A 72,089-nucleotide genomic window follows, 5' to 3' on the forward strand; every position below is an offset into this window, starting at 1 on the left:
TGCATCTCAGGCAGTGTCTTTACCCTGCTATGTCACAAAACCCACCCCGTAAGTGGTTTCTTAACAACTTCTCCAAGCGTTTGCTCCTTCAGTCAAGAACTTTCACCTTTCCCCTTAAAGAAAATCCTTTACTGCTGCTCTTTGGCTTATTTGAGTTGCCAGTATCACTACTCTTGCGCTTTGGGGGAGTGTGATTAAGTTACTTAGGGTTACATAGACACATTCACTACAGTTGTGGTGGAATGAGAAGGTGAAAGGGTCATGCCAAGATGGCTGCTGGCAACAGAAACTGCCTGGCAACAGGCCATGATTGGATGGCTTCAGAAACTACAGGACAACAGAGCCTGACTGACAACAGGCTGTGATTGGATGGTTTCAGAAACTGCCTGGCAACAGAGCCTGACTGGCAACAGGCTGTGATTGGATGGCTTTGGAAACTGCCTGGCAACAGGCTGTGATTGGTTAGGACATAGACTGCCCCTTAACTGGATTGGCTGCCTTGGCTATATAAACAGCTGTAGCAACTGAAATACATGAGTCTGCGGGCTGCTCGCCTCTGGCCCACTTTCACCCAACCCCTGAGTTGACTCCATGCCTCTTGCCCCTACCACGCTCCTCCTCTCAGAAAGGAATCCTCTCAGGAGAAATCAACCTCAACATGCAGTAACCTGATAGTGTGATAACCAAGATGACTAAGGAGTCATCTTGTATGCAGCATAAACACTATGGGTAAAAGGGCGATTCACATCTCAGGTGGGACAGAGAAGGATGGTCCAGGATTTCGCAACACTTCTCAGAATGTAGCACAGTTCAATGTGTATTTCTAGAGTTTTCCACTTAATATTTTTGGACCATGGTCGATGGTAAGTAATTTAAGCCATGAAACACAAAACCACTGATGAAGGGGATTACTACATTATCTAAAATTTTGCATGTTTCCTTACGATTATAGAAAATAATAGGCAATAATGTTTTGTTCAATGTGAATTAATGCTATAACTAGTACTCAAACAGTATTTTACAGTTTATGTTTCTGTGTGGGTGCAAACTGTTGAAATCTTTACTTAACATATACTAAATTGATCTCCTGTATATAATGAGAATTGAAAATGAATCTTGATGTGAATGGAATGGGAGAGGGAGTGGGAGATGGGAGGGTTGTGGGTGGGAGGGAAGTTATTGGGGGGGAGGAAGCCATTGTAATCCATAAGCTGTAAGCTGTACTTTGGAAATTTATATTTATTAAATAAAAGTGAAAACAAGAAAATAATAGGCAATAAACGTTTTACTAAATCCTATAAAATATTTTCAAATCAACTTAGCTTATGCTATGGTGCAGTACAAATATTAGTATTTTCTATGTATGCCATGGCATATTGAGAGTTAGAATCACTTGTATATAGATTTGAGTACCTAACATAAAAAGAATACACACTTTGTTCGAGTGTACATGATGCATTTGCAGAAATAGAAGATATTTAAAGGCTGCAAAGTGAATTTCAACAAAGAACTGATGCCATATATATCAAGATCCTTGGCCACAATGCAATTCCATTAAAAGTGAATGATACTGAAAAAGCAAAGAAGCTCCATAAACGTGAAGGTTTGCATTTTCTCAAGGCAAGATCTTAATCAACTTCTCATTTCAATCTGCCACCCTGAAGAAAAAGCAAGAACATATTTGTGGCAAGAAAGTTTCTGAAAATGCTTTTAAGTAGACTATAGATCAAAGAAGAAATAAACAATAAGAATTTTAAAACATTTAGTACTGAGTTGCAGTTAAAGCTCTATAAAAATGTGTGACATGCTACATGTAGAGAAATTTATTGCCTTAAATACATGTGTTTGACATAAGAGTTTGAAAATTAGTGAATTAAACATAAACCAAAGAAATTAAGAGAAGAAAGCAACCCAAAAGAGGCACATGGAATATAAGGGGAAAATGATTTAAAAATATACTGAAAATAATGAAATAATAAAGAATTACAAGCCCAAAGGTATTTTTTTTAAGATTTATTCATTGATTTGAAAGGCAGAGTTACAGAGAGAGAGAGAGAGAGATCCTCCATCTGTTGGTTCACTCCCCAAATGGCTACAGTGACTGGAGTTGGGCCAATCTGAAGCCAGGAGTAAGGAGTTTCTTCTGGGGTCTCCCAGTGGGCGGCAGTGACTCAAGGACTTCGGCCATCTTCTGTTGCTTTCCTAGGCACATTGACAGGGAGCAGGATTGGAAGTGGAACAGCCAGGACTGAACTGGCACCTGTTTGCAATGCTGGCACCACAGGCAGTTGCTTCAGCCACTGTGCCACAGCACCAGACCCAAGGTACTGTTTTGAAAACACAAACTAATAGCAAAAAATTCAGTGAAAGGCCAAGTAAGAATAAAGCATATTTAATAATCATAAAAGAATGCCTTGAACAACTGTATTACAAACTAGTTAGAAAATAAGTGAAATGGGCAATTTTCTTAAGACATGTTATAACAAAACCCAAAACTGACTTAAAAAGAAATTAAATATTTGAACACACCATTGAACAACTGGAGAAACTGAAATAATAATGAACTTCAAACCCAAACAATCTTTGGGGAGGGATCCTACCACACATTCAATGAATATAAGTCCACACTCTTCCAGAGACTAGACTAAAAGGAAAGAAATGTATACCCACTTTTATTTCGTGAGACAGGTACATATGTACATCTTGATCACCCAAAAGACACAAAACTGAAAAGTTCAACAGATTTCTGAACAGAGACAAAGAAGATCTAAGTAAAATATCAACAAATGGATTCCAGCACTGAATTTAAATACATATTAATGTGTAATTAATTATTTTAAAATTATGCAGCATATAACAATTCTGTATTAAAGAAAAACATTCATATACTTAAAATATTTTATAGAATTTAATAATCCTTTCATGATTAAAGTGATAGGTAACAATAAAGTAGAATGAAGATTATTTAAATGGATAAAACATATCTAGCAAAAACATACATCAAATATTGTACTTAATGATGAAATCCAGAAATACTTGTTTAAATTCTGAGTAAAAGAATAAATATCCATTTTTATCACATCTGATTAATTTTGTTCTGAAGCATATAAACAGCACAGTAAGACATGAAATAGAAGGAGTAAGGAAAGGATTAGTAAGAAAAAAAACACTACAATTATTTACAGATGAAAAAAGAGAGTTCAGCAAGGCAAGGATTACAATATCAACTGGTAGATATGAATAGAGTTCTTATATTCAGCCACAAACAAGTAGAAATATGTAATTTCAAAATATATTCCATTTATAATCACAACAAAATGCAAACAAGAAACTAGGAATAAATCTGACAATAAATGTGCAAGACTTTATAAGGAAAATTATAAAAATACATTGAGAAGCTGAAAGAAAAGCTAAATACATGAGAATTTATATTTATTAATAGATTGGAAATTCAAAACCATAAACATAACAGTTATCTTCAAACTAATTTATAAATGTAACAATTATCATCAACAGAATTTGAATAGAATTTAATAAACAAGTCTAATGCATATTATTCTTTTTTGTGCTGCTATAACAGAATATTACAGACTGAATAATTTATCAACAATAGAAGCTTATTTAGCTCATGGTTCTATCAGCCAGGAAGTCTAAGACAGATGCGCCACACCTGGCGCGGTCCTTTTGCTGCATCACCTGAGGTAGAAGGTGCACGCGCAAGAGCTCCTGCTTGAGATAACAGCAGTAATCCACCTAATCTTCTCTGCAAGGTCCCAATTGCCAGTATTTGCTCTGAGGATCAAGTTTCCAACACAGGATCTTCTGGGGACACTTATTAAAGCCATAATACATATGCACTCATAAAGTGTCCAGAATAGACAAGAAGCATTTCTGAAAGACACAAAGTATCAAGAATAGAAAAATGGAGTGTACATAAACAAATAAAAAGACATCTTCTGTTCTTAGGTAGGACTCAACATTGTAAACATATTAGTTGTCCCTAAGTCAATTTATATATTCTTAGGACAAAATCAATGAAAATACCAACAAAGCTTCTCCCTGAAGTTAGACAAGTTGATACTACAGCTCAAGGAAAAACAAATATGCAACAATATCAAGGAGAAAAAGACCAGTTGAGGGAAAGGGATGGGATAGCCCTACCAGACATTACAACATGTGACGGGGCCTCTATAATTACAGTAAAACACTATACAAGAATAGACAATAGATTAATGGAATAGAACAGAAAGCCCAGAAACAGACACAAGTTCACATGGAAATTAAATGTGATAAAGGCAGTATCTCAAATCAGATACAAAGATAGACAATAATAAATGATGCTCAATCAACTGAGCATCTAATGTAAAAAAGAACAAATTAGGTGTTTAACCTGTATTATACATAAAAGAAACTCCAAATAGATTAGGATTATTAGTGGCATAAAAGTAAAATCACAAGGATTATAAGAAAGCATGGGTGGCCTATGTGTTTGAGCCCCTGAACTCGTGTGGGAGACCTAGAAGAAGCTCCTGGCTCCTGGCTTTGAATCGGTTCAGCTCCAGCCATTGCAATCATTTGGGGAGTGAACCAGTGGATCAAAGACCTTTCTCTCTGTCTCTCTTTCTCACTGTCCACTCTGCCTGTCAAAAAAAAAAAAAAAAAAAAGAACAGCGCAGGGTCTGGTGTCGTTCCTCCTCCGCAAATGGGGGAGCGACAAGTACGAAGATTCTTCAGAAAACTATAAGTAGATCTACCATACAATCCAGCTATCCCACTCCTGGGAATATATCCAAAGGAAATGAAACCATCACATGAAGGAATTATCTGCACTCCCATGTTTGTAGAAGCCCAATTCACAAGAGCAAAGATATTTAATCAACCTAAATGTCTATCAACTGATAACTGGATAAAGAAATGTGATATATATCTATAAACATACATATATATATATATAATGGAATATTACTCAGCCATGAAAAAGAATGAAATTCTGACATTTGCAAGAAAATGGATGGAACTGGAGATCATTATGCTAAGTCAAATAAGCTAGTCTCAGAAAGACAAACATCACATGTTTTCCCTTACTTGTGGAAGTAAGTATACAGTAAAAATTGTGTGGATGTCATTTATTATGTAGTTATAAATACTGCTTCACTGAATCATATCATATAAAAGACAATATACCCTACTTTCCCCATGCTACAATCATTGTCATGAATCTCTCACTTGTAATATTAATGTAACATCTGTTTTCAAGAAAAATAAAATAAAATGAAAAAAGAAAGCATGGGAGAATTTCTCTTTAACTTTGGGATAAAGAAAACTTTCTAACTATGACTCAAAACATGGAAGCAATGAAAGAAAAAGCTGATAACTTTTCCTACATAAAAAGGTTGCTGGCTGGTGCCGCGGCTTACTAGGCTAATCCTCTGCCTTGCGGCACCAGCACACGGGGTTCTAGTCCCGGTCGGGGCGCCAGATTCTGTCCCGGCTGCCCCTCTTCCAGGCCAGCTCTCTGCTGTGGCCCGGGAGTGCAGTGGAGGATGGCCCAAGTACTTGGACCCTGCACCCCATGGGAGACCAGAAGAAGCACCTGGCTCCTGCCATTGGATCAGCGCGGTGCGCCAGCCGTGGCGGCCATTGGAGGGTGAACCAATGGCAAAAGGAAGACCTTTCTCTCTGTCTCTCTCTCTCACTGTCCACTCTGCCTGTCAAAAAAAAAAAAAAAAAAAAAAGTTGCTATCACATGACAAAAATCAATCAAGTCGAAATACAACTGACAGGGGCCGGCGCTGTGGCGTAGCGGGTAAAGCCTCTGCCTGCAGTGCCAGCATTTCAGACCCAGCTGCTCCACTTCCCATCCAGCTCTGCTGTGTCCTGGGAAAGCAGTAGAAGGTGGCCCAAGTCTTTGGCCCTCTGCACCCTCTGGGAGACCCAGAAGAAGCTCCTGGCTCCTGGCTTTGGATCTGCGCAGCTCAGGCCATTGTGACCATTTGGGGAGTGAACCAGCGGATGGAAGACCTCTCTCTCTTTGCCTCTGCCTCTGCCTCTCTGTAACTGTCTTCCAAATAAATAAATAAGTATTTTAAAAAATACAGCTGACAAACAGAAAATATTTGCATTATATATCACAAAAGAGCAAAAGAAATGCAGATAAGAAATAACCAAATAATTTTAAATATTAAAATTCTCAAACATTTATAGAGAAGTAAAACCAAAGCAATACTGTGATATCATGCTGTTCCTCTTAGATCTGAAAACATTTAGAAACATAAGAACACGTTCTGCTCTTGAGACTGTGGGGAATCAGGCACTTTCTCTCTGTACTCATTTATTTGAAAGTCAGAGTCAGAGAGAGAGAGAGATCTTCCAGGTATTGGTTCACTCCTCAGGTGACAGCAATATTCAGAGCTGTGCCAGGCTGAAGCCAGAAGCCAATAAATTCCTCTAACTCTCCCATGTGGGTGCAGGGACCCAAGCACTTGGGCATCTTCTGCTGCTTTTCCCAGGCCATTACCAGGAAGCTGGATTGGAAGTGGAGCAGCTGGGACCAAAACCGGGGCCCATAGGGGATGCCTGCTGTCATAGGTGGCAGCTTTTCCTGCTACGCCACAACACCAGCCCTAGTAGGCACTCTCATATAGTGCTGGCGGGAATACAAACTGGTATTAGTCTTCTCGAAAGAAATTTAGCAATATCTAACAAAACAGTGTATGCACTTATGTTTTGACCCAGCACTCTCACTTTATGAATCAACCTTATAAGTATACCTACAGCATACACACACACACACACACACACACACATGCTCAAGATGAGTCATCACAGCAGGAAGTACTCACATAGGGAGGCTGAACCTGAATTTGATAGGTTGGTTGTATGAATGGGAGTGAATGAGAAGAGGGTGGGAGGAAGGGGAGAACAGGAGCAGAGATGAGTGGGAAAGCTCCACTTCTCTGAGAATAGTTATGATTCTTAGAATCATGGTGAAGTTTCACAAGTAAAACATAGCGAGTTTTTTGTTTGTTTGTTTTGGTTTGGTTTTTTTGTTTGTTTTTTTTTTGTTTGTTTGTTTGTTTGTTTTTTTACAGGCAGAGTGGATAGTGAGAGAGAGAGACAGAGAGAAAGGTCTTCCTTTACCGTTGATTCATCCTCCAATGGCCGCCACAGCTGGCGCGCTGTGGCCGGCGCACTGCACTGATCCAAAGGCAGGGGCCAGGTGCTTCTCCTGGTCTCCCATGGGGTGCAGGGCCCAAGCACTCGGGCCATCCTCCACTGCACTCCCTGGCCACAGCAGAGAGCTGGCCTGGAAGAGGGGCAACCGGGACAGAATCCGGCACCCCGACCAGGACAAGAACCCAGGGTGCCGGCGCCACTAGGTGGAAGATTAGCCACATAGCGAGTTTAAAAAATCAACCAGAGATTCTCACAATGAGAGCATCAAAGGGAATGCAAACAGTTAGAAATGGACCTGAGTCACAAATTACCAGCATAGTCAAAATAAAGGGGATGGCAAAGAAAGATCCTAAGTATTTTTGACTAAAAATAGAAAAAAAAGTATGCAAGTTCTGTACTATAGGTTAGTATGAGCTGATAGTTCTGAAGCTGTGTGTTCACTAAGATCAAAGAATTAAGCAACTATATTGTGAATAATAGTAGCGAGGTTCCTCACTGTCAGCAAAACAGGTTGCCAGTGAGAGGAGAAAGACTACATGGGAACCTGTAGTGCTGGGTTGAAATCAAAGGTCTGAAGGGATGGATGTTGCTATGGACACCTGTGGACTAATGCAAGAGTAAAAGTAATTGTATATATTTCCCAGTTCTGTTGACTTAAAAGTGATGACTATCTATGGCAACGAGCACTCTTGATACCAAGATCTTGGTGCTGAGTACCATTTACCAATATAAGGAGTCAGGGTGACAGAAATAACTCTAGAGATCTGGCGATTCCAGGACGAGGGTGAGGAAAACTGAAGATGTTCATGGAGCAACTGGTGCTGCTAGCTGAGGACGCGTTCAAAAGAAATTGAGGGGGACAGGTGTCTGGCACAGTGATCAGGATGCCAATTGGGGCACCCTTAGCCTGTATCAGAGTGCCTGAATTGGAGCCCCGGCTCCACACTTACTCCAGCTTCCTGCTAATGCACACCCTGGGACACAGTAAATGATGGCTCAAGGACTAGTGTCCCTGCCACCCATGTGGGAGACCAGTCTCCTGACTTTGGCCTGGTTAGGCCCTGGCTATTACAGGCATTTGAACCAGTGCATAGAAGATCTCTGTCTGTCTTTCAAATAAATAAAAATTAATAGTATTTTTTAACTAAATTGAAGGGCTGACACTGTGGTGCAGCGGGTTAAGCCACCTCTTGTGATGCCAGCATCCTGTATTGGAGTGCTAGTTCAAGTCAAGGCACTCTGCTGCTAACGTACTGGGAAGGCCAAGGAGGAAAGCCCACGTGCTTAGGACCCTGAGATGTGGGAGATCCAGATGGAGTTTCTGGCTCCTGGTTTCTGTATGGCCCAGCCTTGTCTGTTGCAGTCATTTGGGGAGTGATCAGAAGATGGAAGATATCTCTTTCTCTCTCTCCCTCTTTTCCTCCTTCTCTCCTTCTCCCTCTCCCTTTATCTCTGATGCTCTGCTTTTTAAATAAATTAATTAATTTTTTTTGACGGGCAGAGTGGACAGTGAGAGAGAGAGACAGAGAGAAAGTTCTTCCTTCCGTTGGTTCACCCCACAGTGGCCACTGCGGCCGGCACACCGCGCTGATCTGAAGCCAGGAGCCAGGTGCTTCTCCAGGTCTCCCATGGGATGCAGGGCCCAAGCACTCGGGCCATCCTCCAGTGCACTCCCTGGCCACAGCAGAGAGCTGGACTGGAAGAGGGGCAACCGGGACAGAATCCGGCGCCCCGACCGGGACTAGAACCCGGGATGCCAGAGCCACAGGCGGAGGATTAGCCTATTGAGCCTCAGCACCTGCCAAATTAATTAATTTTTCCAAATAAAATAAATTGAGGGTCTGTTGAAGGGAAGAGAAATAACCTGAAGAAGCTCCCAAAGACCAGAGTTTGTTCAATTTGAGCAATAAATTCATGGTAGTATCAAATTATGACTCACAAATTCACACTAATATAAACAATTGAGTAAGTAAATAGGAGAGTCAGAATAGCTCTTTCTTAAAACAGTTTGTTTTCCAATTAATAAGTGAAGAAGAAATTATAGGAATTAGATAATAGGTCAACAGTACATTAATAAATCCTGCAGGCAAAGAACATCAGTGGCTGCAAATTCACAGAAAAAATCATGAAAAGAAACAATATTTTCCAAGTTTACTGATTGCAAAGGGAAAAATAGTGGCTTCACAGTAGAGAAATCTGGTAGATATCACCTTACCCATGTGTTAAAAGCTAAAATGAGCAGTAATAATCCTTGTTGACATCATGCGCCCTGTAATGCAATGTGCTAAGAGATAGCATCACTTTAGTAGAATTCTTGCCAAAGAGACACAGTCTCAACATAATAATAATAATATTATTAATAATAATAATAAAATATAATCTAAATTAACAGACATTCTATAAATAATTGGTAAATTATCTTCATAAGTGTCAAGGCCTTGGAAAGCAAGTAAAAAGGATCGAACCTATGTCACATAAAGGACAAGACAAAAGAGATAAGACAACCACATGCAGCGTAGGCTCCTGGAGAATCTTCTAGACCAGAAAACAAGACATTAGTGGAAGTCTGATAAAAATTGCGGAAGATCTGTAGGTAAGATGGCAGTGCTGTATTGGTGCTAATTTCCTGCTTGCTTTTCTTTTACTTGGTTATATAAAACATTAACATTGGGAGGAGCAGAATGAAGGGTATGCAGGAACTCTCTGCCTTGTTTTTTCAAGTTGTCTGTAAGTCTCAAATTATTTGTTCCTTGCAGTTGTCCATTTCCAAGTCTGGGCCATGAGACATTATGTTCTGGGAACAAGAAAATGGGAATTACCTTGAACAAAAAAATTAATTGACTCTGAATCAGAGTTGACTTGACCTCTTCAGCGAGGTAATTGTCTTGGAAGGCAGACTCTGTAGAGAGAAATTTCTTTTCATTGTCCTTTTTTTTCAAGGTAATTCCCATTTTCTCCTGCCTAGCACATAAACTGTCATGGCCCAGAATTGGAAACAGACAACTGCAAGGAAACATGATTTGTAGGGGATAAAATGAAAGGCATTGGTGTAACACAGGCAAAAAAAGTTCTCCTGTTTACAAAAGAAATGATTGCCTTACTATTTTTTTTATCCTTTTCCAAATGCCATTAGATTCAACGTCAAAAAGTTAGCACAGAGTGTGATATCAGAAATAAAAGCATGTAGTGACAGAGTGGAAACTGCAGTCTGATGAAAGGCACAAAAAATGTAGCCAATGGATGTGTGATGGGCCAAATGACATTTTTGGTCCAAGCACCAGCCTAAGTCACTCACTCACTTCCATTAGCCCACCAGTATTTCCTAATGTTAAATATATACCTAACTAATGTTTAAATTGTAGAAATGTGTCCATCTTTCTTTTTTAAATCATATTTATCGATATGATGAAGAGTACAAGAGTGATTCTACTGTTCTTACATAGCTTTGTACCCTGCAGGCCAAAAGAAGAAACCCCACTCCCATGTTCTTAAATATGACATCCTAAAACTCACTTGTCTCATGTCAGAGTGTTTGTTTTTACTGTGTCCTGGTTCCCTATTGCTATGTAAGTTCTTTGGAGGCAAACACCATGTCTGATCTGTCATGGTATCCCCAAGGCATTGATGCCTTGTACTGAGAAGATGTGAAATGGATAGAATGATAATGGCTTACTGGCTAATGAGATATTGGAAATTTTGTGTGATGATATATGGCTGAGTAACTATGCATCAACATTCATTTCACAGTCAATGTTTTAATGCACATGATAGATACTAAATGGCATGCTAAGTGGTAGGTTCTGTGTGAGCTATGAGAGTACTAAGGTGAATGGTTATGCTTATATATTGCATGTTGTGTCCCAGACACTGTCTAGGGGCTTTATACCTACTAACTTAGTCATCAGAATAACCATGTAAGGTGATTTTAAAGATAAGGAACTTGAGAGGTTAATAATCCTGCCCAAAGTTACTCATCAACACAAGACAGAGCCAGGATTTAAACTGGATAGAAATAGGAGACTATTGGAGAGGCATGTGCCCAGAGAGGGGTGATAATAGTGACAGAGTAATAAGTGGATATTTGGTTTGTGCTCTGTCCACCCCGACCCTTAGAATCACCAGTAAGCGTGGCTTTGTATTTAACAAGATGACTGGTGGCTGGGGACTTTGGAAATCAATGGGGGCTGATGGCCAGGGAGAACCAACCATGTGATCAGAGCATCAGGACTTATGGGTTGATCGTCCAGCCCCCCAGGAGGGGAAAGGTGCTGAAGGTTGAGTTAATCAGCAGCAGCCAATGATCTGATCAATCATGCTTATGTAATGAAGCCTTCCCCAAACTCAAAAGGACAGGGTTCAGACAGCTTCCAGGTTGCTAAGCATGTGCAAATGCCTGGACAGTGACACACCCTGAGAGGGTAGGGAAGTTCCATACCCCTTCCCACATTCCTTGACCTATGCATCTCGTCTATAGGTAGCCCCTGAGTTGTATCCTTTTATAACAAATGGGTGATAACAAGTATGGACTTTCCTGAGTTCTAGCAAATGACTGAACTGAGAAGAAAGCCATGGAGACCTCTGACTTTTTTAGCCCAAGCTGACAGAAGCAGTGAGTAACCTGGCACCTGTAGCTTGTGATTGGCATCTGAAGTGGAGGCAGCCTTGTGGGACTGTACTACGTCCAGTTAGTGTCAATTGCACTGAAGTGTGGGACACCCAGCTGGTGTCAGAAGTGTTGTGTGTTGAGTGTCAGTATAGAGAGGAAAACAGTTAAATGTTCCCCATTCAAGAGGGTAGACCAGGAAGAAAGCCTACAACAAGAGCCTAAGAGGTTCTCTAACCCAGTTTGGGTAAATATAAAAGGTAATCTACAAGGATTGTAGAGTTAAGGTCTGAAGATGCAGGATATGCTTTACAGCATAATCAAGTTTACATGTCAAGAATCTGGTATCTCACTAACATAGTGAAGCCTTCCAGTTTATGGACAAAACTAAGAAAAGTGACATTTGGAGACACAAACGAGCCCATATAAAAAATAGATAGTTAGGAGTGGATGTTTGGCTTAACAGTTAAGTTGCCTATGTCCCATATCAGAGTGTCTGGTTCAATCCCCTGCTCCACTCCTGATTCTAACTTCCTGCTAATGTGCACCCTGGGAGGCATTAGTGATGCCTCAAGCCATTGTGGGCATTTGGGGCATGAACTTGAGCATGGGAGATCTTTGTTTCTCTGCTTCTCAAACAACCAAAAAAAATCTAAAAAATAAAGTTGACCTTCTAGTGATGGTGAACCCCTTTTCTCCAAGAGGCATATAAATCTGAGAAGCTAAGCCATGAAGAATATAGATGCTTCAGCTCTCCAGCCCAGTGTGATGGGGTTTAGATGTATGGTGTTCCATTTTACAAAATAAGCAAGGTCAGCAAAGACAAGTTAATCAAGAGTGCCATTTAATTAATTAATTCATTGATTAATTAACAGTTCCATTTCTGGTTCATTGTCAATACAGGAGCTCCCCACCCCCACAGCATTTTATTCTGAACCAAATGATCCATGTTTCCACTTAATATCAGCCATGATTTTTTAAAGATTTATAAGTGTAACAGATAAACAGAAAGAGAATGCCTTCTACCAAAACCAAGCCACAGAGTGAAAAACAAAACCCAGGAAATGTGGGGAAAGCAAAGGGAGTCTAAACTCTGTTTACATTTAAAGTTCTGCAAACCTTCCCAGATGAGAAACCATTCTTTTCATACTTCACGTATTCGCGGTCCTTAGAGACCTGGGGTTTCCTATTTTGGAGATTTTTTAACGAAATTAGGTATTCTGGCATAATTTTGGGACGTGATAGCTTCTGTTAATAGAAGACTTTTTTGAAACACTATGACTTTTTTTATTACTGATTCTTTAAAAATATGTATAATAATGTTATGTGTAACCACAGAACTGACATCAGGAATTGTGAATCACGTCAAAAAGAAGGTTCTCTGGCCAGCATTGTGGTGCAGTAGGTTAAGTTGCTGCCTGCAATGCCAACATCCCATATGGGCGCCGGTTCATACCTAGCTGCCGCACTTCTGATCCAGCTCCCTGTTAATGCCCAGGAGAAAGCAGCAAAAGATGAGACTTGAACCATTGATTGGGCCCCTGCCACCCAAATGGGAGACCCAGAAGAAACTCCTGTTTCTGGCTTTGGCCTGGCATGGCCCTGACTGTTGCAGCTATCTGTGGAGTGAACCATCAGATGAAAGATCTCTCTCTCTCTCTCTCTCTCTGTCTCTCTGACTCTGCCTTTCAAATAAAAATCTTTAAAAAAAAAAGTTCTGTGTTTCCTAGAGCCTGTAGCATCAAATTTGAATCAACTGAATCCAATTATTGAGAATTATTTTGGAAAGAGGGGGTATGTTGGAAAGAAGGGAACAAGGGCTAAAAAGTAATAGTATATTAGGGCTTTTTGCAAAATAAAAAATAAAAGCAAAAAAGGCCTCCCATTATGGTCATCATAAGCACAGTGCCATACTGCTCTTATTTGCTACTCTCCCCACAGCTTCTAACTAAGCAGCGTCAGAGGAGGGTCCCTCAGGCCAAGGCAGCCAATCCGAGGGTGGTCAGCCATCAGTGACCGGGGCAGGGGTCACTTGGAGTAGTGATTAAGACGCCACTTGGGATGCCTGCATCCCATATCAGAGTTCCTGAGTTAAGATTCCAGGCTCCATTTTGTTTCCTGCTAATACACACTCTGGAAAGCAGCAGTGATGGCTCAAGTACTTAGGTCCCTGCCACCCACGTGGGAAACATGAGTGAACTTCCTAGCTTCTAGCTTTTTTTTCTGCAAGCATTTGGGGAGAGAACAACTGAGCAGAAGATCTCTGACTCTTGGCCTCACAAATAAAAATCTACACTTAAAAAAAAATAAAAAGAACGAAATCAGTGACCTAGGATCTGACTAGAATAAAGGAACTAAGCCAATAAGGTTACTCCTCAGGAATCTGAGCCATGAGTTTCTAAAGAGGTTCTCAGTGACCAGTAGGGGCAAAGGCCAAACAGACATGTCAAGAGATGGCCACAGTGGAGAAAGGTGTGAAGTTCCTACTATGTGCAAACCACAGTAATGAAGGAGCCAAGGGATACAGAAAAAATGGTAAAGCTAACATACAACAGAAGTGTTCTGCCAAGAGAGAAGAGGAGGAGGAGGAAGGGGAGGAGGGGGAAGAGGAGGAGCGAAACAAGAGTAGCCTTGGCAAGTGACAGCTTCCTTTTAAGAGCCAACTAGATTTCAACTTCTGTCCTTGAATTTGATATCTAAGGTCTCTCTGTTCCATATAAATGAAGGGACCCTAAGCACAACAGTGCAACCTAAGACCGGCATACTTACGGTAAATTTTCTGTGCTGTCCTTATTTCCAAGAGCTGGTCCTCAGAATTCAGACCGCTGATTAACCAATGTAGCAATTTGCTGTAAAGGAAATTGGTTCCAGTGCTATTTCTGTAATCTGGAGCAATTCACTTCTCTCTGAAGTCTCACTTTCTCCATATATGAAAGGAATACATTGTTGGCTTGTTGTATAAATAACAACGATGTGTGTGGAGCTCCTGACCCCTGGGCATTGACTTTCTAGTTGCTATTCATCAAAAGAGAACCTAAGACTTCACCAAACCTGTCCTCTGTGTATGATTTGATTTACTCTACACCCCTGGTGAAGTGGACAGGCAAGTGCTGTCATCCCCATTTTCCTTTTAAGATTTTATTATTTATTTGAAAGTCAGAGTTACAGAGAGACGGAGATCCAGAGAGAGAAAGGTCTTCCATCTGCTGGTTCACTCCCCAGATGGCTGCAAGGGCCAGGCTGGGCCAGGAGCCAGGAATTCCATTCAGGTCTCTCACATGTGTGCGGGGGCCCAAGCACTTAAGCCATTTCCCACTGCCTTCCCAAGCACATTAGCAGGGAGCTGGATCAGAAGTGGAGCAGCTGGACTTGAATTGGGACCCATATTGGATGCTGGCATCACAGGTGGTGCTTTTACCTGCTACGCCACAGTGCTGGCCCTATCCCCATTTCATAGATAGCTTGGTGAATATCCTGAACACCCAGGGGCCAGAGAGTTGGCAAGTGGAAGACTTGGTCTTGTATTTTTCACCGGACAGCCTCTCACTTCATCCAAGTCTGGAGAGTGCACTCATGGATTAGAAAAAAAATTATAACCAAGAAAGTTGAAAAGCAGTGGAGAGAAAGGTCCTAATTAACCCTTCATTCAAGAGAAAAATTCATCCTATTAAAATCCCCTTTCCCTAGGTATTCCTGGTAATTGAGATTTTACAGCTCTATAAAATATCATGAAGTCAACAAAACACACACACGTATAGCTCCACAAGAGAATGGCAATAATGGTATCCCTGGGGCAGGTAGAGGAATAGAAATTCATTACATTAGATCATCCTGAAAGAACGACATGAGAGACCATGAGCAAGGCTAGTAGACGTCGGAAAAGCGGAAAGCAGGTGGGGGAGAGAAAAGAAGTTATTTCTGGCACACCTAATTACTACAGAAACTCACCTCCCAACTCCCAGGATAATTCACACTTTTGTGGATCAGTGTGTCACATTACCTTCTCAGATCGTGGAAAAATTACCCTGAAAGTTTTGCATTCACATAGTGGGAAAATTTCGTATTAGATGATGTGAGCTTTCTAAATAAAAAGTTAGTTGCTACATCTAAGTTTGCAAAGTTTTCTAATAATAAAGGTTTTGATGATTAGACATGTTTACCTTCTAAGAATTTTAATAACTAAACAGCTAAAGCTATGCCATAGGACAGCAAATCCCAGAAGGACAACAACACACCATGAGGATTCTGCCTGGCACCTGGAACACTAAGAACACACAACGTGGACTGAGCAGCTCTGCCTGTTCGTTCTCGCTGCCAGCCTGGAGAGTGAGATCTGGGCTAGGAGGCAAAGCACAAAGACTCCTGTCAACCTCTGGAGAGTCCCAGGTCCCTTAATTTCATGACCTCATCTTACCCAGAGCAAGGTCTCTAAGTTTGTCTCTGTCACTCTTTCAAGTCAAATATACCATCAGATGATGATTGAATGACTTCATGAGCACAGTCAGCGCTCATTAAGTATTGCGTGTCTTGTATGACTCCACAGCCTAGAATGAGCATAGGCTGAGGATCGAGAACTTGGGCTTTGGCATTTGCTAGCTCTATGGTGTTGTTAGAGTAACTTGACCTCTCTGTGCTTTAAATTGCCCATCCATAAAATCGGCTGATGCCTACCCCATGGTATAATTGCAAGGATTAATTGAGTCAATGTAAATACAGTGCTTAAAAGAATGTCTCAGACCTTGTAACTCATCAATAATTATTAGCTGTTTTTTTCATTTTATAAAATATTTATTTATTTAGAAAGAGTTACAGAGAGAGGGAGAGACAGAAAGATAGATAACTTCCATCCACTGATTCACTCCCTGGATGGCCATGGTAGCAAGTTCTAGGCCAGGCCAAAGCCAGGAGCCAGGATCTTCATCCGGGTCTCCCATTGGGGTGGCAGGGGCCCATACCCTTGAGCCATTTTTTTGTTGCTTTTCCCAGGCCATTAGCAGGGAGCTGAATGAGAAGTGGAGCAGCCAGGACTCGAGCCGGTGCCCATATGGGATTCCTGGGTCGCAGGCAGGGACTGTACCTACCACACCACAGCACTGCCCCTTATTAGCTGCCTTTACTGTATCTTTCAATGATGCAACATTCCTTAAGATATTCATAGGCCAAGTCCACAGGAGCACTAGCCACCAGGGAGAAAAAAATGCAACTCTAATGTGCATAAAGAGCAAGGGCAGCAATGAGTAAAACCATGCATTGCTTGCTGCAGGTTGCATCTGGTCAATAGAGCTGAGCTTCATGCTGTTCCATGGTTGGCCCACACCATCAGCTCTGCTGGCAAGTGGGAGGTGCTTGTCATGTAACCTGAGTGGCAGAGTAGGGGTGGCCTGGCACATATCCATCCCTACCACTGGGCAAAAAGCATGTGTCTGCATTTTCTGCTGTCGCTGCCTCAGAGCTGGACATGATAACTGCTAGGCAGGTGCAAGGCCTGGAGAAAGGGCACAGTGGAAAAGCTGGCATGGAGATAATCCCTGTGAAGTGGTCTGGGGCTGAATTTTGAAGGCAGGTGGGAAGAGAGCTTGAGGAGAAATGAGCAGAATTTTCCAGGTGGGAGGAGTAGGATGTATGTGCCCCTGAGTAGGAAGTCTGGAAAAAGGCCGATAGTCTTGGCAGCAAGAGAGAGCGTGAAATAAGGTGTAGCAGCAGGTGGAACCAGTAATGACCAGGGAGGGGGTTGACCATTTCCAGAGAAACCGTCTCTGCAGCAGGGTGAGCTTTGTCGTCAGGTGAGCTACCTGTTGGGATTATATTTAGAGGTTTGTTCTTTTCTTAGAAAACCTCAAATGATTACACTTTGCACAGAATGTTTAAGTAGGTCACAAAAACCAAGGAATGCTTTTTTCTCTCTCAAATATACCCTGAAACTATAGGTTCCAAAGAATTGGATGCTAATCCGCTCGATTTTCCTGAGGGACAGAAAGGCAAATCCTTCCTGCCTCACTTCCATCTCCCTCCACTCCATTTAGAGACTCCCAGTTCACTGTTCAGTGAAAGGAAGGAGCATTTTCTCAGCCAGAAAACCAATTCTCCAGGTGAGAGCGAGCGAGATGAGGATTTCTAAAGGCTGAGAATTCTCACAGGCTCAGGGCATTTTATATCACTCCGGGGAGATAACCATGGGGATTGCAGGGCTCTTAGTACAGAGAAAAACAAAAACTCCACACTAAACCTAACCCCTACTAAATTTCTTATATGTCAACCAATGGTGGTGCTCAGTATCTGTTGCCATGGCCCAGTGGTCAGACATGAACCTCAGTCAATCACAGAATTCTTTCATCCATGCTGCTCACAGACAGGAGAGAAAAAATAATGGGAAATCATCTAGGCAGGACTTTTTTTTTAGTTTATTCTGAGGTTCGGGAAGAATACAGGGATGAGATTCTGATCAGAAATCGCAATATAGGACAATACTAGTACCTAGTGTCTTGAAACTATCTTTAATGTTTTTTAATTACCAGATTCAAATTCTTTGATAATGGTCTTTCATGCTCTCCCCTCTTTTCCTCTTTTCTCTTCCTCTTTCTTGAGCTCCCCAACTTTGGAAACACAAGTTCTGGCCAAACCAGCTCACCACGCACACCTTCTTGGTCTCATTTCTATCCCTGTCTTCCTGCTATCTCCACCAGCTGAAATGCTCTCTCCCAACTAGAGATTTTTTTTTCTCTTTGCAGTTGTGAGGGAGGCTGAAGCATGCCTAGAAGAAATAGATTTCTGAGGCACAAAGGTGGTGGGGGCAGACGGGTAGGTGGGCCCCAAACACAACAGGACCCTTCAGCATCCATTAGAAATGTGTTTTTGTCTCCAGGTCTCTGCTCTGGTCAAGGGCTCCTCTTTCCAAGAAATGTCGGAGGAATCAGCCTGGATTCAATTTGGAGATACCCATCTGCGTGTAGGGTAAAGAACAAGGAGGATCTAGGCCAACTGTGTCACCTCTTTGAGGAGACAGTCAATGGTCTGGGAAGGTGAGTCACCAAGGCCTGCGTAGGTGAGGCAAAGGAGGAATTGAGTGCCTGAGATGTCAAATCCAAACTTGAGAAAAAAGGGGGAAACAGAGAAGAAGCAGAAGGTGCAAGTGGCTGAGAAACAGGCGATTAGAGAGAGGCCAAGACATGAGGGGGTCTAATAGAGATTGAGCAGTATCTCTTTTATTGTGAACTTCTAGGTCTGATCTTTTGGTTCACCCATTTCTGCCGCATAGGAGTCATGGAATAACTCCTGACATTCTGCTTTTTGTTACAGGTGAGCTGACTCAGAGCAAGTTATGCTGCTATAACAGAATGCCACACACCAGATAATTTATAAACAGCAGACGTCTATTTGGTGCACACTTCTGGAGACCTGGGAGTCCAAGATCGAGGGGTTACATCTGAACAGGACCTTCTTGTCACATTACAACATGGTGGAAGGCACACATGGAGGGAGAAAGATGGTGAGTGAGAAGCAGGATGCATCCCTTTATCAGAAAAACTCCCATAATACCAAACTCATTCCTGCCATATGGTGTTAATCTATTTGTGAGTGTGAAACATCATGACCTGATCATGTATTACAGGTACCACCTCTCAATTGATGCCTTGGACATCAAGTTCCCAACAGAAGAACTTCAGGGGGTACATTCAAACACAGAATAAACCTTTATCAGGACACAGTTTGAACAGAAAACACAAAGCAGCAGATGTGCTGCCTCTCTTGGTCTCTCCTGTGGTTGCCATACACCTGTAAGTAGTCAACATATTAAGAAACAGGGGGCCAGTGCCGTGGCTCAATAGGCTAATCCTCCACTTAGCGGCACCAGCACACCGGGTTCTAGTTCCGGTCGGGGCGCCGGATTCTGTCCCGGTTGCCCCTCTTCCAGGCCAGCTCTCTGCTGTGGCCAGGGAGTGCAGTGGAGGATGGCCCAAGTACTTGGGCCCTGCACCCCATGGGAGACCAGGAGAAGCACTTGGCTCCTGCCATAGGATCAGCGCAGTGCGCCAGCTGCAGCATGCCAGTCATGGCGGCCATTGGAGGGTGAACCAACGGCAAAGGAAGACCTTTCTCTCTGTCTCTCTCTCTCACTGTCCACTCTGCCTGTAAAAAAAAAAAAAAAAAAAAAAAAAAAAAAAAAAAAAAAAAGAAGAAGAACAAGAACAAGAACAAGAACAAGAAGAAGAAACAGGGAGCTATAAAGATACTGCTCTGTCTGCAACTCCCTTTAAGCTCAAGAAAAGCCGATGAGTCCATCACCTTCCTGAACCAGCCTGGAATCCTGGTTCCACCATCATTGTCAACAGTTCATGGAAACTAAGCTTCAGTTGATAGATTTAATCAACTTATAATTTTATAGCATGAAAGGTATGCTGTTTGCCCATATCATTTGCTGTCTAAAACAAAAATAAAGACAATATACTCAAATTGAAAGAGATACCCGTAAATAGAAATTTCAAAAACCCACATGATGGCCTTAGAGGCCATCTTTTATAGAGTCAGAAAGCTATGGAAATCAGTGAGCCCCAGACCAGCTCTACCCTGGGAGCTCTGTCTAAAAATTAGATCTTTCATAAATCATACTGCCTTCTCACACGGGATCACATGGATGATCCACTCCTCATACAGCCTCTAAAAGCCTAGGGCAGGCCAGAAAGACAAATTCATTCAGGCTCCGGTTGAGGCAGCCATCTGCACAGGCAGCTAGAAGAGGGCTCTTGAAAAGGATGTTGAAGTCTCTAAAGAAACTTCTATCATCAAGACACTCTGCTTTAGAGTACAGTGAGAATGCTGCTGCAAAGAACCCAACATAGCAGCAGCAGCAAGGAGTGGTGACACCCATCCCATGAGGGCTAACAGCAGCTGCTGCAGAGGGATTTTCCCACACGCAGTCCTCCTGACCAAAGTGGGTCTTAATGCTACCGAGGAAATGAGGGGTAAGGCCCAACAGTGAATACAGTGATTATTCTCAGTTCCCCTCTGGATAGGACTTCGCGCCCAGCTCCATATTAGAAAGGGTTCCCTGATCCACCAGGGTTCCCATGCAACTCAAATAATGATTCTGTTGCGATACTTGGATGTCCCCTGAGGCCCAAGACCGAGGTTCAAGTTCTTTTGTGGCGTAGTGCCAGGTTTCCATCCTCTTTATGCCAGACTCTGTGTTGTTTTTCTAATTCGCACAATAAAATGCTGTTTGTTCAAAAGGGAAGATCATTAGAGGGTTTGCAGGAGCCCCTCAAAAGCTCCATTCATTTTAATGGGGTACTTGACATCTTGCAAAGTTCACACACATGGGGAAGAGATTGCACAGTGTGAACTGGGAAAAAAAAAAAACACTGCTTATTCCTCCAGGAGGATGCTGATAACGTGAGGTGACTGGAACATGACAGGTTTTATGGGACAGCTCTGTAAATGGTCATGCCTTTCAGCACAAAACAAATTAAAACATAATCATAACCCCAGCACCACTGTTACCACTCAGTGGCATTCTTTGTGATTAAGTATGAGGGTCTTCAGAAAGTTCACTGACACTGGAATTAAAAGGTAAATTGACTTTGGTTCCAAAATGTTGAAATTCATGCTGATGAGAGGTCTTCAAAAAGTTCATGGAAGGGGTCTTCATCATGGCACAGGATTAAGCCCCCACTTGGGCCACTGACATCTCATATCTGAATGAATCCTGGCTGCTCGGCTTCCCTTCCAACTCCCTGCTAATGTGTCTGGTAAGGCAGTAGAAGATGGCCCAAGTACTTGAGCTCCTGCTACCCATGTGGGAGACCCAGATGAAGCTCCTGGCACCTGGTACCAGCTTAGCCCAGACTTAACTGTTGCCATTTGAGGAGTGAACCAGCAGATAGAAGATCTCTCTCTCTCTCTCTCTCTCTCTCTCTCTCTCATACTCTATCTCTCTTCTCTCTTTTTTCTCCATCTCTCCAATTCCCTCTGTCACTCTGCCTTTCAAATAAATGAATAAATAAATATTTTTTAAAAGTTCATGGAGCTGGCACCGCAGCTCAATAGGCTAATCCTCCGCCTTGCAGCACCAGCACACCGGGTTCTAGTCCCGGTCGGGGCGCCGGATTCTGTCCTGGTTGCTCCTCTTCCAGTCCAGCTCTCTGCTGTGGCCCGGGAGTGCAGTGGAGGATGGCTCAAGTGCTTGGGCCCTGCACCCCATGGGAGAAGCACCTGGCTCCTGCCTTCGGATCAGCGCGGTGCGCCGGCCGCAGTGCGCCGGCCATGGCGGCCATTGGAGGGTGAACCAACGGCAAAAGGAAGACCTTTCTCTCTGTCTCTCTCTCTCACTGTCCACTCTGCCTGTCAAAAAGAAAAAAAAGAAAAAAAAAGAAAAGTTCATGGAAAATGTGTATTTTGAAAAAAGGCATGATTTCAAAATTGCACTAAAATAAACCTTTCTTTTAATTACATGTTTTCCAAAACTTTTTGAAGTATTGTCATATGTATTACGTTTACCAGAGCAAAAACTGTCAACTGTAGAATGGCAATTCATTTAAAGTTTTGAAAATAAAATGATAGATAAAAATGTTTTTAAATAACATTTTATTTTCAGTAGCAAGTCAAATCATTATTGGATGTCCAAAAATCTTCCCAATGCTGTGGTTTCACGGTGTTGACTATAATTCAGAATAAATAGGTCATTTCCAAAATATTTTAAAATCCATTCTTTAAGGTTTCAGTTTACTGTCAAGAAATCTAATAAATGAAAAGTCAGACTAGCAGAAAAGATGAATTGGTGAGAGGATATTACCTACATGTCTTAAGGAGTTCCCCCACAGGATTCCTTCATAGCAAACCTCTGTGATGAGATAGAGAACTCGTGACGATTAGGTAGGTTCCTGCTATGTGTTTTGGGTAACTTTCTTCAGTCAGCTTTTGAGGGATCAAAGACAAGGATTTATTACTTTTGCAATGAGTGAACTGTTCCCATCTCCAAACTCCACACTGAAGAATCTGTAGCAAGCTGGCCACTAATCTGTCTCCCATGTGAGGAAGAGTACCCATCGTTAGTTCTTCATTACTTAGGTCTTCTGTCCTAAGTGCTGGGTAAAAACCCATTCTTTTCTCAGCCCGGATGTCACCAGCATTATCAGAGCAAGACCTCCTCCTGGCCCTGGCTGCTTATCCTCTTCCCCGAGGAGTCAACACCTCATGGGAGAAACACGGGCATTGGATTCTGAACCCCAAATCTGGCTTTGCTGCTTAGTAACCAAGTAATTACAATATTCTGGAGCTTCAGTTTTGTCATCAATAATGGAGGTGACAATATACAATTCAATGGGAAGTCGGAGGATAAGTTAATCTTGGTAAAGGATCCAGCCTTGGGCCTGTCATATAACAGGTGCTTAACAAATGGGAGTTTTAATGATGACAGCTATTATCCTGGATATTTCCTGTCTAGCTTTCCCTTGTCTGTTTTTTCTTTTCCTTGTGTGTTTTTAATGTTCTTCCAGTAGGCTTTTTGTTGATCCAGAGTTCTTTTCCCTTAACCTGAATTCCTCTCTCTCTCTCTCTCTCTCACACACACACACACACACACACCCCCTCCAAACTCCTCATCTCTCACTCTCCCTCCTCACCGCCCAGCTCACTGGGCCAGAATTCCCATCTTCCTCAAAAAGAATCATCACTTCTTCTTCCTAATCCCCATCTGGAGCCAGACATGATTTCCACGGAACAATGGTACATCTGCATGTCATTAGGGTTCAGCTCCCCTGGCCCCAGCCAGGCTGAGCAGGATGCCAAACCCGCAATGATTTTCAGGGAAGGGATTCTGTCAGAAAGTTCCTGTGTCCATTTAAAATGGAGTTGATTTATAAAAGCTTCGGTGTATAGCTAACTCTCAGAAACAAGCTTGAGTTCTAGAAAAGTGAGATTCACTGGCTTAAAAAGAAGCGTCACATAATATTTGTCCCTATATTGTAACTTCCTCGGACTGGAGAGGGAGGACAAATAGAAGTAACTAAATGTGTTATTTATTCTGTGCAAGGTACTGTGCTAAGTGTTTCACAGCCATTATATTATTTACTTTTCAAAGCCACCCTCATAAAATGAGTATTATCATCCTCACTTCATGGTGAGAGAACGGAGATTCCAAGACATCCAGTGGCTTTGCAGGAATGAAGCAGGTCAGTGTTAGAAGCAAGGAATAAATCCAGATCTGTCTCACGGTTTATGACCTGTAAAACACATATGTAGAATATGTTGGCTTGTATATTTTTCTGAGTACTGGGGGTCATCGGAGGCAAGAGGCCCTCCTACAGGTGAGAGTAAGAGAACTCTGGCACCTTCAGTGCATAGGTGGTTGCCACACTCTCAGGTTGCAAGAAGTTTTTAGGACGAGTTTAATCCCTTTTTTATTTCAGGGTTTCCAGAAATCCCCTAAATGCCTAGTGGGAAGTGTCTTGATTAGCTCTTACCATCACACAGAGAGCACTAAACCTGCTGACTATAAACTAATCCTCTTTTCCTGGAACTGTGCATGGACAAAGATTTGGAAAAGTGATGATTTCTTCCATTCAGAGATGGGCAAGTCTCAGGCCAACTGGGCAGGGGCCTGTGACTCGGGCCTCTAGTAGGCGCTATGACATTGGAGGGTGAGGGTGGAGACTCAAATTTCACTAGAAACATCACCTGGAATGCAGAAAAATATACTCATCAGATCTCCTCCCACGGTGTATACTTGGTGCAAAAGAATGGTTTGATAGCTGACAAGGGAGTGAGGTTTGGATGACCACAGGGCTCTTGCCTCGCAGGGTAAGGTCTGCAAATTTAGATCTTGAGCTGGATTGCTTAGGACAGGCTGAGCCGTACTGCCCAGCATGCATTCATTCAACACATATCGTTTTGAGTGATCACCATGTGCTGTGTCTTGTTTGAGGTACTGGGAATAAGCCAGTGAATAAGAAAAAAAAAAATCTCAGTTGTTCTTTTACGTCAGGTTTTTGCCCCCAGTTTTATTGAGGTCTCAGCTTTTCCACCAAATAAATATTGAAAAATACTTCAAGATCTTGCAGGCTCCCACTGTGACCAACTAAGCTAATGCACAGTCCCCTTTGTCTTATAAACTAAACATGACCTACAAAATATGACCAACAGTGTTTTTTACACAGTTGAGCTTGAAAGAAAGGCTATCCTAGGTATCAGAAATGAAAAGGAAACATAAAAGTGAAGTGATAAAATTGATCCAGGAAGGGAACTGGACTAACAGTAGACCCAAGTCTGCTATGTATTAGAGTTCTAGTACTGAAGAGTTCATAACATGTGGCCACAGGCTCGTAGGAGGCAGGGAAGACTCCTAAATAGGGTTTATAGGCACGAAGCTAAACACCTACAGTGAAAGGGACTAAAATGTCTACTTAGCAGCCCAAGGGTGTGACAAAGAAACAAGGAAATACGTTTCTTCCCAGAGATTTTGGGTGAAAAATAAAAAAAACTCGGGTCTATGCTCAGTTCAGGCTAGGAGTTCGAATTTATGCATAAACAGTGCTAGAAATTAACATTAAAAATTGGTCCAAATTATACCCGAGGCACACAGACAGTAGGAAAAAAACATTCCATTAAAGATAAATCAGCAAAGCACGTGCAGAAATAGGCCACAGAGAGAGAGAGAGAGAGAGTCACAGACACAAAAAAATGGGAGGATTAGCTCCTTTAAATAGTTAAGATAGTAAAATAATCTGAAATAGGCTATAAAATAAGAATTTTAAAAAGGTTCAAGATAGGGATTAATGGAAACTATGAAAAAAATAATTTGACGTGATGAGGAGAAGTTAAGACTATCAGTGTCCAATTACTAACCTGCAGTGAACAGCAAAGTGTGAGGGCACTTCAATACATCTGTGAAAAAACAAAATTAAAAGATGTTTATTTTGTCCCAAAAATTTGAAATCCATGCGTACTTTTTGCATGATATGAATTTTACAGGAACTCTTTGAAGATCCTTCATTTGCATGGATTTAAAAAATATTTTTTGCAGGGCCAGCACCATGGCTTACTTGGTTAATCCCCCGCCTGCAGCACCAGCATCCCATGTGGGCACCGGGTTCTAGTCCTGGTTGCTCCTCTTCCAGTCCAGCTCTCTGCTGTGGCCCGGGAGTGCAGTGGAGGATGGCCCAGGTGCTTGGGCCCTGCACCCACATGGGAGACCAGGAGAAGCACCTGGCTCCTGGTTTCGGAAAAGCGCAGCGCCAGCTGTAGCGGCCATTTGGAGAGGGAGGAAAGGGTTGGACCAACAGAAGGAAGACCTTTCTCTCTGTCTATAACTCTACCTGTCAAAAAAAAAATTTTTTTTGCACTAAAATATACAAGTTTTAATTGCATTTCCATTTTTTTTTTTTTTTTTTGCCAGAGTTAGACAGTGAGAGAGAGACAGAGAGAAAGGTCTTCCTTCCATTGGCCCCAAATGGCCGCTACAGCTGGCACTGCGCCAATCTGAAGCCAGGAGCTGGGTACTTCCTCCCGTCTCCCATGCAGGTGCAGGGACCCAAGCACTTGGGCCATCCTCCACTGCCTTCCCAGGCCACAGCAGAGAGCTGGACTGGAAGAGGAGCAGCCGGGACTAGAACCCAGGGTGCCTGCACCACAGGCAGAGGATTAACCAAATGAGCCATGGTGCCAGCTGCATTTCCATTAACTTTTAAAAGTACCCTCAGATTAACCTACCTTGAGTGCTCACTCTGCTTCTGTGGGTCCTTACCACATTTAGAGAACACATTTACCAATGCAAAGAGCAGAACCAGGAGAACGATTTATCAATGTTGTAAGAATTTCTCTATTGAATGTATTTACATTTTCTTTGAGTAACTGGGGACACAGAAAAAAAAAACAAAGGCACCGGTTGAGTTTACCTATTGTATTAGCCAAAATGAAGGCTAAGTTTTTGTAACAAAAGACTGAAGTTTAAAGAAGTCAGACCTTTAGTCTCCCAAACAGTCCAGTCAGCCTATTCTGCCATCCACTAGAGCATTTTATTTCATCTGCATGTTCAAAGCTGGGTCACAGAAGAGCCCTGCTTCACTTCGGGAGTGAGGAGCCAGACAGACAGGGAGCAGATTTCTGTTGCTTTAAGGCTGAGGTCTGGAAAGGCCAGCAAATGGCTTCCACTATCATTGCCCTGTCTGACCCCAGCATACAAGGCCCCTTCTAACTTCAAGGATACCTAGAAAACATAGTTTCTAGATAAGTGGTCATGTGTCCAGGTTCAATTCTACTACCCCGGAAGAAGCAGATAATACTTGGGGATCATCTAGCAGTGTGTCATAGCTATAATTCTAGCAAGTGTGGGGGAGGGGGTAGCTAAGCTTCTTTACTTAAAATACGCTTCAGGCTATCAATCAATCGCAACTATTTCTCAGAGTCCTGCTATTAGTTCAGCACTGTCAGTGGAAGAAACGAACATTTTTTAAAATGAGGTGGCAATCTAAATAGATAAGACTACTCACATACAATAACTGAAATGCAGTTTTTAAAGTTGCAATTAAGAGCTTAAAGATTCCTTCCTAATTTGGGCCTGTATTTTTTTCTATACTGTTCCAACATGATACGCCCCCATTTGCTACATATCTAAAACAACTTCTGCTTTTTTAAAATTTGTTGCATGTGACATCCCCTTCAATGTCCCACACCAGAAATCTGAAAGCCATCACTGATAATTTTCGCTCGCTCTCTCTTTCTCCCTCTCTCACTCTCTCTCTATCTCCCATGACCAAACTCTCATCCACTTCCACTACGTCAACCAAAAAATTCCTGTTCAGTTCCCTTTTTGTCTCTTTTCTAGCTCAAACTATCTCATCACTTCTTGCAAAGATTATTATGCAGATCTCAGTGGTTTCCATTCTTCCTTACCTCCAAACTATCCTCTGTATGGCTTCCTGTGTGATCTTTCTGAAACACAGATAGATCCCTCTACCTTCTATCTCCCTGTCTCTCTGTCTATGTATCTACTGTGCACCAGGCACTGTCTTAGATGTTTGGGATTCAGCAGTAAACAAAACAAAAATGCCCTGAAGAAGCTTACATTTTAGGAGAAGGAGACAAAGAACAAATGGCATGCAAACCAAGTGAGAACAGTATGAAGTATGCTCGAAGGTGATAAACATTAAGAAAAAAAAAAAGGCAACAGAGAACTGTGCAACTGTTGAAGTTGGGAATGGAATGTTAACAAGAATTGAAGCTCATCAAGCAGAATGGCCATTAAATGAGAAAATATAACATTATGCCCAGACAAGGGCGAGAGCTTACCATGAAGATCTGAGCAAAGAGAATTTTAAGAAAATGGGTGGCTGAATTGCAAAGATGTAAGGTGGGACACCACCCCCCCCCCACTGCCGCCGCCCCCACAGTATGTCTAAGGAGCAGAGAAAAGCCCAGCTAAGAGTACAGACAGAGATGGAATCAGAGAGTGTTGTAGAAACTTTTATGTTCTCCTTGAATCAAATGAGAAGGCATTGGAGGGTTTCTAAAACAAGAGTGAGAGAATCTGACTTAAGTCTTTTTAAAGGACTACTCTGTTGAGTTGGGGATAGATTTTTGAGGGAGAGGGAGAGAATGCAGGGAGAGAGAAGGTGAAAGCAAGCTGACCAGTTAGGAAACTCTTGCAATTTTATAGGCAAGAGATAAGAGTGGTTTCTACAGAGGTCATAATTATCAGTGGCTCTAGCTATAATTTTGAAAATGGAGCCAACAGAATTTGTTGTGAGATATGAAAGCAAAAGAAAAGTCAAGGATAATGCTAAAAAATAACCAGATGAAGATGCCATTAACTGAGATAGGAGCTGGCAGAGGAGATGCAAAGAGACTCAGTGGGGAGATCGGGAGTTTGGTTTTAGAATAATATGCTTGAGATGTCCATATGACATCTAAGTAAGAATGCCAAATAAGCGGTTGTATATACAAGCCTGGAGTTCAGGCAAGAGGCCTGGCCTAGAGATGCAGTCACAAACCAAACTGTTGTATACATGGGGGCACTGTTCTAAGCTTTTTACGTATGTAAGTCATTTAATCTTCACAACAGCCCCAAAAGGTAGTAGGAAATATCTCCTCTTATTTCACAGATTAAGAAACTGAGCCGGGGCCGGCGCCATGGCTCACTTGGTTAATCCCCCGCCTGCGGCGCCAGCATCCCATATGGGCACCAGGTTTTAGTCCTGGTTGCTCCTCTTCCAGTCCAGCTCTCTGCTGTGGCCCGGGAGTGCAGTGGAGGATGGCCCAAGTGCTTGGGCCCTGCACCCACATGGGAGACCAGGAGGAAGCACCTGGCTCCTGGCTTCGGATTGGCACAGTGCGCCAATTTGGGGAGTGAACCAACGGAAGGAAGACCTTTCTCTCTGTCTCTCTCTCTCCCTGTCTATAACTCTACCTGTCAAATAAAAATAATAATAACAATAATAATACTGAAGAAACTGAGCCACTCAGAGTAACATATTTGAGGCCAAGGGAAGTAGTTGTCAGAAGAGCATGACTTGAACCCAAGCATGTAAGAAGCAGAATTCATGCTTTGAGCCACAATTCTAGTGCAGAAATTAAATTTAGGAATCATCAGTGTATGAAAAATATTTAGTTATGAGTCCAAGTAGATATCACCCAGGTTTATGAAAGTCTGAGGGTGGTTTGGAGACAAGAGCTCTGCACTGGAGATGCAGTATCAAACCCAACCATTCTATAAATGCAAGCACTGCTCTAAGCATTGTGCATATGTAAGTCACTTAATCCTCACAATTATCTTAATAGATACTTTGAAAAGTTCACAGGAAAATAGAATTAAAAGGTCATTTGGGGTAAGTGTTTGGCCCAGATGTTAAAATGCCAATGTGAGATACCCACATCCCATATCGGAGTGCTTGAGTTCAAGTTTTAGCTCTCTTATCAGCTCCCTGCTAATGTGCTGTCTCCAAAGCAGTGGTGATGGCTCAAGTAATTGGGCTCCTGCCAGTCTCAGCTGTTGTGGGCATTTGGGAGTGACTCAGCAGATGGGAGCACTCTCTCTGTTGCTCTCTCTGCCTCTCAAATAAAATAAATAAATAACATTTTTAAAACACAATTTTATTTTTCCATGAACTTTCGGAGGTAGCCTTGTAAGGTGGGGTAAAAGTAGGCAGGAGCATGAATGAAATGAGGTGCTGAATAGATAAATCTTTAAGCTGGGTGAAATCTACAGGGAATTCCATTATACTTCACTGTGCATTTTGTGTGTGACTAAAATACTGCATAACAACAAGTGAAAAAACCAAAGGCAGAGGAGGAAGTATTAAAAGAGAGAAAGAAACAATGACAATGACGCAGGAAGAAAACCGGGAGCATGGTCTCCTAGAAATCAGGCGCTCTGATTATATATTGCTACACAGCAAACTCCCCAAAATGCAAAGCTTCAAAACAATCATCAATAGTATGGAGTTTCCTCAAAACACTACTAACAGAGCTACCATCTGATCCAGCAATCCCACTTCTGGGTACATATCCAGAGGAAAAGGAATCTATATGTTGAAGATACATTTGCATTCCCATGTTTATTGCAGCACTATTCACAACAGCCAAGATAGAGAATCAGTCTAAGTGTCCAGCAATGGATGAACAGGCAAAGAAGATATGGTATGCATGAGGGTCCCTCACAAGGCTCATAGAAAAATGGAATTAACGCCGGCGCCACAGCTCAATAGGCTAATCCTCCACCTAGCGGCGCCGGCACACCGGGTTCTAGTCCCGGTCGGGGCGCCGGATTCTGTCCTGGTTGCTCCTCTTCCAGGCCAGCTCTGTGCTGTGGCCTGGGAAGGCAGTGGAGGATGGCCCAAGTGCTTGGGCCCTGCACCCCATGGGAGACGAGGAGAAGCACCTGGCTCCTGCCTTCGAATCAGCGCGGTGCGCCGGCCACAGCGCGCCAGCTGTGGTGGCCATTGGAGGGTGAAACAACGGCAAAAGAAGACCTTTCTCTCTGTCTCTCTCTCTCTCACTGTCCACTCTGCCTGTCAAAAAAAAAAAAAAAAAAAAAAAAAAAAAAAAAAAAAAGAAAAAAGGAAGGAAGGGAGAAAGATGGAATTAAAAGAAAATCTTACTCTGCTGCAAATGAATTTGAAATCCACACATAGCTTTTTCTCATAATACTCAGTTTCCATGAATGTTTTGAATACCCCCTCCCATGCATGAATTTCAAAATGTTTTTAACCAAAAGAACTTGTCTTTAATACCACTTTCTAAGAAAATTTCAAAGCTGCCTGATATACACAGTGGAATACTATTCAGCCTTTAAAAACAGGGAAACAGATTCTGTTACTTACGACATAGATGAATGCGGAGGACATTATGGTAGGTGAAATAAGCCAGACACCAAAGGGCAGATACCAAGTGATCTCACTTTTATGTGAGATCTGAACTAGTTGAATGAGCAGAAGTGGAGTAGAATGGTGGCTACCAAAGCCTGAGAGGGTGAGAGGGAGGATGTTGGTTAAATGGTACAAAGTGTCAACCAGACAGGAGAAGGAAGTTCCGGAGGTGCGTTGTACAGCGTGGTGACTACAGTCAACAGCAACATATTGTGTTCTCAGAAACTGCTAAGAGAGCAGGTTCTAAATGTTCATATCACTAAAAGAAAATTGTATTGGTGAAAGATATGCTACTTAGCTTGAATTATTCACTCCATAATGGATATATTTATCAAAGCATCACATTGTGCCTCACAAATAAACACAATTATTCTTTGTCGCTTAAATATTTTTAAAGCAACAAATTAATTATTTTCTTCAGAAATCTGCAATTTGAGCAGGGTTCAGTGGGAACCTGCTGTCCCTGAGCCTGTGGCACTAGCTGTCGACTGGGGTGACCCCACTGGGCTAGAGGATCTGGCCCTAAGGCAGCTCGCTCACAGGGCTGGCAGGTTGCTCAGTCAGCTGGGAGCTCAGCCAGGGCTGCCCTATCTTTATCTACAGCCAGTCCCCAGATTTACTGAAGATGAGCTGGGCAAATGAGAATTACTTGAAGCTTCTTCAAGCATGTGTCTTACTCTCAGCTGAAAAATGACCCTACAGAGAACATGGAGAAAGATGCCTCTGACGGCGTCCATTTCCTTTACAACAATTCCAGGAAGTGAGGAGAACACATTTGTTATTTTGGCCTTTGTAAATGCCAGGAGGGTCCCTGAACTTCACAATGCAAGACCTCTGAGTTCTATGGACAGCCCTTAGCCACAGCTCCCCCTTGGAATGTCTCCTTTGTAGGTGCTTTAAATCGCTGCAAGAAGATGGGGGAGAGGGTGGGAGGAAACCCCTGAATTCTTGAGTTTTTGACCAAGCATTGACAAACAGCAGACACCAGTGTGTCCCTGATCTTCATGATGCAAAAATGGTTTTGCTGATGGGTTTATTAGAAAGTTGTCAATGCACTTCAACAAGTTTCCCCTTTGGTGCTCAGTTAGTTTTCGCCGATCAGGGAGAACATATGATATTTGTCCCTTTGGGACTGGCTTAATTCACTCAGCATGATGTTTTCCAAATTCCTCCATCTTGTTGCAAATGACTGGTTTTTTTTGACTGCTGTATAGTATTCTATAGAGTACATGTCCCATAATTTCTTTATCCAGTCTACTGTTGATGGGCATTTGGGTTGGTTCCAGGTCTTAGCTATTGTGAATTGAGCTGCAATAAACATTAATGTGCAGACAGCTTTTGTGTTTGCCAATTTCATTTCCTTTGGGTAAATTCCAAGGAGTGGGATGGCTGGGTTGAATGGTAGGGTTATATTCAAGTTTCTGAGGAATCTCCAGACTGACTTCCATAGTGGCTTAACCAGTTTGCATTCCCACCAACAGTGGGTTAGTGTCCCTTTTTCCCCACATCCTCTCCAGCATCTGTTGTTGGTAGATTTCTGAATGTGAGCCATTCTAACTGGGGTGAGGTGGAACCTCATTGTGGTTTTGATTTGCATTTCCCTGATGGCTAGTGATCTTGAACATTTTTTCATGTGTCTGTTGGCCATTTGGATTTCCTCTTTTGAAAAATGTCTATTGAGGTCCTTGGCCCATCTCTTAAGTGGGTTGTTGGTTTTGATCTTGTGGAGTTTCTTGATTTCTTTGTAGATTCTGGTTATCAACCCTTTATCAGTTGCATAGTTTGCAAATATATTTTCCCATTCTGTTGGTTGTCTCTTCACTTTCCTGACTGTTTCTTTTGCAGTACAGAAACTTCTCAATTTGATGCAATCCCAAATGCTAATTTTGGCTTTGACTGCCTGTGCTTCTGGGGTGTTTTCCAAGAAGTCATTGCCGGTACCTATATCTTGCAGGGTTTTTCCAAAGCTCTCTAATAATTTGATGGTGTCAGGTCGTAGATTTAAGTCTTTAATCCATGTTGAGTGAATTTTTGTGTAAGGTGAAAGGTAGGGGTCTTGCTTCATGATTCTGCACGTGGAAATCCAATTTTCCCAGCACCATTTATTGAATAGACTGTCCTTACTTCAGGGATTGGTTTGGATCCTTGATCAAATATGAGTTGGCTGTAGATGTTGGATTGATTGTTGAAGTGAAATGGACACTATGAGAAACAGTGACTTGATCAGCTCTTGTCCTGACGGTTGATGTACAATGTAATACTTTATCCATTTTAGTATTTTTTTTGTTCTAGTACCATTGGTTGAACTCTGTAATTAACACACAATTATTCTTAGGTGTCTAATTTTTAACTGAAAAGTGATCCCTGTTAGGAATTTGGAAAACATTATGTTGAGTGAAATAAGCCAATCCCAAAGGGACAAATACCACTTGTTCTCCTTGATAGGTGACAACTAACTGAGCCCTCACCCTGACTGTTGATGAGCAGCTTAATATGTTATTCCTCTTAGTATTTTTTTGTTTGTTCTACTTAATACTTTTGGTTGAATACTGTAATCAATACACAATTCTTAAGTGCTGAAACTTAACTGAAAAGTGATCGCTGTTAAATATAAGAGTGGGAATAAGAGAGGGAAGAGATGTGCAATTCGGGACATGCTCAAGCTGACTTACCTCAAACGGTAGAGTTAGAAACATACCAGGGGATTCGAATTCAATCCCATCGAGGTGGCATGTACCAATGCCATCTCACTAGTCCCAGTGATCAATTTCTGTTCACAATTGATTGTAATGATAGGACTAAGAACCAAAGGGATCACATAAACAAAAATAGTGTCTGCAAATACTAGCTGATAGAATAAAAAAGCGAGAGAATGATCCAACATGGGAAGTGAGATACACAGCAGACCCATAGAATGGCAGATGTCCTAAACAGCACTGTGGCCTCAGAATCAGCCCTTAAGGCATGCGGATCCGGCTGAAATGCCCATGAGAGTATTTCAGGCATGGAAAGCCAAGACACTCTGGGGGAAAAAAAAACCTAAATGAAAGATCTCCACGAGTGAGATCCCAGTGGAAAGAATGGGTCATCAAAGAAGGAGGTACCTTTCTCTGAAGGGAGGAAAGAACTTCCACTTTGCCCATGGCCTTGTCTAAATATGATCAGAGTCAGTGAACTCAGGGGGCTTCCGTAGCCTTGGCAGCTCATGACAAGAGTCTAGGGTGATTACTGACGCCATAAACAAGAGTGTCAATTTGTTAAGTCAACAACAGGAGTCACTGTGCACTTACTCCTCATGTAGGATCTTTGTCCTTAGTGTGCTATACATTGAGATTTAATGCTATAACTAGTACTCAAACAGTATTTTTCACTTTATGTTTCTGTGTGGGAGCAAACTGTTGAAATCTTTACTTAATGTATGCTAAACTGATCTTCTGTATATAAAGAGAAACGAAAATGAATCTTGATGTGAATGGAAGGGGAGAGGGAGTGGATAAAGGGAGGGTTGCGGGTTGGAGGGATGTTATGGGGGGGAAGCCATTGTAATCCATAAGCTGTACTTTGGAAATTTATATTCATTAAATAAAAGTTAAAAAAAAAAAAAAGAAAGTTGTCAATGCAGGTGGGCTAGGCAGATGTTCTCATCTGCACTCCAAGGCACTGACTGCCACAGAAGCCCCGAGTTCAGGGAGAGTTTTGAACACCAAGACCCAACTTCCAAAACACTCCGATGCTTCTGCTATGAGGTGGGGAGTGGGGGAGGGGAAAAGTCGGCATCCCAGTGCTGTGTCGCCCTCTACCTATGCCTGGAAAACACACAGGAATGAAGGACAGTGGCTCCCAGATGCTGAGGCTCATGCAGGTCACCCCACACGCTGCTGAGTGCACATCACTGGGACCATGGGGCTGCAGCAGAGGACCTGAAGAGAAACCAGTAAGAAAACAACAGGAGGATCACCGGAAGGCAAGTTTTGTCTTTACTTCCCCATTTCTGCCCACTTGAAATACAAAGGGTGTCTGAAAGGACCCAATGGAACTTGTCCATGGTTTGATCACGGCGCAGGATTTTGGCAGGGTGTAGCTTTGCCTGTGTTTTATTATTTGAGAACAGATTTAAACAAGCTGGCCTGTCTCTGCGGTGAAAGCTCTCAGGGCATCATCATCAACAAGAGGCATCATGGACCCATGTCATTGGCCAAGAGTTGGAGTGTTTCCCAAACACTCGCTGCATGGAAAGAAGCGAGCAGGCTCTCACCCTTCAGTCCTTGCCCTCCACTGGTCAGTAGTTCATGGGCACTTGGTGGGCAAACTATCCTTGGCCACCACCATAAGCAGGCTTGGTTCTTTTCCTCACTTGTTCATGCCCACCTCCCTCTCCTTGGTTTCTAGGAGATCCCTGGCTCCTGAGTTTCCCTGTCCTCCCATGGTGCCTCTCCTCCCTCAGCTCTGCACATCTTCTCAACACTGGCCACTTCTCTCTTCATTCCTCCTGCCTTCTACAACCTTTCCCTGTCTCTGATCTTCCCATTGCACCCTTCACACTGCTGCCAGTGTAATTTCTCCAAAATAGGAATTCAATCATGCCACTTCCTACTCTCAACCTTTTAATGGCCCCAATAGCCTTGCAGATAAATTCTTAAGTCTTGGGACAGCACCAAAGGTCTGTCACCATCTCAGCCCAAACCCCACCTGTGTGCCCTTTGCCATCACCGTTGCCTTCCAGACAGCTTGCATACTGGCATATTTGCCACGTCATCTCCTAGCTCTGTCTTGCAGTGCCTTGCTCCCCACCCCCTGCTGAACCCCTAACTCCTGTGAATCCTTCCAGAAGCCTCTGACACTCCTCAGGAAGTTAACCCAAGTCTCCAGGCTACATTAGGTGTCCTTTCCAAGTGTATCCACCTTCCACGTCAACACCCCTTGATATCGTCTCATCACCATACCGTCTTTCCCACACTGCAGTCTCTAGCTCACCTTGAAAAGTACTCACCACAATCTGACTTCACACCTCCCATACTTGTCTGTGGACAGCCAGCATGTGACAGCTATGCGCAGCATGGGGATCCTGTTTCTGTCTGCATTGAGTGTGACCCCTGGGTGAACTAACTGGCTTAGCTGTTTAGACCTGTAGTTTTCAAGATTCTTGTGAGCTACAAAACCTCCCATTCAAATAAAATCTTCGTGCTAACAAATGCCATTTTAGCGCTGTCTTGCTCTGACTCCTGAGGATGCGGAAGACCCAAGCCTCCTTTGCCTCTCATTCCCATGTCCCCTGTGGATTCTGCAAACTCCTGAGCTTTGAAGACTCCTGAGTGACAGCATGTTCTACAGAAGCCTAAGTGACCAGCTCCTTGCCATCAGACAGATTTCACCACAGGCCCCTCAACATCTCAGACAGCAATGGAACTTAATGGCTATGTGGATAGACCCTGGCCCAACAGGTTCATAGCCCCATTCCCTCATTCACTAGCTGAGGCTCCTTGAACAACTTACTTATCATCTCTGTGCCTGAGTTTTCTCATCTGTTAGATTGATTACAGCGGTTATCACCCCTTTGTTTATTAAAAAGACTAGGAGTAGGCATTGGGTCTTGCGGTTAAGATGCTTGTGTCCCACATCAGAGTACCTGGGTTCAATACCCAGCTCCAGCTCCTGACTCCAGCCTCCTGTTAATGCTGACCCTGGGAAGCAGCAGTGATGGCTCAAGTAGTGGGGTCCCTGCTGCCCACATGGGAGGCCTGGATTGAGTTCCCAGCTCCTGGCTCTGGCTATTGTGAGCATTTGGGTAGTGTATCAGTGGGTGGGAGTTCTTTGTCATTTATGTCTCTCTGTGTCTGTCTCTCTCTTTCTCTCTCAATCTCTTTCTTTCTCTCTCCCCCTCTCTGCCTCACAAATAAATTAAAAATAAGGAAAAGGAGAACAGGAGGAAGATAGCAATGAGTACATGTGTTCACAGTGGAGAGTTCTCAGAAGATTGCCTTGCTGACCCACGGAGATGTAGACAAATGTTCTCCATTATTGTCTTCCAGTAGCACACATTGTTTCCAAGGAACACCCGGGACAAAGTGTAAGTGACTCAGCACAGCCTTCTATTATCACAAAATGCACCCTATGATCAGTGGCCAACACTGTGCTCCTGGTGCAGGAGGTGCCTTTGCAAGCCATGTCTTAGAGTGAGAGTTCAGTGCTCTTCAAGGGGACATTGACTTCACCCAGTAGAGAGACCGGCTTCACAAAGGAGTTTACTTCCCAAGGTCTACTACAGATTTAGGTCAACTGAAAGATTATACACACTGCACAGCTTTTCAATAGACACAGACTGGGTTATTTGATTAGACTTGTAAATCTAAAGTTAATTGGGAGTTGAGCATCGCAATTCTAGGAAATAGGTTAGTGGGCATGCTTGTGTATTTCTGAATCTGCCCCCTGTTTATAACTACAAACATATGCCATTAATTTATGATTTTCCTTCTACAGGTTTCACCAGGATAAACACAAGTAAAGAGATTAGTCATTAAACCCAGAAGGAATGTGAAAGCAGGACGTAAAATTTAAAGAAAGTTATGCACTGATTTGAAAAAATGATGTAAGCAAAGGCGACAGAAATCTAAATCTTTGGGATAATGCATTTTTACAGGTTGCCTTTAATAAAACTCTCGATATCATGCTTTAATCTGTGATCCTCCAAGCTAAGCTAAGTAACTCCCAAGAGGAGTAGGAAAGAGGCCTTTCTAAGTAGTATAAATAGGTTTTTCAACAACAACAAAATCCCCGATCTTTTCTTTCCTGAGTTTGTATTCTCTTTATTACTTTTTGCTCACCAAGCCTATAGGGAATGTATTGAGTATAGACACCGGCTCCACTTTCCTGACTAAAACCTGGGCTAGGAAGATTGGAGCTGTCGTTCTTAAGGCTCACTCCAAATTAGACCTTCAACTCCAATGCAGGAGATGCAGGAACAGCTTGATCCACAGCTTCATCTTCATGCTCCTGACTGGAGTGCAAGGAACTGACGACACCCACAACCACTTATCCTTAATTCCAAAATCTAAAATGCCAAGCAACTAGGTTTTCCCTGAACTGGGAACAAAACCTCTTTGTGGCAAAACCTGATTGTTTTGACACAAGGCTCTGTATAGTCAGTGTTGATCCCAGCTAGGGTGACAATGCATAGGTTTATGGTAGAAATATAAACGTGTTGGTTTACGGGGTGCTGAGCCACACCTCACTGGAAATATTGTATAAGCAATATCTGCAATATATGCTATTTGGCCTGTTCAGCATCTGAAAAATTCTGAGCTCCCAAACCTTTCAGGTCCTGTGGGGTTACGTAAAGGGCAGTGGGCCTGTCCTGAGGGCTCGAAGGTGAGACGAGGTCTGAAAGGACAGGCCACCACGCTGGCTCTGCAGAAGGGAAGTGAACTGTGAATCTAGAAGACGGTGGTGCTCGGATGGATGGCGCTCCCAGGCGCTGCAGCAGCTGTCCATCTCTGCAGCAGGCAGCCAGTGCAACGAGTGACAGAGATCAGGCCCCAGCCCACTCCTTGACTGATTGCCCACCGTTGCCCACTGGTGCTGCCTGACGTCCAACCAAGCACAGAACAGAGGATGTCGCATCCCTGCACTCCCAGAATCCTTATCTCAGGCTGCTTTTTAGTGCTGTTGCCAGCATCTCGCTTCATTTTCCACTCTCTTTTACCTCTGCCGGCCTGTAGACAACTCCTCTCCTGTTCAGATTCCACACGCACCACCCCTCAGAGTTCACTGGTGGTGATGGGAAGTTTAGGAAACCTGAAAAAAGCGAAACAGGTTTCCCCCAGATTACAATTTTATTTTTCATTCCGGATTCAGACTGTCTGGTTCCAAATTATGGCTCCCCCGTTTCCCAGCTGGGTGACTGTAGACAAATTACTTTTCATCTTCTTGGGACTCAGTTTCCTTATCCATTAAACAGGGATAATAGTACCAACCGCATACAGTTGTATGAGAAAATTAAATGAGCTAATATTGTGTGAACCCTTTACTGCAGTGTTTGGCACGCCGTGAGTGTTCCATAAATGTAAACTGTTATTACTCCTGCCACGTGTCTGCAATTCACTTCTAAGTGAGTTCCACACACTAATAATAGGAGGTTTTTCTTCTAGGATTCCTTGTTTCCAATTTCCTAAGGTAATTCCATCAGGACACTTGAGGGTCAGTAATTACAGAGGCGAAGGTGACAGTGACAACAAACAATAGATGCACGATCCATCTAGGTGTGAAGTCACATTGTGTTTCAGGATTTTGCCAGCTGTAACATCGTGGTGATGCGCACATTTCGCCGAGTCCTTTTTCCTCATCTTGAGAATTTCTTTGGATGCCTAAAAAATAAAACAAAAAGAGGGTAAGGAAACACTTGATGAATACATTTTAAAATAAAACTACCAGGCAGTAATAAATCCTCAAGAAGGTCCTTCATATTGCATTCATGTTTTTGTTTTCAGATTACATATAAGCATTCACGTAAAGAACACTAATCATGTTGTGCAACCAATTATGTACGGAGGACAATTAATCTAGTGTTAAATGAACCCCAATGACTTAAACATTAAACTAGAAAAAAGATCTTCCCATGGGCCGGCGCTGTGGCGCAGCGGGTTAACGCCCTGGCCTGAAGCACCGGCATCCCATATGGATGCCGGTTCGAGACCCAGCTGCTCCACTTCCCTTCCAGCTCTGTGCTGTGGCCTGGGATAGCAGTAGAAGATGGCCCAAGTCCTTGGGCCCCTGCACCTTCGTGGGAGACCCAGAAGAAACTCCTGGCTCCTGGCTTCGGATTGGCGCAGTTCTAGCCGTTGAGGCCAGTTGGGGAGTGAACCATCAGACCATCACATGGAAGACCTCTCTCTCTCTCTCTCTCTCTGCCTCTTCTCTCTGTGTCACTCTGACTTTCAAGCAAAATAAATAAATCTTCAAAAAAAAGAAAAAAGATCTTTCCTATGATATCTCCTGCCCGGCCCCACAAAGTAGTTCCACTACTCAGGTCTACGTGACCCTTGACCTTCCCCAAGACATTCAGAGTAAAACCTGTCCAAACTGGTATCATGAGTCATCGCTGCCAGGGGCTCACCTCCTCCAGGTGCATTTGCAGTGTCCTCAACGCTGAGTCATGGTGTCCTATGGAGGGTGGGAACCCTATAAACTCATCCACCCCTCTCTCCCTCCTTCTCTGCTTTGGAATTAATGTCAGAACAGATACGACTCTCTCCCAAGGTCAGCTCTCACTAGAACAACCGTATCTGTCTCAGTCAAATTCACCTTCACCCAATTTTATTTATCAAAAAAGTGTGCACCAAAAAGAATGTCCAACTTAAGAAGGAAAAAAAAATCACAGCTAAATGTAGGTTTAAAGCTGAAGAGACTTGAGATTGAAAAACTGCCAGTTCTTACTGCTCACTTACTCACATGAGGGTTTACAGCTCCTGAAACCGTGCCAGGGCTTTGGAAATGAAAGCTTGCAGTTAGAAAACGATGGCTCATGACAGCCAGGATCAGTCATGTGATAGGCCAAGCGTTTTCCGTCATTGCTTCCTTCAGTCAGAGAGAGCTCCGCGACGGAGGTTAATCAGTCAGATAGCATCCGCAGCGGCTGGGGGCAGCACGAATTCATCATTTAATTGCCTTCTGATTCACTTTCAATGTCTTTTAAAAAGATATTAAAGAAAAATATTATTGAAAGGACATTTTTGGCTATTTAATAAAGATCCAATATACCCTTTGTGGACCAGGAAATAAATGAATCTCTAGCCCAACTCCGTTCAGTGTTTTCTTGGGTGACATTTACTTACATAGAAGAGAATGATGGAGTCTGCACTCCCAGCAGGAGAAACAGCACATCTAAAAGCACTCAGGAAAGAAAGCATGGGTAGAACTATAAATAGATGGGGTTTCTTCTTTGTTTCTCTCTCTCTTCCTCCCTCCCTCCCTCCCTTTCCCTCCCTTCCCTTCCCCTCTCTCTCTCCCCTCCCTCCCTCTCTCTCTCTCTCTGTATGTGGTTCAGCTAAAGAGCAGCTGTGTGATGGGGTGGTGCAGCAGTCCTGGAAACCCTTAGAGAGCCTTGAAGACCAAGATAAAGAACCTGGACTTGATATTTTAAGCATTGGGAACCACTGATGGTATCTGAGCAGAGAACTCAGCATGACTGGGGATTAGCATACACTGGTAGGTCCAGCTGCCCTGGTTATAATCCTAGCCCTGCCCCCTCATTAGCTGGCATGACCTTGGGCACATTATGTAGCTCTTGGGGGCCTCCCAAGCTGTAAAAGGGAAGTAAATAATACCATTTCCAGGGCTATTGCAAACATTAGAAACAATATGATGCCCAGCAACCCCAGGACTTGGCATAGAAAAGGCACCTATTTAATAGCATTAGCTGATACTGCTGCTCTGCTCTGGGAAGGAAGGTCAAAGGGGCAGAGACTGGAGGAACAAGACCGTGGAGGTCCAGGCAAGTGGCAGAGAAGGTCTGGACTGGACAGGATATGGACAGGAGGGTGGCAAAGAGAAAACAGATTACAGTACAAGAGATGCTACAAAGGAAGAGTCCAAGAGAGCAGAGGCTGAGAAAGGTGCACCTGCCCAGAGCCACCTGATGATGGCTACACATGAGCAGGGGAGGAGGAACCACAGAAATTGCAGATATCAGTGAAGTCAGAAAGACACGCCTTTCTATGGGGACCCAAAGTCAGTCAGCGCTGAACACTGCGCCTGGATTCTGGAGTGACTTCAGAAATAACGCAAGCCTTTCCTGTATGCCGTGACCCTTTTGGGATCTTGATAAACAGGTCTTCCCCAAAGAGCAACTCTCAAAGCCACAGGGCCAGAAGACAGGGGCTGTGTCAAGACAGCCGTGGATGCTGGGCAACATCACCGCCACACTGCTCTCTGAGGCCCCTCTGGCCAGCACCCAGAGGACCGCTGGTGCTCTGCTTGGGCTCTGGCTGCCCTCCCCACGAGGCTGGCATCTGTGGATAACGGGCAGAGGCATGCCTGGCTCTTCAGAACAGCAGGGCAGCAACTAATAATTCATAGCCTCTGACATTTTCATTAGGTTCTGCCTTAGAAGTGTCCTCGGAAGCTGCCTTAATAATTTTGTACCACTCTGCTCAGAGAGGATTAATTTACTTATGCATAAGGCATCAGCCGCTGGTCCGGCCCGAGCTTCCATCCTCATCGGGGTCGGCTGCAGCTTTCAGCCGTGTCAGCTGCACGTAACTCACAAAGGAATCAACCTACAGATACTTTGCAGGCGTGCGTGCATTTGCCGGGACGCAGGGGGAACTTTATAGCGCGTGTAAATGGACTTTAATATTGCAGTATACCTTTTGGGATGGATGTCTAATTTGCGAGCACACGCAGAAGAGCTGATGAGCCACTCTGCTCCTTGCTAGAAGCCTCTGGTGGTGCCTGCAGGATTGCTGTCCCCCTCTCTGCCCACCTGCCCTTCCCGCAGGTGCGCTGCGGCCGGAGCTCACTCCGCGGCAGTGCTCCGAGCAAGACTGTAGGGGACTTCTGCTCCTTCAAACCTCTCCTCTTCTTCCCCTAAACTTGTTTTATTTGGACATCTGTGAAAAAACATGGAAGATAGTTTGACTTTATTTTATCACTCGTTTTAGGCCAAAATGTCAAGCTGACTTTCTGTGCAACCTGCCAGGCTCACCAGAGCAAAACCGAAAATATGGTTACTCCTAGGTGTCAAAACAGCTCTATGTCTCACAGATGGAAGTGGGTGGGGGAGGTGATGGCAACATGAGGCCAAAGGTGGTTTAGAAGGCAACTCTCCATAGCTGGGGAACTGTTCCTTCTGGATTTTTTTTTTTTTAAGATTTTCATTTATTTATTTGACAGGTAGAGTTACAGACAGTGAGAGAGAGAGAGAGAGAGACAGAGAGAAAGGTCTTCCTTCTGTTGGTTTACTCCCCAAATGGCTCCCCAGAGCTAAGCCGATCTGAAGCCAGGAGACAGGAGCCTCCTCCAGGTCTCCCATGCGGGTACAGAGGCCCAAGGACTTGGGCCATCTTCTACTGCTTTCCCAGGCCACAGCAGAGAGCTGGATTGGGGTGCCCATATGGATGCCAGCGCCGCAGGCAGAGGATTAACCAAATGAGCCACAGAGCCAGCCACACCCATGCACCATCTTAACTGCTCCCTCAAATGCCCACCCTGGCTATTGTTTTCTAAGAGCAATTGTATCCTACAATTATGAGACATAGAATACGTAACCTTTCTTGATAATTTTGTTCAAGGGAACTTCCTCTAGTGGGCAAAAAATTAGATAAATTCACCCAAATGGATCTTCTAGAAGTAGAGTAGAAATAATGTACAAATAAACATTTAGGGCCGGCACCCCAACTCACTAGGCTAATCCTCCACCTGCGGCGCCAGCACCCCGGGTTCTAGTCCCGGTTGGGGCGACAGATTCTGTCCCAGTTGCTCCTCTTCCAGTCCAGCTCTCTGCTGTGGCCCGGGAAGGTAGTGGAGGATGGCACAGGTGCTTGGGCCCTGCACCCACATGGGAGACCAGGAAGAAGCACCTGGCTCCTGGCTTCGGATTGGTGCATTGCCAGCCGTAGCGGCCATTTGGGGGGTGAACCAACAGAAGGAAGACCTTTCTCTCTGTCTCTCTCTCACACTGTCTAACTCTGCCTGTCAAAAAAATAATAATAAATTTAAAAAAATAAACATTTATATGCTATATTTCCACAATGGGAAAAGAAGGCCATCAAAGAAGCCAGCTCTTTCTTCCAGTACTTAAATTCTCAGCTCCTGTTTCTTGGCACTTCTCCATAGCAATCCAAGTCACTGAGGCATTAGTTTACATGTGATGTCCTTGAGGGGCTGGCGCTGTGGCGCAGTAGGTTAACGCTCCGGACTGAAGTTCCAGCATGATGCCAGTTCTAGTCCCAGCTGCTCCACTTTCCCAGCTGCTCCACTTTCAATCCAGCTCTCCGCTATGGCCTGGAAAAGCAGTAGAAGACAGTCCAAGTGCTTGGGCCCCTGCACCCACATGGGAGACCCGAAAGAGGCTCCTGGCTCCTGACTTTTGATCAGCGCAGCTCTGGCCGTTGCAGCCATCTGGGGAGTGAACCAGAGGATGGAAGACCTCTCTCTCTGTACCTCTCTCTGTAACTCTGTCTTTCAAATAAATAAAGATAAATCTTAAAAAAAAAAAAAAAAGTGATGCCCTTGGATTCTTTGGCATTATTGAACTTCAAGCAAACATGGTTCTCCTGCCACAGTCAACCTTGCAAATTTAGAGTACTTCAAAAAGTTTCGGGAAAATGTCATTAAAGGATCAGTTTACTTTGGTGCAAAAAATTGTGAAATCCATGCATATAAGGGCTTATCAAATGATTCATGGAAAAGTGCATTATTTAAAAATTATGCATGGGGCAGGTGCCATGGCTCAACAGGCTAATCCTCCGCCTTGAAGCGCCGGCACACCGGGTTCTAGCCCTGGTCAGGGCGCCGGATTCTGTCCCGGTTGCTCCTCTTCCAGTCCAGCTCTCTGCTGTGGCCCGGGAGTGCAGTGGAGGATGGCCCAGGTCCTTGGGCCCTGCAACCGCATGGGAGACCAGGAGAAGCACCTGGCTCCTGCCTTCAGATCAGCATAGTGCACTGGCCACAGTGGCCATTGGAGAGTGAACCAACAGTAAAGGAAGACCTTTCTCTCTGTCTCTCTCTCTCACTGTCCACTCTGCCTGTCAAAAAAAAAAAAAAAAAAAGATGCATGGAATTCAAATACTTTTCATACCAAAATAAACTCATCTTTTAATCTGAATTCCCATGAATTTTTTAAAGTATCCTCTTAAACTATATATTCAATTCATAGCAATGACCTCTGTATTATTTATTAACAGTATATATTTATTACCTGTCATGGCCAGATACTCTTCTAAAGCTTACCTATGTGATTTCACTTATTTCTTGGAACTAGACTAGAAGGCAAGATCTCATAGTGTATCCATCTTACAGACAAAGCAAGGCAGGATGAGAAAGATTCACCTGCCCAAAGCCAGGTAGCCAATGAGCAGGCAGACCCAGAAGCTGGGGCAGGCCTCCTTGGCTGCACAATCTTGCCTGATTCACATCCTTGTGGGTGATTGGGATGCAGAGTGAGCCTGGACAGGTAAAGTACAGTGGCACTCTGATGTAGACTGAACTGTGTCCTCCCTAAAGTCTTATTTTGAAGCCTCAACCCTCAGTGGGATTCCATTTGCTGATAGAGCTTTTTACTTTTTAACTTTTATTTAATGAATATAAATTTCCGAAGTACAGCTTATGGATTACAATGGCTTCCCCACCCCGTAACTTCCCTCCCACCCGCAACACTCCCCTCTCCTGCTCCCTCTCCCCTTCCAGTCACATCAAGATTCATTTTCAATTCTCTTTATATACAGAAGATCAATTTAGCATATATAAAGTAAAGCTTTCAACAGTTTGCACCCACACAGAAACACAAAGTGAAAAATACTGTTTGAGTACTAGTTATAACATTAAATCACAATGTATAGCACATTAAGGACAGAGATCCTACATGAGGAGTAAGTGCACAGTGACTCCTGTTGTTGACTTAACAATTTGACACTCTTGTTTATGGCGTCAGTAATCACCCTAGACTCTTGTCATGAGTTGCCAAGGCTATGGAGGCCTTTTGAGTTCGCCACCTATGATCATATTTAGACAAGGTCATAGTCAAAATGGAAGTTCTCAGCCAGCGCCGTGGCTCACTAGGCTAATCCTCTGTCTGGCGGCACCAGCAGACCAGGTTCTAGTCCCTGTCGGGGCGCCAGATTCTGTCCCGGTTGCCCCTCTTCCAGGTCAGCTCTCTGCTGTGGCCCGGGAGTGCAGTGGAGGATGGCCCAAGTGCTTGGGCCCTGCACCCCATGGGAGACCAGGAGAAGTACCTGGCTCCTGCCATCGGATCAGCACGGTGCGCCGGCTGCATTGCGCCAGCCGCGGCGGCCATTGGAGGGTGAACCAACGGCAAAGGAAGACCTTTCTGTCTGTCTCTCTCTCTCTCACTGTCCACTCTGCCTGTCAAAAAGAAAAAAAATGGAAGTTCTCTCCTCCCTTCAGAGAAAGGTACCCCCTTCTTTGATGACCTGTTCTTTCCACTGGGATCTCACCCACAGAGATCTTTCATTTAGGGTTTTTTGTTTTTGTTTTTGTTTTTGTTTTTGCCACAGTGTCTTGGCTTTCCATGCCTGAAATTCTCTCATGGGCTTTTCAGCCATATCCGCATGCCTTAAGGGCTGATTGTGAGGCCAGAGTGCTATTTAGGACATCTGCCATTCTATGAGTCTGCTGTGTATCCCACTTCCCATGTTGGATCGTTCTCTCCCTTTTTTATTTGATAGAGCATTTTAAATCAGTAATTGTGGTTAAAGGAGGTTATAAGGATGGGGCCCTAAACTAGTAGGACTGGTGTCCTGATGAGAAGAGGAAGAGACACCAGGGGTGCACATGCACAGAAAGAAGACCATGTGAGGACCAGCAAGAAGGTAGCCATCTGCAAGCCAAGGAGACTAGCCTCAGGAGACAGCAGACCTGCCAACCCCCTGGTTTGGACTTCCAGCCTCCAGAAATGCAAAAAAATAAACTTCTATTGTTTAAACCACCCAGTCTGTGGAATTTTGTCATGGCAGCCCTTGCAGACTAAAACACACACACACACGCACACACACACACACACACAGCCTCTTCAGTTATTTCCCGTATAACTTCTAGACCTGTCGCCTATGCTACTATCCTTGCTCCTAGCTGTCTTAGAGGGCTTGAAAGCTGGAGTAGCAGGTCGCTAAGCCAGTGGGCTGTTCCATTCATTATCATGAAGACCTCTGTTTGCATGCTTAAATCTCAGAACAAGCTGAAAGCGACCTAAGGTAGTGTATTTCAAATACCCTGTGACAAAGGACCAGTTCCCCCCATCCCTTTGTTGCCAGATACATGTCTGTGCATGTCTGGTAGACAACCCCAGTCACAAACAACTTCCCACAGCAGTTGCACAACACCTAGCTCAATAGCATTCCCTCCCCAGAAGTTTGGATGTCTCTGTCATTCAGGGATGGGCTGGCAAACACTCAGCATGTGGTTCTAGGGAATGGGAGGAGTCCTGATTTGTAGCATTTGCCAATTTGCATGATAAAAATACTTCCTTTTATGATGAATTTCAAACTACCAACATGAAGCTACTGTATCATACAAACAGGAAGAAATATCCACAATTGGCTCTCCCCAGCCAATACCACCCACCTCTGGACAGCATTTATGGCAATTCACAAGGCTATAAAATTTCTAAATATTTACTGGCCATTTCTATACTTACCTCTGTGCAGAAGACAGATCACACTTTGCCTAGCAGAGACCTAAATTCCTTAGGTTTAAGAGTCCTCAGAGAAATCCCCTAAAGTCTATTAGCTCACTATTTTATTGGGATGCATTCTGGATCCACAAGGCTCTAAGAAAACAGTTTCAGAAAGGGCCCACTTATAATTTCCAGTGAAAAACAGCCGAGTCTCAGCTCTTGTCTTCTCTCACTCTTACTTTCCTTCCATCTAGAAGTATTACAGCACTTCCTATATCTTGGCCTTTTACTTTTTCCCTTCTATCATTCTCCCTTTCCGAAAGGATCGCTCTTCTATTTCCACTCTCCAACCACTGGAAGAACTTTCCAGTGGTCCACTGTCTTCCTTCTACAACTTAGCTTTATTGTGGCCATGAGTCCTAGTCTTTGTTATAAGAAGCAATGAGAGGATAAACCCACTCAAGGAACTCAAGGGTAAAACCCAAGGCAACCCACAGATGTGAGTGCCTGTGGCATCAAAGGCAGATAATGGGGAGTTCCTGTAGTCCTCTCTATCCTTGTGTTCCCAGAACCAATTCAGCTTTGTTCTTTCTTTTTCTGAAACACAGAGGCAGCCATCAGAACAGCCAACACCTACAGCACACAGAAAAGGGATAAACAGCGACTGGAGTGGGGAGTGACCAATACTGACATTCCACAAGAGGTGATTAGGGCTGACCTTGGGAGGTGGCCATGAGAACAGAAACAAAAACACACAGAGAAGCCCTAAGTGAACACTGTGAAGGAAAATCAACAAGATTAGACCACTGATTAGAGATGGAGCAGCAAGGGTGAAGGAGGAAGATGGCGCAAAGTTCTGAGTGCTGACTACAGCCAGATGAGTCACCCTGGGACTCAGCTCCAACTGAGTAACTCTAATGAGAAAAAGCCTTGCATGGCTGCAAGCCCACTGCACGCAGAACAAAGTCTAAATTCCTGTATAAAGACTGCCACTATTTTGTACAAACACACCAAGCCTGTTCTCATTCATCCACTCAATAAACATTCATTGGACAGCTGCACTGGGTCAGGTCATCAAAAATGGGAGGAAACCACAGCTCCTGACTTTGAGGAGTTCAGAGCCTGATGGGGTAACTGTCAGATAAATCCACACACATATGTCCAGGTTCTGTTCACAATGTTCTCTTTGTCTGAAATCTCTTTGGTTTATTGAGTGCCCGCTGCATGCCAGACTCTGCTCTTGGGCCTGGGGACACAGTCAAGTTACTTCTATTCAATTCCCACGAGACTTGTCGATATATTGACTTAGGATTGTCTGCATAGACTGCTGAGGCCATGGGGGACACCCAAATGGAGAGACTGAAAAAGAAAACGAGAGTCAACCCAGCCTCTTGGAGGCCTGTATTTCCGTGGGTGGGAAAAAGGAGAGGAACCAGAAGTGACCAGTCGAGTCACCAGAGAGGGAAAAGAGGGCAGTGGAAAACAAGTCATGCAATCTGAGAGCAGAGACTCACGAGTAAAGGACAAGCTACACTGAGGCTAACCAGCAGGGAGCCTAAGGGAGAAAGGAGTGAGCAAGGCACCACGTGGCTATTCATGTCAGCTGACAGACTCAAAGAGGAACGAGCAGGCTGAGGGCAAAGAGAAGGAAGGGGCTCAAAGTAAGGGGGTGCTGTTCACAGACCAGAGAGGAAGTGGGAAGCGACAGGACTCATGGGCAGGAGTTGAAGCATTGGCCTTGGAGAGAAGAGACACTTCTTCCCCAGAATCGGAAAGGAGACGAACAGGCAGAGGCAGGGAGAGGGAGGTCAGAGAGGCCCAGGGGAGGGTTTGCGCTCACACGCTCCTATGTCGGATAGCTTGGCCCCTTATTTTCCGTGACTTCACGCAAGTTATTGAAACACTCACATCCGTCGTTTCTTCATCTATAAAGTGTTCTAATAAGGCCTTTCTCATAAGATCCTCATGAGGATAAGTTGAGGAAGTACATCTGCTTCCAATTTTCCCTTTCCTTGCCTGTCTAAGGGACATCTGGGATCACATAGGTGAAGTCTATTGGCCTTTTCCCCTTTGTTCACATTGTGGTCCTCTGCAAGCTGCCTTTGGAAACAGGCTCAGAAGTGAGCCCACCCCACTGCACTCCAGAGCTCCTCCAAGCCTCTGCTGTCCCCCGCCCCCCACCCCAAACTGCTGCGCTGAGGTCCCAGAACACGCAATATGTCAAAGCCAGACAGCGCCATCACGTGCTACAGAGTGATCCTGAAGCAGCCCTTTCCGCTTTGACTCAGAGCCCTCCCCTCCTGCCCCATCCAAGTCGCAGCTGTGGACTAGACTGAGCGCTGAGTGACGAGCACGTGCTCTACCTGGCATTCCGCCTTCACACTCTTGGCTGGCCTTGAGCTAGGCTCCTAGGAGGCTTCCTATCATTCACATGAACACATGAACCTGAGGGACACTTCCTGAAACATGTCCGTCTCACTGTGGGTTAGCATGGACACCGACACTCAGCAGGGCTCCAGTGCAAGCGAGTTTCCTCCCTCCCCTAACCTGGTTATGCTTCTGGTTTCTGATATCCCTTCTCCCATCCTCAGTCACATCTAGATTCGACCCAGACTTGATTAGACTGTACAACAATGAGCTGGTAAATATTTAGCAACTAACTTTTCTCCTGGAAGAAAAATCCCGATTTTTGTAGTGCTTGCCAATTTCCCTGGTATGAACACTCCCACCTTGGTCAATTTCAACCTTACCAACATGACATCCCTGCATGCCAAGTTCCTGCAAGTTTAACAATCAGCTCTCCCAAGCTGATTTGATCTGTCTCTAACACCTCTTGATAGGCGACCTGGAAGCCTCGGTTAGTAGCCTGTTGAAGCTGCTTGGAAGTATATGTCCATTTAGTAAAGTCCTGTGCATGTCCAGCTATTGTTCTGTAAAGACCGCATCCCACCCCAACTACACTGCAATGGGGGTGAAGTACAAAGGCACCAAGTCTCACTTAGACATCACTATTTCCGTATGGTTTGAGGAAGGATTATATGTAAATTGCATTTTGAGGGAAACAGACACACCCTGCAGGGGGAAATCTCAGGGAGGATCACTGAACAAAAACACTATCACCAAGTAAGTAAATAGTGACAAGTTTATAAGATGCTGTTGGCAGTAGCTGGATTTCTCAGTGCGGAACACTTGAGTTGGGCATGGTGGGAGCGGCTGGTTAGCCATTTGTCAGGCAAAGTCAAAACAGCCCTCCAGCTACAGCACAGACGGCAGACTGCAGCTCATCAGCATTTTATTTATGACTCTTAATTAGCAAGCAAAAAGGGAGGGAAGAAGTTCCCAGCTTGAGATATACATACTTATACATATATATTTTGCCCAGAAACTATCTTAGTGAAAATAACTTAAGTCCCCACAACCCTAAAGGAAAGGTATTATAATTTACGTTTTTTTTGATGGGATACTCTATCCTGGTAAGTAAATGTAATTACTCTGACTTTACCAAAGGAGGCTCAGAGAGGCCAAGAGATTTTTGGAAGGTGACACAGCTAGAATGCGGCAGAGCTGAAGCTTGAACCAATCTTCAGATTCTAATGCAAAAGCTCTTTCAGTTGTCCCATGGTTTGTTATTACCTGGCCTATCTAAGTAACAGTCGATCGTCCATTGGCTTGCGGTAAAAGGCAGTGATGGGACATGCATTTGGCCTAGTGATCATAACAGAGTTGTGACACCTGCATGCCATATCAGACCGCCTGGGTTCAAGTCTCAGCTCTACTCGGGATTCCAGCTTCCTGCTAATGCATACGTGGGAGGCAGTAGGTGAGGACGGCTCAAGCACTTGTGTCCCTGAGAGACCACCTGAGAGACTTGGATTGAGTTTTAGTTTCCGGCTCTGTCTGACTCCGTTCCAGCCATTATAGGCATTTGAGGAGGGAACCAGTGGATGGGCATGCTCTCACGTGCTCACTCGCTCTCTCTCTCTCCCCCTCTCTAATAAAAAACTAAATACAAAATTATTGTTTTAAAAAGAAAAACAGTTGGTTACCAAACTCTTTACAGTTGTGAATCAACTCCTTGTTCCTGCAGTTAGGACCATATCTTTGAGAGGGAGTTCGGGAGTAAGTGAGGTATCTGGGACAGCTGAGTGAGGCAGGATGACTCCCTCCCTGCTTTTGAAGAACCGGGGGTCTTGCTTTGTGACTGCCGGAGCGCAGTCTGTCACAGGGCAGAGGACAGAGGTCACAGCCTCACAGCCCAAGAGTCTGAAGCCACTGCTCTGTGCAGGACTCTGGAGCTGCTGAGCCTTGCAGGGCTTGTGAGGTGTGGGAAGCATCAGAAGCAGGAGCAGGCCTGGTGACTATAAACACACCTGACTCCTTACGTCAACTCCGTGCACACGTGGCGTTTAGGGAGTGTGACAACGGATTACTTCTGAGCACTGATTTTTTTTTGGGGGGGGAAGATAAACTGATATTCATAAAATATAGAAAAATCATTTTTCATGACACAAGTCCTCTTTACTGCAGGTTTATTTTGTTTTTAAATTCCAGCAAATCCCAAAAGATAGTGTTGGTATTATTCTCTTGATTTTATCCAAAAACCCAAGAAGTGATAGTATTTACACTCAAGGTTCCCATGCCTCACTACTGAACTGGGGGGCCAGTGCTGCGGCATAGCGATAAAGCTGCGCCTGCAGTGCCGGCATCCCATATGGGTGCTGGTTCAAGTTCCAGCTGCTCCACTTCCCATCCAGCTCTCTGCTCTGGCCTGGGAGGACAGTGAAGGATGGCTCATGTCGTTGGGCCTCTGCACCCGCGTGGACCTGGAGGAAACTCCTGGCTCCTGGCTTCCGATCAGCCCAGCTCCACCTGCTGCGGCTGTTTGCAGAATGAACCACCGGTTGGAAGACTTTCTTGTTCTCTCTCTCTGCCTCTGCCTCTCTGTAACTCTGCCTTTCAAATAAAATAGATAAATCTTAAAAAAAGAAAAGGACTGGAAGGCAGCGACTTGCAAGCTCTCTGAGGAGGAGCTGGGCCCAACAGAGTCACCAGTATTTCTGGTTCTTCCTTCTTTCCAGACCATGAAACACAGCTCCATCCCCTTGAACTTCAGCATGGCCTTGTGACTTGGCTTGGCTAATGAAATATCAGATATGATGTGGTTCATTTCTGGGGGAGACTGAGCCAAGAGTGAGTGCATGAGCATCTCAGCTCACTTCGTCTGTTGCGCTGACCCCAGCAGTACAGCTGAGATGGCAGACTCTTGGCCAACCAGGTCCCAGAGCCAGTCAGAAGCAGAATCTCCACTGAGTTCTGGAAGCTGTCATCAGCACAGCATAACTTCACCTGCCCCAACAGGAGAGGAGAGTAGTTTGGTGGATGAAATTAACTAAAAAGCAAGAAGGCTAAGGTTGGAAACTCCTGGGCATTTTGAACCACAGTAGGTCTCCGAGTCCCTGAGAAATCAGTGGTGAGGGTATGATTCTTCTGGAACTGGGCAGGATCAGGTTAAAGCTGGAAAGTTGGCCAAAATGTCTCTATGCCTTCAGGTTTCCAACAGATGACGTAAAAGATCTAAACTCCTTGAAACCTAATAAGAAATCTCCCGAACTGAACAGGAACTTGAGATTGGGCCAAATCAACTTAAAAAAAAAAAAAAAAAAAAAAAAAACCACAAAACAAAACACCATTTGAATGCCTGTTCCTCGTACAACACTGTGTTAAGACACTACAGGAAACACTCAGCAAAATACGAGACCCTTCTTTCTTTCAGGATAGGAGCTCAAACTTAACATCAGGAAACATCAAATAATAAAATCTTCCATTCAGAACTTCAGATCATGGTAAATGTGGTGCCACAAAGCAGTGAACTAGGGAACAAATTCACCACACGCAGGAATTTCAACAAATGGGCTGGATGGATGTGGGCACCTCTAACACCTAACCATCGTCTGTCCCCTGCCTCATCCTCACACCCACAGCTACTGTACTCCAGTCAGTGCCTTGCGGCTCACATGGACTCTATGTGCAAGAGGGGGTATGCTCAGAATCTCAGGGCAAATGGCTGAAGTTGAAAGAGCTCCTCAAGTAGCCCAAAGCAAACAAGCTGTCCCATGGGGCCTGCCTCGTTCGGTCGCTTGGCCACAACATGACAGTCAAAGGGCCAGGGGAAGGCAAAGATCGAGGCCGGGACATGGCACAGCTATCAGGCTGGCATGGCTCTCGTGCCCCTTGCCCTGCTCCAGATGGCTTGGCTGCATCAACCCAGGCTGCAGCCAAGTCACTTGGTGATGGAGAACAGCTCGTGGCAGTCTACATCACGGCATCTAGAGGTAGCACCCAGAGCTAACGCTTGAGAATCAGTCTTTGGAGTCAAATGTAAGTTGAGATCTATCAAGGAAGATTTAATTATAACACGGAGACTGGTTCCTTCTCCCTGCCTGGCTGAAACCAAGCTGTGCTGTACAAACGATATCATGGTTCAATAAAGGCACTGTATCCCTTTCTCCCAAGTTTCTGGAATCATTGAATATTGGGTCTAAATTGCTCCCTAATTTAAGAGTGTTTTCTACGCTGCATGACTGGATTCCATCACAGAAAACACAGGTTAAGAGTTCATCTCTTCCCAGTGTTTGAGCAACCCACCAGAATAGCAATACCCTGACACCAGGACCCCCAGCCCCACTGAGCTTGGGAGAACATTGCTGCTCCTTCCTTTGCGTAGACAAAGGGCCAAAATGTCCAAGTCAGCCCCCACCACTTCCACAGCCCTCCTGAAGGGAACAGGCATGCCCACAGTCCAGGCTGGGGAGCAGCCCCGGGCAGGGCTTCACGAAAGGTGATTCCAAGGTCATTGCCTGGCTCAGGCCTTGGAGGGGTGATCTGTGCTCTAAAGCTCTGTCCAAATGGGATCGATGCAATTAACTGAGCTACCAAGCCTCTCCTCCCCCTCTTCCTTTTCTCATCCTCTTCCTTCCGTCCCCTGAAAATTGACCATGAAACACAGAAATGATAGTCATTGAGTTTTCAGTTCTAGTTCAAGAAGCTAAAAAACGGTGTTCAGAAAGCAGACACCATGTAGAAAAGACTGAGGGTATGAGGATGTCAAAGTCAAGACTAAGCTGGAGAAATGAGCAAAAGAAAAGGTGCACAGAGCCAGGTGGGTTGTAGCACTTGTGGGAGACGCAGAGGCCAAGTCCCTGTGATGGGCAGGTGGAGGCAGGAAGTCTCACGGCTGAGCTAGACTAGGCCCTAGACCCCTGCTGTGCCTGCTCCAGCTTCCTGTGGCCTCCCAGACACAAGCTTCCCATGAGTGTCCTGTACCCCATCAGCATGGTCACCTCAGTGTGTCCCAGTTCGTGCCCCTAAACGGCCTAACACACAAGAAGAGGCCGGATTCTACAGAAGCCTGGACTCTGGCCCTGACCCTCGCTCACTCATGCCACCAGCTTTTCACCCCCACCTGTCAAGTCACGCCCCCTCTGGGCAGGCTTTGATGCTGTCTTAACAGCTATTTGCTCAGTAGTGGAATTTTTGCCTAAGATTTGGAGGAGGATGCTGGGAGAAAGGCTGGGGAGAGTGGTCATCCCAGCTGGACACTGTCCTTACCTCCAGGCTGGTTAAGTGCCTCGTACACATACAAGCTCAAAAAATAATTGTCAGTGATGCTGTCTTAATCCCACCTTCCTGTGATAGAAACAAGTACAGGGAATTGAAAATGAGGTCCCCGGGGATCCCTGGCAACTGAAACTCTTCCTTCCTCCCTCAGGGAGTGAACCAGGAAACACATAAATATGCCCATGAGGTCTTCACAGAAAGATATCACATAGAGCAGTAGAATTCAGGGCGAAGACAGAAAAAGGAAAAGCCGTTTCAAATCCATTCAAAACAATCCACGCAGCTGTTTCCTGAACTCTCCAGGAAAAAAAAAAAAAAAAAAAACCCGGAGAAGCAAAATGCTGTGTCTCCTTGCCTCGCCTCCCCCCTACCTCCGCCCTCCAAAGTGGCTTTCAGGTGACGCCATGACGAGCCCTCGGCGGCGGCGGCGTCCGCGGCGGCGAGCTCCCGGACTAGGAGCATGGGGTGCTGCCACCTCTTGGATGATCGTGGCCAAAGCAAGGCTGTGCCCCAGAAAGGCTGCCTGTCGGTGATATTATGAAATGTTAACGGGCAATCTGTTCCGAAATAATTGCTCAGTGTGTCGGCCTCCTTCTCGGCGTGAGGCTATCAAAGGCAGCGCCGGGCCGGAAGCAGTGCCAGCCTGCTTGTGGTACCTATGCCGAGGAAATCCAGCCCTCAGCACCACAGCCACGCACAAAAGCTTTTTCCCAATTAATGAAACGCAATTAATGGTATCGCTGAAACACTCCTGCCACTTGCATTTAGGGCTGTTGAGAGCTTCAATTTAGAGCTGCGAGCGCATTTTAGGATATGCGTTTTTTTTTTTTTAAAGCGGACACGATGAACAGCACCTAATTTCTGGGAGACGCCCAAGTTTACACAGGGGAAAGAGGAATGTTTACCAGAAACATACGCAACGATGACAGCCTCCTTCCCCTTCCTTACACACATACACACACACACACACACACACACCCCACAGGCTCCCACACGTGCGAGTCGGCTCAGTTCCAGTTTATTCCAGCAGACGCAGTGTCTCCTCCCCTGTGGAAAACCGGATACCTGCACATTGGCAGAAGCTAGGGTGCTCTGAATGAAGTCGGATACACACTCCAAGGCCTTTATGGCTCGGTGGTCCTTTTGAAATATTGATATTGATCAGCCCAGTTCCTGAGAGGAAATAGGTTGTTTCTCTTATTCTCCCAGGTATAGATCATTGGAGCAGTTAGCTTGCATTTCCCTAAGGATAGTGAGAGGAGGATTTAAACGGCAACATTAGCTGCTTTAGGCAAGATTTTCAAAGCTACACCAGGGGAGTTAAAAGCGCAAATCCTGTTATTGTTACAGGATTAATGCAAAGAAGTCCCAGAATACCACTTTGGAAATGTAGCCAAGGAATATTATTTTAATGTACTGTATGTTATTTTTAGACACAGCTATAGCCCAATTATCAGTTGGTGTATCAAAAATGAGACAAGACAGATAGCTGTCTTTAATCCAAAATTCTAATGAGGTTTTTGGTGTTTGTATTTTCTCACCACTTAGAAATCTGGATATTGGGAGGAGAAAAGTGAAAGATAGAAACTACGGCAGCTACCTCCTACCTGCTGTGTTGCTATAGCGGCTGCTTCTTAGAGTACTGGTGCTGTGGAATATTCTAGCACAGTTCCCCCACTCCCACCCCAGAGGAGGCAGCAGGTAGGAAAAGCAGGCATTAGATCATGGGGATCTCTTGACTCCCACACCACAAAAAGCTGCGAATGACCCACAGCCTACTAATGATTTCCAGCCTTCAGTCATTTCTGTTTCTGCTTTTACACACCCTAGATTGTTGCTCAGAAGTAACTATCTGTAAAAGGTCGTCCAATTGGAGTGATTTTGCTTCCAAGTTACCCTGTGGGCATCAACCAACATTTATTGATTCTCTGGATGCCTGCTGCTGGGTTTTATTAAACTGGCTTGTCTTTCCTTTTGGCCTGTGAGTAATTGCACAGATCAGAGATGACCACATCACTGTCTCTAGGCTACATCTAGTCTGCTAGATGGCAGTCCCCAGAAAAACCAGCTTTAGTGGAGAAATACTCTATGCCAGTAGTGTTCCTCTCACTGGCTTTCAGAATCCCAGAGCATCTTCCATGACCTCAAAAGGTACTACAGTCAATCCCCTGGTATTGATCGGAGGATACCCTGAGGATACCAGAAGCTTGATGTTCAAGTCCCTTAGGTACAATAGCATAGTAATCGCATTAACCCACACACATCCTCCAATACACCTTAACTCATCTCTACGTATACCAGCTAATATAATGAATTACTACGTAAGTAGTTGTCAGATTGTATTGTTTAGGGGACAATGATAAGAAAAGAAAGTCTACGTGTTCAGTAGAGATGCAATTTTTGATGAGTACTTTGGATCTGTGATTGGTTGAACCCGTGGATGCAGAACCTACAGAAACAGAAGGACAAGCATCCTGGCACAGATCTCTCCGTGTGGGGCAAGGTAGCTGTGGCCTGTCCCCCCTTCCAAGACTTCACTGTGTCAGCAAGGAGTGTCTCACCTGGAACACTGTCTGGCAGCGAGGATTCGGGGAGCATCCCAGCAAACAGAACTGCACCCGTGTGCAACAACCAGCACCCACTGGCTCTGACTTTGCTTTTTGGAACAGCTGTGAGGAGGACTGAATGTGTGGCACTGTAAGACACACTGAGCACAGTACTCGGCACACTGCAGGCTCTTTTGAGTTAAGAAAGAAGCACCAACAATTTATGAAACTCACCTTATATAGATGCCTGTGCTTTCTTCAGTGGAAAATTATTTTTTTAATTAATTTTTTTTATTTTTATTTTTTGACAGGCAGATTTAGACAGTGAGAGAGAGACAGAGAGAAAGGTCATCCTTCTGTTGGTTCACCCCCTCAACGGTTGCCATGGCCGGCGCGCTGCACCAATCCGAAGCCAGGAGCCAGGTGCTTCTCCTGGTCTCCCATGCGGATGCAGGGCCCAAGGACTTGGGCCATCCTCCACTGCCTTCCCGGGCCACAGCAGAGAGCTGGCCTGGAAGAGGGGCAACCAGGACAGAATCCGGTGCCCCAACTGGGACTAGAACCCGGGGTGCCAGTGCCGTGGGCAGAGGATTAGCCAAGTGAGCCGCAGCGCCGGCCATGGACAATTATTTTTGTATATGATCTCAAGGACAGTGCAGTGATGAGTCTTGCTAATGCCTGTGGTGGGCACTCGATGTGTGTTTCATGCAGAGCTGACTCAAGTGAGGTGTCAGCTTTTCCCATGCAGTTTGTACATGGAGATCAGGCTATAAATAGGACTGGCATGAAATTCTTTATTTCAGTTTCTGGGGCATTGTTTACATCATAAGCACTATTCCTCTGTGTTTCTTCATCTGTGAAATGGAAATGAATGGGTCCTAATCAAGAACCAGAAGAAGGCTTCTATGTATATACTTAAAAATTATAAAGAAATGATTAATACTTTTCATGAGAATTATTATAGCTTTCTGTGTAAGGTATCAATCTTATATCTTATGAATGACTACGATTGGTATAGCACACATGCACTGCTCTATATATTTTATGAACAGTTCTTCCTGTCATTTGAGAACTATTAGGATACTTATATACACCTGTATTTTACCAAGAAAGAGAATTTACCAGCACCATGCACAGTAGCACACCTAACATCTTGCAATTCCACATATCCGCAGAGCAAATACATAAATTAATGTACACGATGAAGCACTACAGATGTATTTCAATGTCAGCAGGGACAAGTAGAAGACTCTGGGCAGAATTGCTGCCCTGTGAAGGGAAGGACCAACAGTGCCCTGGAGGATTAGAGCAAGGACAAATGGAGGTCACAGACACGTGGCAATATGACAGGCAGCCTTCTGCAGTGGGTCCCCGTGATCCACACCTCTGGAATCCCTGCTCTTATGTGTGACTGGTGACATGCTTCTAACTGGTAGGACATGGCAGAGGTACTGTGGTGTCATTTCTGCAATTATGTCACAAAAGCATTGACTTCCATCTCTCTCTGGTCCTCTTGTCTGTGAGATGTGCGTGCAGCAAGAGAGAGAGATACTTCTGACCAACAACTTGTAAGGATCTGAGACTTTAGCCCAACAGCCCACGAAGAACCAAATCATGCAGAAAACCTTGTGAGTGAAAGCAAACTCTCCTCTAGTCTAGCCTGGAGATGACCAATGTGCTAAGCAACACCCTAAAAGTGACCTGCGTAGTGTTTTTCATAAAATGCATTTCCCATGAGCTTTTTTTTTTTTTTTTTGCAGTTTTTATTTTTTTATTTTTTTATTTTTTTTATCTTTTATTTAATGAATATAAATTTCCAAAGTACGACTCATGGGTTACAATGGCTTCCCCCCCCATACCATCCCTCCCACCAACAACCCTCCCCTTTCCCACTCCCTCTCCCCTTCCATTCACATCAAGATTCATTTTCGATTATCTTAATATACAGAAGATCAGCTTAGTATACCTTAAGTAAGTATTTCAACAGTTTGCTCCCACACAGAAACATAAAGTGAAAAATAATAGATGATTTTTTTAAAATGATGATGAAATCAGATCAGACCTATTGTCATGTTTAATCCCAGTGAGAGTCAAGTTGGGAATTGAAAATTTCTTTCTTTTTTTTTTTTTTTTTTTTTTTTTACAGAAGATCAGTTTAGTGTACATTAAGTAAAGATTTCAGTCGTTTGCACCCCCATAGAAACACAAAGTGAAATATACTGTTTGAGTACTCGTTATAGCATTAAGCCTCAGTGTACAGCACGTTAAGGACCGAGATCCTACATGAGGAGTAAGTGCACAGTGACTCCTGTTGTTGACTTTACCAATTGACACTCCTGTTTATGGCATCAGTAATCTCCCTATGCACCAGTTATGAGTTTCCAAGGCTATGGAAGCCCCTTGAGTTCTCCGACTCTTATCTTGTTTAGACAAGGTCATAGTCAAAGTGGAGGTTCTCTCCTCCCTTCAGAGAAAGGCACCTCTCTCTTTGAAGACCTGTTCTTTCCACTGGGATCTCACTCACAGAGATCTTTTTGCCAGAGTGTCTTGGCTTTCCATGCCTGAAATACTCTCATGGGCTTTTCAGCCAGATCCGAGTGCCTTTAGGGCTGATTCTGAGGCCAGAGTGCTATTTAGGACATCCGCCATTCTATGAGTCTGCTGAGTATCTCACTTCCCATGTTGGATCACTCTCCCCTTTATTTATTCTATCGGTTAGTATTAGCAGGCACTAGACTTGTTTATGTGCTCCCTTTGACTCTTAGTCCTTTCATTATGATCAATTGTGAACTGAAATTGATCACTTGGAGTAGTGAGATGGCATTGGCACATGCCACCTTGATGGGATTGAATTGGAATCCCCTGGTATGTTTCCAACTCTACCAATTGGGGCAAGTCAGCCCGAGCATGTCCCAAATTATACATCTCTTCCCTCTCTTATTCCCACTCTTATGTTTAACAGGGATCACATTTCGGTTAATTTTCAACACTTAAGAATAACTGTGTGATAATTACAGAATTAAACCAGTCATATTAAGTAGAACAGACAAAAAAAAATACTATGAGGGATAATGTATTAAGTTGTCCATTAGCAGTCAGAGCTATGCTGATCAAGTCACCATTTCTCATAGTGTCCATTTCACTTCAGGAGGTTTCCTTTTTGGTGTTGAGTCAGTTGTCATCGATCAGGGAGAACATATGGTATTTGTCCCTTTGGGACTGGCTTACTTCACTCAGCATGATGTGTTCCAGATTCCTCCATTTTGTTGCAAATGACTGGATTTCGTTGTTTCTTACTGCGGTATAGTACTCTAAAGAATACATATCCCATAATTTCTTTATCCAGTCTACCGTTGATGGGCATTTAGGTTGGTTCCAGGTCTTGGCTATTGTGAATTGTGCTGCAATAAACATTAGGGTGCAGACAGCTTTTTTGTTTATCAATTTAAACTCCTTTGGGTAAATTCCAAGGAGTGGGATGGCTGGGTCGAATGGTAGGGTTATCTTCAGGTTTCTGAGGAATCTCCAGACTGATTTCCATAGTGGCTTGACCAGTTTGCATTCCCACCAACAGTGGGTTAGTGTCCCTTTTTCCCCACATCCTCGCCAGCATCTGTTGTTGGTAGATTTCTGTATGTGAGCCATTCTAACCGGGGTGAGGTGAAACCTCATTGTGCTTTTGATTTGCATTTCCCTGATTGCTAGTGACCTTGAACATTTTTTCATGTGCCTGTTGGCCATTTGGATTTCCTCTTTTGAAAAATGTCTATTGAAGTCCTTGGCCCATCTCTTAAGTGGGTTGTTGGTTTTGTTTTTGTGGAGTTTCTTGATCTCTTTGTAGATTCTGGTTATTAACCCTTTATCTGTTGCATAGTTTGCAAATATTTTTTCCCATTCTGTCGGTTGTCTCTTCACTCTCCTGACTGTTTCTTTTGCAGTACAGAAACTTCTCAATTTGATGCAATCCCAATAGTTGATTTTGGCTTTGACTGTCTGTGCCTCCCGGGTCTTTTCCAGAAATTCTTTGCCTGTGCCAATATCTTGAAGGGTTTCTCCAATGTTCTCTAATAACTTAATGGTGTCAGGACGAAGATTTAGGTCTTTAATCCACGTTGAGTGGATTTTTGTGTAAGGTGTAAGGTAGGGGTCTTGCTTCATGATTCTGCACGTGGAAATCCAGTTTTCCCAGCACCATTTATTGAATAGACTGTCCTTGCTCCAGGAATTAGTTTTAGATCCTTGATCAAATATAAGTTGGCTGTAGATGTTTGTGTTGATTTCTGGTGTTTCAATTCTGTTCCATTGGTCTATCCATCTGTTTCTGTACCAGTACCATGCTGTTTTGATTACAACTGCCCTGTAGTATGTCCTGAAGTCTGGTATTGTGATGCCTCCGGCTTTGTTTTTGTTGTACAAGATTGCTTTAGCTATTCGAGGTCTCTTGTGCCTCCATATGAATTTCAGCATCATTTTTTCTAGATCTGCGAAGAATGTCTTTGGTATCTTGATTGGGATTGCATTGAATCTATAAATTGCTTTTGGGAGAATGGACATTTTGATGATGTTGATTCTTCCAATCCATGAGCATGGAAGATTTTTCCATTTTTTGGTATCCTCTTCTATTTCTTTCTTTAAGGTTTTGTAATTTTCATCGTAGAGATCTTTAACGTCCTTGGTTAAGTTTATTCCAAGGTATTTGATTGTTTTTGTAGCTATTGTGAATGGGATTGACCTTAGCAGCTCTTTCTCAGTCATGGCATTGCTTGTGTATACAAAGGCTGTTGATTTTTGTGCATTGATTTTATATCCTGCCACTTTGCCAAACTCCTCTATGAGTTCCAATAGTCTCTTAGTAGAGTTCTTTGGATCCTCTAAGTACAGAATCATATCGTCTGCAAAGAGGGATAGTTTGACTTCTTCCTTCTTGATTTGTATTCCTTTGATTTCTTTTTCTTGTCTGATGGCTCTGGCTAAAACTTCCAGAACTATGTTAAATAGCAGTGGTGAGAGTGGGCATCCCTGCCTGGTGCCAGATTTCAGTGGAAATGCTTCCAACTTTTCCCCATTCAATAGGATGCTGGCTGTGGGTTTTTTATAAATTGCTTTGATTATATTGAGGAATGTTCCTTCTATACCCAATTTGCTTAGAGTTTTCATCATGAAAGGGTGTTGAATTTTATCAAATGCTTTCTCTGCATCAATTGAGATAATCATATGGTTTTTCTTCTGCAGTCTGTTAATGTGGTGAATCACATTGATTGATTTGCGAATGTTGAACCATCCCTGCATACCAGGGATGAATCCCACTTGGTCTGGGTGGATGATTTTCCTGATGTGTTGTTGTATTCTATTGGCCAGAATTTTATTGAGGATTTTTGCGTCTATGTTCATCAGGGATATTGGTCTGTAATTTTCTTTCAGTGCTGCATCTTTCTCTGGCTTAGGGATTAAGGTGATGCTGGCTTCATAGAAAGAATTTGGGAGGATTCCCTCTTTTTCGATTGTTCTGAATAGTTTGAGAAGAAATGGGATTAGTTCTTCTTTAAATGTCTGGTAGAATTCAGCGGTGAATCCATCTGGTCCTGGGCTTTTCTTTGTTGGGAGGGCCTTTATTACTGTTTCAATTTCTGTTTCAGTTATGGGTCTATTTAGGTTTTCGATGTCTTCCCCATGAGCTTTTTGAAGACTCCTTGTTTAGAGAAGCCATATTATTTAATTTGGGAGTTATAAATTAAGGTGTATTTCTCTACAAAACTGGAGTTTTTTTTTTTTTTAAGATTTATTTATTTATTTGAGAGCCAGAGTTACAGATAGAGAGAGGGAGAAACAGAGAGAAAGGTCTTTCACCTGCTGTTTCGCTCCCCAAATGGCTGTAATGGCCAGGGCTGGGCCAGACCAAAGCCAGAAGTTAGGAGCTTCTTTTTGGTCTCCCACAAGGGTGCAGGGGCCCACACATGTAGGTCATCTTCCACTGCTTTCCTAGGCCCTTAGGATAGAGTTGAATTAGAAGTGGAGCAGCCAGAACACAAACTGGATGTTGGCGCCACAGGTGGAAACTTAACCAACTTACTCCACAGTGTGGGCCCAAAAATGGAGTTTTTAAAGCTACCAAAGAGAAGCATAAAGAGTAGCCTCACCAAGTGGAAGGAGCAAGCATATAATCAGCGGAAGGCAATGAGTGGGATGCATCTGCTGGCAATCCCTTTGCTAGTACACGGGGTTAGTTCCGTAGGATAACAGTACTAAAGAGCAGCCATAAAGGAGTGTCTTCAGTTACACTACTGGTGGGCAAAGATGTGTAGGCTGAAATGGCAATGGTCTCCTAGAACCACCTCCACAAAATATTGGGACACATGGTTGTTCAGTGTGAACCCTGGCCTTGCAGAAATTAAATGATTCCCTCAGCAGTCCTATTTTGAACTGTTCTCATTGCCTGCTGTAGAGAGTTGGCTCTTAATCCATTTTATAGAAGCACTTTCTGTTCCTTGCATAAAAGGAAGTACATAAATTTCAAGTGCCATATTACCATACACGCATGGTTCTGTTTGGGCACAAGCACGTTGTTCTTGTCATAAATTCTGACTCAGAATGAGAGCTCAGGATTTACCATCTCACTCTTTATAGTTACAAGATCGACTAAACTGATTACAAGAAGAAATATGTAAGCTTTGAAACTGTTCACACAAGTGATGTGGTTCAGTAGCTTGTAAAAGTGGCAAATAAGAGCAAGCCAAAAGAGAAATTTCAGGAAAGACAGAGCTCTTAAAAACACAGGGTTGGTTATATTCAGAACTCCAGATTTTTGTAGACTGGGATACTCTTGCCACTGCCTGCTGATGGATTGTGGTCCTTGATTCTTCCTCCATCATACCAAAGTTCCAGGTCATCTCTGAGAGAGGTTATACCCCAGTATGAAGGCCATCCGTCTGATGAATGGAGTTTTCCCAAACCCTCTAACTTTACAGCTATAAACTCTGAGTGTGTGTATGTGTGAACATGTTGGTTGTGTTGGGTTTCTTACCAAGTCAAGAGCAATCTAGAGTTCTGCAACAGGCTTCCTTTGCCTTTGAGGCAGGATAGGAAAGTTGCTAAAATGGAAGGCTGTTATGTAGGTTGATTACAAGGATTGAACCTCAGCCTCGCTATTTACTAGTTGTGAGATTTTGAGCACATTATTTTAATCCTCTAACCCTTAGTTTCCTCACATTAACAATAGAGATGTAAGGTTGAAATGAAGATTAAACATGATCATCCATATAAATCACTTAACACTGTACCTGACACACAGTAAATACAACGAAATGTTAATGTTGATGATATTTGTGTTCATTAATCATTTTTCAGGTGTCAAACTGTTAGCTCTTTGAGGACAAAGAATACTGGGAATTGGAGCATGGGTTTTCACATGGTTGGGTACTTTGCAATGAGTTTACCTAGGCTGAAAAAACAGCCCTTAAAGCCAGACCTGAGAATGTCCTTTTCTCTACTCTATTTTCCCTCCCTTGGTGAACTCACCTCCTCCTGACATTAAATACCATCTGCTTGTTGACAACTCCCAAATTTACATCCCCAGCCCAGATCTTTTCCTGAACTCTAGATCCTAGAGTCTAATTGCCTATCTGACATCTTGATTAGCTTGTCTGGTGAATATAACCAAATCCAACTCATCCAAAACAGAACTCTTTATCTTCCCTGAGAACCAACCCCATTTGTAGTCCGCATATCAATTGGTGGTATCTCCATTCATTCAAGTGCTCAGGCCAAACACCTTGGAGTACCTTGTGTTTTTTTCATAATCCATATAAAATTCAGCAGAATATATCCAGAACAGACCATTTCCCACAACTGCCATGTCACTTTCCTGATCTAAGATATTATCTCACCTCCAACATCCTGCTTTCACAACAAATATATTTGAAATAATTTTAGTCATTTATTAAGAACTTTCTGAGAGGAAGTATCCTTCAGTATGTATTTTCCAAAAACAAGAACACTCTCTCACATAACCAGCATACAGCTTTTTAATCAGGAAATCAATATGGACATACAACCATCCAATCTTATTCAAACTTTACTAATTAGCCCCCACATGTCTCTTTCTGTTCTGTGGTCCAGGATTTTCTCAGGAACACACGTCACATGTAGGCATCACATACACAGGATGACCCCCAACCTGGGGCACCTGATGCTTCCTCATGATCAGACTCAGTCTACTCATTTGTGGTGAGAATTTCACAGAAATGTGCTGCGCTCTTCTCAGGGCATCACATCAGAAGATACATGGTCAACCCAACTTGGTCTCCTGGTCAAGTTCATGTCTGCCATGTTTCTCCATTCATAGTCACCATTTTTCTTTGTAACTGATTAATATTTTATATGGAAGTGATCCTAGATTATGTCAAAATACCTGGTTCCTGGTTCCGGGTTCCTGGTTCCTCATGGAACCTTCCACTACCAGTCTTAGCTTCCATTGACCACTTCAGCCAACATCAGCTGTATTTGTGAAGGCTGCCAAATGGTGATTCTCTATTTCCATCGTTCCTTCTACATTTATTAGTTGGAACTTATGATTAGGAAACCTCTCCCTTTTCATTCATTCACTCACGTGTATCTATCAATGCAGATTCATAAATTTCTTTTTATTCAATGGGTTGTAATCTTGTAATCCATTATTTTTATGCTAAAATATTTCATGACTTGACCAGTATCTTTTAAAATATTCCCATCATTCACCAAGCTTTTCCTTATTTTTCAGCACAAGAAGATGTTGCAGGTTCACCTTATACTTCCTAAGCTCCAACCCTGAATCAGCCATTGGCCATTCCTCCATGGGGCCTTAGTTTCTTATGTTAGAAGATGGTATCAGAATCTGACATGTGGGTGCTTATTGTGCTCATGGTTACCAGCATGTTCCTGTTTCTAAGTCCTCTCAATGGACAGAGCTAGAGAAAGGCATTCATTTATAGTACATGGACACATACACTTATCCATCTACAGAGGCTAGATGATATGAGGTAGATATAGATAAGAAAATAAAGAGGAAGGAAGGAAAGAAGGATAGAGAAAGAAATCATTAGTCCATATTGACACCTCCAATTCTGATCCAACACATCAGAGTTCCTTCTATCCTTCTTTTCCATTTGTAAATTCTAGCAATGAAAGACTTGTCTCTCATCATCCTCATTATATTCACTTACATGAGCAGTCAATTCACTGATTTACTCAACATAATCAACTCTCCACCACGCTGGCTGCCTGTCCCACCTGCCACCTCCATGCTGCCCTTCCTGCAGTACGCTCAGCTGCTGTCCCACCGGCCTGTAACTGCCCCACTCCAACCCATGCCTCTGTGTGGCCCTCCAAGCCCCTTTACTCTCCTATATCTTCAGCTGCCATATTAGCTCCTCCATGGGAAGGAAAACAAGAATGAGAAGGGGTGATAATATCACTTCCACCCACAGAGTTTATTCTCACTCAGGAGCCAGAATTGTTCCGATAAAATATAAGTTCAACCATAACCTTTCTCTGCTCAAAATCCTCTGTGACTCTCCATTCTACTCAGACAAAAACTTAATTTCTGGAAATAGCCTACATGTCCGACATGATCCAGGATATTTAATGTCCCTGACTTCATCTCTTAGCAGTTTCGCTCTCACTCAGTCTCAATGACACTGTCCTTGTCCTCAAACAGGCCTGCAACACTTCCACCTTAGTTAGGCAGCTTTGTAGTCATCTTCTCTCTGCCTGGAACACTTCTCCCAGTATAGCTGCAGGGCTGGCTGCCTTACCTCTTCCAAATCTTTGCTCAAATATTAGCCCAGTGAAGTCTACCCTAAGTACTTTAAAAAGTGCAATCTGGAGCAGAAGTGTGGTGCAGTGGTTAAGTCACTACTTGGGACACCCGCATCCCGCATCACAGTTCCTGGGTTTGAGTCTCAGCTGCACTTCCAATCTAGCTTTCTGCTAATGCACACCTTGTTAGGCAGCAGGTAATGACTCAAGTACTTGAGTCCCAGCCACCCAAGTGGAAGACATGGGTAGAGTTCCTTGACCTTGGCTTCATTTTGGCCATTCCTATCTGTTTTGGGCATTTGGGGAGTGAGCTAGCAGATGGAAGATCTCTGTGTGTGTGTGTGTGTCTCTCTCTCTCAAATAAAAATCTAATAAGCAAATAAACAAACAAAAGTGCTTTTAAATTGCAGTCCTCCCATTCATACCTGATCCTCTTTACCCAATGCTGTATTTTTCATTACAGTACAACTTTTAACATGCTATATAATTTACATAAGTATTATATAAATTATGTGTAAATCTATATTATGTGTCCCCTCTCTCCATTACTACCACCACCAGTGGAAAGTAAAGTCCTTTGGGCAGGGATTTTTTTTTCAACTGATGTACAGATTATCTGAAACATTGTAGAAACTCATTGGAGTTACTTATAAGTAAATTGAGTCTCACAGAGGCCAAAGTAATTGTTCTAAGTCAAAATAATTGTTTAATTCTTAGAAGTTACCGTAATTTACCCAGTCATATGAATATTATGTCATTCATAAAATTCTGTCTCCAATTGTTTAATTTCTAAACCCCTGACATTTTGATAAACATGGATTTATTAATTCAGAACATGCAAGGTGCCTAATTTAAAGTTAAGGAATATTCTAAGAACTGTAACAAGTACATGCATTTGATATTAGTATGTCCTCAAAAATGAAGACTTAGTGCTCAGGAGCAGTTGGAAAGGTGTTCTTGTGAAGCTGGCAAACTCAGAGAGTCCCGGAGTTCCTCAGCGAGATTTCCTTCACACTTTGTAATTCTACCTCTCTTACTGGGTCAGACCAGAACGTGCATCTGTTAATGAAGCACTTCCTTAAGGATAAGCAACTTTGTAACTGTCCTCAAGAATAAAACCCAAATCAGTGTTGCCCACAAAAATGTTCACCATGGCATTATTTATTATGGCAAAATATTAAAAGCAACTAAAATGTCTGGCATCTAGGAATGCTTCAGCAAACTGTGGCATTATGTCCTTGTGTAGCATCAGATTTGTATTTGTGGCCCTCCAACCAAAGTCAATATCAGGTCTACCTGGATTAAACAGTAAAGACAGATACCATTCATTCAGGACTTTCGCTTTAACGGGCACTATTTCAAATAATTTGTGTGTATTACTCTTTTAACTCTCACAATAACCCCCTGAGACAGGTCCTGTGATAAACACTATTTTTCAGATGAGGAATTTGGAGCCTGAGAAGGCTAAGCGCCAGACAGCAGACAGCAGAGGGAAATGGCCTTCCCACTGGGCTAGAAAACTAATCACAGAGATACCTGAGCTCTCACTCTGCTCCCCTCCTCTCTGTCAGTCTGGGTCCAATCAAGAGAAAGAAGACACATGGTGATTTGAATAAAAAAAAATAAGACATGGTGATTTGAACAAAAAAAAGTTTAAAGAATTCTTTGCTACAACAGGAGATTGGAGCAACAAGGACTTCACCACCAAGAAGTCAAGAGAACTAAAGGTAGGGGGATAAGAAGCAGCTCCTATCTCCAGGGCTGAGATACAGTGCCCCAGGAAGAGCCCCTGGCCTCCCTGTGACCCAGGGCTGACTGGAAGGGCACAGTCAAGGGTCAATGAACAGCAGAGAATTCGCTGTGGCTTCATGCTGACCGAACTTGCTGGAATCACGCTCCCTGGAACTTGCTGGAAATCCACTCCTGCAGGTGTCAGGAAAGCTGTCCACAGGAAGATGGCTCACCAGAGGCAATCTGCTCCAAAAATCAACCAGGAAAAGGGGCAAGATAAGGTGCTGGCAGTCACGTGCTACTGGCTGCCATGCACAGCAGGAGCCAGGTGCTGGCTGCCACGTACTCCAGGAACCTGCCCAGAACTCAGGCCAGACCAGCAGGCACAACTCTTTCCTACTGCAGTGTCTCTCAAGTGCCCTCTACTGATTAAGCTTTATCATGGCGCCATCTCGCAAACAAAAAATTATTTAAAGGGCCCATACCCATTTTCTCAGAGTAGGCAATGAAGAGTAAATGTGTGACCATTAATTTATTGTTCAAATTAAACAAACTCTGGTCTTCAGGAGCTTCTTCAGGTTATTTCTCTTCCTTTCAACAGACCCTCAATTTATTTTATTTGTAAAAATTAATTAATTTGGCCTGTGCTGAGGCTCACTAGGCTAATCCTCCGCCTTGTGGCGCCAGCACACTTGGTTCTAGTCCTGGTCGGGGCGCCAGATTCTGTCCCGGTTGCTCCTCTTCCAGGCCAGCTCTCTGCTGTGGCCCGGGAGTGCAGTGGAGGATGGCCCAAGTTCCCGGGCCCTGCACCCGCATGGGAGACCAGGAAAAGCACCTGGCTCCTGGCTTCGGATCAGTGCAATGAGCCAGCCGCAGCGCACCGGCCGCGGCAGCCATTGGAGGGTGAACCAACGGCAGAAAGGAAGACCTTTCTCTCTGTCTCTCTCACTGTCCACTCTGCCTGTCAAAAAAAAAAAAAAAAAAAAGAGTAAATGTGTGGCTTTGAGCAATAAGTTATACCTGACACATCCTCCAAGACAAGACTATTACTCCTTTGTTGAGTCTGGTTCCAGGGGTGTATGATACTGCAATAAGGATCTTCAACAAAATGTGCATAGTTTTGTGGTTTTTTTTGTTTTTTTGTTTTTTTGTTTTTTTTTGATGTAAGCTTTTCCAAGAGGGATACCAAAGGTTGGTGAAAGGGTTGCAGCACTTTCCAGATCCAGAGATCTACCTGTGAAGAGCATCACCAGGACCCACACAGAGCAAGAGAATCTATGTGAGATACACCACATCTGAGGAAGGCTTGCTGGCTGTAAGATTTTATATTCTTGCCTAACTCATTGGAGAACACAACCTAAGCTAATTCCGTGGAAGTATTGTTTCTTTTGTCAAGCTATATCCTTCCTGAAATGCTACCATGCCCCATGGGAGGCTTTGTAACCACCAAACACATTATTCAAAATGAGTTCCAAGGCGTGGGCATTTAGCCTAGTGTTTAAGACACTGGTTAAGCTCCAGCTATTGTGGCCATTTGGGGAGTGAACTAGTGGATGGAAGATTATCTTCACCTCTCTGCCTCTCTGTAACTCTGCCTTTCAAATAATTTTTTTTAAAAAAGACACTGGTTAAGACACCAGGTCCCACATCAGAGTACCTGGATTTGATATCTGGCTCTGACTTCTAATTCCTGCTCCCCGATAATGCAAACCGTGGGAGGCAGCAATGATGCTCAAGTGCTCAGGCTCCTGCCAACCATGTGGGAGACTAGGATGAAACGCCTGACTCCTGGCCTCAGCTTGGCCCAGGCCTGGCTATTGCAGCCATTTGGGGAGTGAATGAGCAGAGGAAGAGTGGTTGCTCGCTCTCGCTCTCTCTCTCTCTCTCTCTTTTCCTGGCACTCTGCCTTTCAAATAAATAAATCAATCTTTTTTAAAAATTGTTATAATTGTACATGAAAAAAGTAGGGTACAATATTGCAGTGTGTAAAACAAGCAATGCTACATAGAAATAAAGATCCCTTGGGGCTAGTGTTGTGGTATAATGGGTTAAGCCACTGCCTACCAATCCCATATGGATGCCAGTTGCTCCACTTCTGATCCAGCTTCTCCACTTCCAATCCAGCTGCCTGCTAATGTGCCTAGGGAAGCAGCAGAGGATCGCCCAAGTCTTTGGGCCCCTGCACCCACATGAGAGACCTGGATGAAGCTCCTGGCTCCTGGTTTCTGGATTTGGCCTGGCCTGGCCCAGCCCTGGCCTTTGTAGCCATTTGGTGAATGAAACAGAGGATGGAATATTTCTCTATCTCTCCCTCTTTCTCTGTAATTCTGCCTTTCAAATAAATAAAAATAAACCTTGGGGCTGGCACTGTGGTACAGTGAGTTAAAGCCCTGGTCTGCAATGCAGGCATCCCATGTGGGCACCGGTTCAAGTCCCAGCTGCTCCACTTCCAATCCAGCTCCCTGCTAATGTGCCTGGGAAAGCAGCAGAGGATGGCCCAAGTCCTTGGGCCCCTACACCTACATGGGAGACCTGGAAGAAGCTCCTGGCTATTGGCTTCAGATCAGCTCAGCTCTAGCCGTTGTGGCCATTTGGGGAGTGAACCAGCAGATGGAAGACCTCTCTCTGTCTCTACCCCTCTCTGTAACTGTCCTTCAAATAAATAAAATAAATCTTAAATCTTAAAAAAAGAAAGGTCACTAAGTAATAGCCCCAAATCAGCAATTGTCTTTGGGCAGAATTGAGTAATTTTTTTCTTTCTTTTTCTATTATTTTTCTGTATTTTCAGAATTCACTATGGTGGCCATGTACTGTTTATTAAAACAAAACAGTTTATCTTACAATAACAACAAATATATATGTGTGTTTGTGTGTGTGTACTAAACAATTTTGTGTAAAAATTGAATTAAAAGAGGTTTATTTTG

The 72,089-nt window shown here is 43.8% G+C and overlaps 2 long non-coding RNA genes across 2 annotated transcripts; both read right to left on the minus strand.

Moving 5' to 3' along the window:
- Window positions 1–22,440: 22,440 nt before the first annotated feature.
- On the minus strand, window positions 22,441–31,238 carry LOC127483319 (uncharacterized). Its single transcript, XR_007909513.2, has 4 exons — window positions 31,090–31,238; window positions 25,619–25,657; window positions 23,889–23,997; window positions 22,441–22,690 (listed from the first exon to the last, which is right to left on the minus strand). It is a non-coding gene; the product is annotated as an uncharacterized lncRNA (long non-coding RNA).
- Window positions 31,239–37,206: 5,968 nt separating this feature from the next.
- Window positions 37,207–42,996, minus strand: LOC103350847 (uncharacterized). The gene is made up of 3 exons (XR_518707.4): window positions 42,495–42,996; window positions 40,579–40,815; window positions 37,207–39,494 (listed from the first exon to the last, which is right to left on the minus strand). It is a non-coding gene; the product is annotated as an uncharacterized lncRNA (long non-coding RNA).
- Between the last annotated feature and the right edge of the window lie 29,093 nt (window positions 42,997–72,089).

The sequence above is a fragment of the Oryctolagus cuniculus genome, chromosome 8 (genome assembly GCF_964237555.1).
Source record: "Oryctolagus cuniculus chromosome 8, mOryCun1.1, whole genome shotgun sequence".
Lineage (NCBI taxonomy): Eukaryota > Metazoa > Chordata > Mammalia > Lagomorpha > Leporidae > Oryctolagus > Oryctolagus cuniculus.